Genomic DNA, 72089 nt, shown 5'->3' on the forward strand with positions numbered 1-72089 from the left:
GACACTGGAAAAAAGAAAATTTATTTAAGGGGAAAAAATGAAGTAAGGGAAAAGTACTGAGTCATTCAAGGAATAGGCATGTGAGATAAGAATATATTTTTCCCAGTGTATTTTAACCTTAATTCTTTAGACTTAGCACATTCATAGAACAGTGATAAAAAATGATATAATGCAGGAAAATAAAACTGATAAAAATGTTTTAAAATGATATTGTATTCAAAACCCAGTATCTGTAAGAACTTCACCTAGAAGAAGGAATAAAAATAAAACTTTTTTTTGCTTTATGAACTAAGGACTTTTATTTATTACTGAGCAGAAGCTACACATTGGATACCTGTGTTTAAGAGCCTTTTGACAATGTGGGCATAGCAGAGCATTTTTCTGACGACCAAATTGGCAAAGATGGCTGAGGCTTAAGTTCCTGCTAAGACAGTCTCTGCACTGGCACTCATTCGAGAGCACACATTCTTCATCGTTAGACTTGCTTGTGACAGATTCTTTCCTTGACCAAACTTTATTGAGGCTCCTCTAAACTCTCTTGCAAATGGACCTCGGCCTTGGCTGCAAAAACCGCAGCTCTCAGCCCTGTCCCTTAAATGACTGCCTAAGGAGGCTCAAAATGCCAGGAAAATTTACTGTTTGTTCCAGCCCAAACCTGACTCTGGGGCTCTAACCTCACTTTTCTTAGAAGCATTTACTTAAAGAAATTGCAACTGTAAATCCCTCCTCTGCCCCTGTGAGATGTACCTTCTACGACCCAGGACTCTCTTAACGATCTGGGAGCCATTTCTTCTAAATGCAGACTCCCAAAGTTCTGCGTTGCCTCCAGTCCCTGTGGGAGGGTAAGGGCCTAGCTTCCCTGGGTGTCTTGCTCCAATTTGCAAAATTAACTTCTGTCCTGAAATATGAAAAGTTTGTTTCTCCTCCGGAAAAGCACTAATGAGCAAACCCAGATGGCCTAATCCCATTACCTAACCACCCCTTCCCGCTTTTTGGTAATTTTCCACAACTCTGACTCTATTCCAGCCCCGGCTCGTTCACCGTCCCTACTCCCTCTCTCATTCTCCCTCTGCACCACCCAGTCACCTCTGCACAGAACGCAATTGAGCTCAGTTTTGTGAAGTCTCATTTCCCTACTGAAGTAGTACTGAGCAAAGTCTTTATCCACTGTCCAGCTCTATTTCTCTTTGGCCCTGGATCCCAAATAACTAGCTACAAGCCAAAGAAGATAAATACAATATGACACTTATCATGCAGAAGAACAGACATGTTGAGTCAAACCATGGCCATGTGCAATTTCTGAGGCCCTAGGAGTTCAGCAAGTCCTACCAAAAAAGTAGAGCCTCGAGGCACAGAATCTTCCATTGAGAGAGAGAAGGTAGAAGCCACAGCCTCCAAAGCCACAGCTGGAACCAGAGACATACACAGGACACTACGATTAAATCTGAGGACACTGTAGTAGTTGCCATGATAATTCATCTGTTACGTATTGAAGATTCAATTTGATAGTAAAATGAATGCTCCAGGAAAGAAGATTACAAAGAAACTAGTACATTTTTACATTCGCAGTGAAAGATGAGGCAAACCATAACCCATGAACTTCATTCTCTTTGAAAATAAATCTATGGTTAAAAAAAAATACCATTAGGCCATGTCTTTATTATTTAAGGGTAGTTCCAAACATCCCTGAAGCCGAGTTTTCATCTGAATTTGCCATGTTTAAGAATTAGAGAATCAGTCTTTATATGGAAAAATAAGCTTTATGTTTAAAGTAATGACTATACATATTTCTACATTTAAATGTCACAATCATAATCCCTTGCATCATGCAGCTGCTTCCTGGCACTGGTTGAAAATTTGGGTTTGTCAAATGATAGTTCCTCACTTTGGCTGCTATAAGGTTCAATTTGTGCCAGATATCACGTTTTCTTTCTTTTTAGAATTCAGTGAACTAGCATACAAATTATAAAATTGTCATGCATAATTATATAATTCTGAAGCACAAGACAGAATTTATTTAGAGAAAACAACAAATATTTGACCATTCCTTCATTCACCTATTCTGTGGAACATTTTAACTTCCTGCAAATTGTATTGGCCAACTTCTGTTAGCTTATATTCAAACCCTGTTCCAACACACCCAACTTACTTCCCATTACTAGCTTCCATGAAACGTCTATTCTAATCAGAAAGATCATCCACTTGCTCTAAAATTTGTATCTACATTCTAAGTTTATTCTCACACCTTTCTACTGAGTGTTCTTATATTTCCTACACCTGTGAAATGTATTCTCCTTCGTTTCTTTCAAGGATTTCAGGCCAGAGTCATCTACTGAACTACTCTAATTCTTTCCACACTACTAACTGAATCCTTATTATAGGAAAGCTAATTTGCCAAACTTTCAGACAAGATGATGAGAAAGAAGGAAACAATCATTTCACAGTCCGATAAAGTGATGCATTCATTACAGTCACAAGAGGGATGTGTGTGTGTGTGTGTGTGTGTGTGTGTGTGTGTATTTCTACATGTATATGTGTTGCATGTGCAGGTGCAAAGATAAATATATGGAAGTACAAAATTAGAGGAAGTTAAAATTCCTTGAGAAGCTTTTTGGGGGGTTTTGTTTGTTTGTTTTGAGAAAGCAAAGCTAGAGTAGGCTGAGTTGTCCTGCAAAATCAGTTCTAGGGAAGGTTTAGATTAGGCTGCATCACAATTTGTAAAACTTTAACAGAGAAGAGAGAAGGAGACCCTATTAAATACAGTGGTTTTAACAAATACTTAGGGGAAATACTAAGCAAGGTGTGAATGTAGACAGGACAGAAAACTTCTGCAAAAAGATTGAAGATTGAGAAGTATGGTATTTCCAGATTAATGAAGACCTTTACACATTTCCTGTCATTTATGGAAATTCTGTGGCTTCACCCAGAGTACTGCCACAGAAGATCTGACTTTTTAGAAATAATTTTCCAGTATCAGGATGATTTGCATATGAACATTAAGATACTGAAAAATTTGGAAATCAATTGTGTTGGAGTGAATGAAAATAAAAGATCCCATTTTCATGTTTGTGGAAAATGTTTATTAGAGACTAGGCCCCCAAATTACCACAGAATAGTTACAGAAAGAGGTTACATGTCAGTAATGTCACAGGATTGAGAATGTCCAGCCTGACTGATGAAGGTCCCGTTCAGGAACATATGTCTCTACCCACTCAAGATATCAGTTTTCATTGCAGTATCTTCTTCATTGTTTTCTCAAAAATTTCACTGCTGATTTTTAAGGAAACAAAATAACTATTCCATTAAAAATTATTAAAAGTGATAACTGGGTAACAAAAAATATTAGAAAAATCCAGAAGACCAGTATGTCCTATAGAAAGTGGGACAAAAGTAACTGCAGCCATAACCACCATAGCCTCCAAGGCCACAGATGGAACCATAACCACAGCTCAGACCACCAAGGCCACCAACACCATAGCCAAGGCCACCATGGTAGTTGCCATAATAGTAGCCATAATAGTTGGTTTGGTGTTGAAGTGAGTTTCTTGAGAATGAGTATCACCACCTGTGCTTGGATTTTTATACTCCTTCATTCTGGATGTGGTAAACCACAATGCATGAGCGTCATTCTTTTCAAAAATCCATTTTTGTTGAAAACAGTACTATTATGCCATACTTTTCCTATTAAGGTAGTCCCAAAGATGCATGCATAAATTTTTCTTTTAGTTTAATTTTCATTCCTCCAAACCAGCCTTTGTATTGAATAGTTATTTTCATGTCTTCAAAGCCTTTGTTTTCCTATATTTCCATATCTACATCATAATAATCAGGCTTCTTGGGCACCTGGGTAGCCCAGTCATTAGGCGTCTGCCTTCAGCTAGGGTCATGATCCCAGGTCCCTGGGATCGAGCCCTGCATTGGTGGGAAAACTGCTTCTCTCTCTCCCACTCCCCCTGCTTGTGCTCTCTTTCACTGTATCTTTCTCTATCAAATAAATAAAATCCTTTTTTTAAAAAAAAGTAATAATCAGGCTTCTTCACTTTAGAGAATTTGAAATTTTGATATTTGTCAATGATACGTCCATTTTGCCTCAGATAGGATTCTCTTCAATGATGATTTCTCCTTAATATTTATGATTAAATAAACTAGGGTAAATTTATTGAATAGTCATAGTGATTGTAAAGTCTTATTTTTCAGAAAGGAAATAGGAACAAGTATGTGCTTTTACTTTCTTGTTTGCATGTTTGTATAATAAAGTCAGCACTTTCATACTTGTAAAGATAATATTCGTAATTCAATACTCTTGTCATAAAATAAATCAAGCCTTCTCTCTCAAGTTTTTTCCTGCTGCAACTTATATTAAACCTCTGTTCTACCTAGGTGAGCCTCCTGAATCATTTAAAACTTCAAATGCCTTTCTCACTCGGGGCTTTAACTCAAACATTCTCTCTCATTACAGAGTAACCTCCTCCCCTCTCCTTCTAGCTTCCTTTAACACTTCGAGTTTACAAACGCCTACTAACACACTACTAATCTTCCATATTGACACTGCCTCTTCCAAAATGTGTTTTTCATTTTTTAAAAAGATTTTATTTATTTATTTGATAGGCAGATCACAAGTAGGCAGAGAGGCAGGCAGAGAGAGAGAGGAGGAAGCAGGCTCCCTGCTGAGCAGAGAGACCGATGCAGAGCTCGATCCCAGGACTCCAGGATCATGACCTGAGCCGAAGGCAGAGGCTTTAACCCACTGAGCCACCCAGGCACCTCATGTTTTTCATTTTTTAACTGTTTACTGAGACTAGTTTTAAAACACTTCGAGGTCATGGAACTGATGCCTAATGGGATGATTTGTAAATATGTATTTGTTGAGTTTTTTAAATTTGTTTTTTCTTCAAATGCCAATTTAAATTTGTATATGCTTTTTTGAAGAGTTATCTATACAAAGGCATGCTTCATATTTCAAATTTCACAAGAGAATCACAATTAAAAGTTTCCATGTGTATCTTATTATGAAGAAAAAAAAAACTATGCTAAGCTTTTGGGCAGAGAAATGATAGATGATAAATATATAAATAATCACTCCATGTACTTTAAACCCTACAATTTCATTGTATTCACAGAGGAGTTTGTGCGCATATCACTTCATGTTGTATGCATGTGTGTGTATTTGGTGTGTGTTAATGAATATATATACACGTGATTTTTTCTTATGAACAACATAAAGGAGTGTATGGAAGAGTTAAAATGATAGTTACACTGATTTCAAGACTGAATCAGAGGAATTAACTATTATAGTGCTGCCGTGTCTTATAAATAATTCTGAGAAGTATAAAATGAGTTGCATTAAGAAGAATATAAGAATTCTTTAAAGTCAGAAGAGAGGAGGAGGTTTCAGCAAAGAAAAACAGTTTTAGCTCATGACCCAAGACAGAGGTAAACAAGGTGTGCCCTCAGTGAGCAAAACACTGTGTGGCTCACACACAGAGTTTAAAGAATAATTGATGGTTGGGAAGCATATTAACATAAGACCAAGGTGGACCATACATTGTATGCTACAGTTTTGTTTAGGGCAATGGCAGCAAAGTACTGATGTTTTAGGAAGACGTATTTTCTTTGCAATGTGGATTGTATGATGAATCCTTGAAAGCAGGAGGACCACTTGAGAAGCTCTTGCAATAACCTCTACGGGAACAAAATAAGAAAAATGGACTGGAGGGGCGCCTGGGTGGCTCAGTGGGTTAAGCCTCTGCCTTCAGTTCAGGTCATGATCCCAGGGTCCTGGGATCGAGCCCCGCATCGGGCTCTCTGCTCAGCGGGGAGCCTGCTTCCTCCCCTCTCTCTCTCTTCCTGCCTCTCTGCCTGCTTGTGATCTCTGTCTGTCAAATAAATAAATAAAATCTTAAAAAAAAAAAAGAAAAGAAAAATGGACTGGAAAGGATGACCCTAACATATCTTATTAAAAATCGATAACATGTGTGCAGATATTTAGAGACAAGTATAAACCTTATATAAGCCATAGTTATATTATTTTTCCTTATGTTTAAATGTATTGTTTTATACCCCTTAAGATTAGCTTTCTTAAATATATATGTATATGTATCAGGCTCTAAGATTCCTCAGTACAATTGTTTAAAGTGCATAAATTTAAATAATTGTAATGAAATTCATTTCTTTGGATTTCTAGTCAGTCATCAGTCAGTTGGAAGGGAAATATGTTTGTAAATATTCAGGAATAAGAACTCATCCAGGCAACTTAACCATAGATTTTTATTTATTTATGATTTATGAGAGAGGGAGAGAGACCACAATCACAAACACACAGCTGTGTGTGTGCACTGGTGGGAGGGGAAGAACAGAGGGAGAGAGAATCTCAAGCAGACTCCCTGCTGTGTGCAGGGCCTCATGCTGGGCTCGATCCCAGGATCCCAAGATCATGACCTGAACCTAAACCAAGAGCCAAAGGCTTGACCAGCTGAGCCACCCAGGTGCCCCTGGGCAACTTAATTATAATGATAAAAAGAAAACCTCATAAAAATAAATTATTTGCTGCCAAAACCTACTCTGGAAGGTCATTTTGGTTCTTTTACTCAGAATTTAAGATGTAGTTATCTGCTGGCCAGAGAGTTATTTTGAGGTGTTTCTTGGCAATTATAATTAATATATGAGTAGAGATTACATAAAAGTATAATTAGATAAGATCAACCTTATAATATTCTTTCAATAAGGTATTTTCACTTGGAAATCAAGTGACAATGTAGAGGCAAATACTGTCAGATGAAACTTTCTTTTCTTGTAGTCACATATTTATCTAATTCTCTGTTTCTATCATCAAGGGCAGCAGTTTCATTCAGGCCTCTGACCCTGAAAATGTGGACTCCACTCACATTTCTGTTCCTTATCATCACTCAGATAATCAGTCTGCATGGCATTTTTTGAAATTTATCTCCTTAAACACCTGTGCTTTCTATGCTAAACCCCACTTGTGGACACCATAATTGAGTTGGGACTTTCTTGCCAAGTGCCATGATTCCGGCATTTTATCTGGCTTTCAGTGATTTTTCTTTTAAACTCCTTTTTTTCTAGGCCACTACTGTTTTTAAATTTGTGACAGTATGAAATAAAAATCATTTTACTTACTATTTAAGGATGTCCCTGTGCTGTGTTCACTCTAAATAACCCAAAATCGACCCTAAGTCACCAGTTCCTTCTTTATTCTCTGGATAATATTTTCTTCTTCCCCATGACAGTGCACATGCCTCTCTCTTTGTTGGCTATACCCTTTCTCTAACTTATTATTTTTAAGATTTTATTTACCGAGATAGAGAGATACAGAGAAAGAGCATAAGCAGGGGGAGAGGCAGAGGAGGAAGGAGAAGAAGACTCCCCACTGAGCGGGAAGCCTGATGTCGGTCTCCATCCCAGGAACTAGAGATCATGACTTGAGCTGAAGGTAGATGCTTAATCACCTGAGACACCCAGCACCCCAGCTCCAACTTATTTAAAATAACATTTTAGCAAGGTGCACATGAAGAACAATTCAATTCAGTATATCTCCCCACATTCTTTACATCCTATAGACCATCTTACAAAATAAAACTCTTAATTGACCTTGAAATCATGGTATGAAAAAAACTTTAAATACTGAAAAGGGGATAGTACAATAGAAACATATTCCATAAATCGTTTGTTCATGTAAAAAAAAATCAAAACGGGGGGCCCGCGTGGCTTAGTTGGTTAACTGTGTGCCTTCAGCTCAGGTCATCATCTCGAGGCCCTGGATGGAGCCCCACATCTGGCTCCCTGTTCATCAGTGAGCCTGCTTCTCCCTCCCATCCCTGTTCATGCTCTCTCTCGCTATCTCCATCTCTCTCTCTCTTGAATAAATAAATAAAATCTTTTAAAAACCAATTCAAGGTTAATTGCTTCAAGTGTAGCCTCACATGCTTGGTTTGCTGCTGCATCATTTTGAGATGTGCTGCTTTTTTGGATCCATAAATATCCCAGTAGATCTGGTAGGTGAAAACATTCTTTCTTTAAAGAAGTATTAGGTGTATGATTTTTAATTATTTTGTATTCCCTGGGATTTAAGACTCATTATTTAAAGTTTTCTGTCAGGCTGGATTTAGCACTGTGTAAAAAAACTGCTAATGACCAATTTGAAGAGTCCTGTTTCTTTACTTATTTTCTTGTCAAGTTTTTATTTGAAGTCTAGTTAACATACAATGTAGTATCAGTTTCAGGTGCACAATTTAGTGATTCCACACTTACATACCACACCCAGTGCTCATCACAAGTGCCCTCCTCAATACCCATCACCCATCTAGCCCATTGCCCACTCATCTCCCTCCAGCAGCCCTCAGTTTATTCTTCATTAAGACTCTGTTTTATGGTTTGCCTTGAAGAGTCCTGTCTCAAACTTGAACCAGTGAAACACATCATCCAAATCATTCTTCAGTTTCACTAAGTCTTCAAAAATCTCAACACAAACAGCATGAGAACACATTACAGAAGTACTAGTGAGAATCACTGGAGATCCATGAGGACTTGTGTAACTTACCTACTTAAATGAGAGTTATATTGGTAATCACATCATGTTTAATTAAAACATGAAGGGGCGCCTGAGCAGCTCATTGTTTAAGCATCCGACTCGATTTCAGCTCAGGTCATGATCTCAGGGTTGTGAGATCAAGCTGGGCTCTGTGCTGGGTGTGGAACCTTCTTAGGATTCTCCCTCTCCCCCTCCCCCCACCCCTGCTCATGCTCTCTCGCTCTCTCTCTTTCTCTCTCTGCCTCTCTATTAAAAAAAAAATAGAAGATGAAGATTATGGAACTGAAGTCACTAAAATATGATATAAAAATGAATAGCCAGCCTCAGGTTTAAGGAAAGACTATAAAGAAAACACCTGCAATAAAACCCCTCTCATGACTAAAATGAGGGGGGAAATGCCAGTTTTCAACCTGAGTTAGAAAAATGACAGAAACATGGATTCAAGCTTCATTTTTTTTTTACAAGTTATGAACAGAAGTAGGGTAAAACTCCAAAAGTTAAATAGTTACATATCACAATGTTAAAATAATAAAATAAATCTGAACACAGAAAAGTTTCTCAGGTCCTCTGTTTCCTTTAAAAACAAAGGCTAATGGGGTGCCTGGGTGGCTCAGTGGGTTAAAGCCTCTGCCTTCGGCCCCAGTCGTGATCCCAGGGTCCTGGGATCAAGCCCCGCATCGGGCTCTCTGCTCCGCAGGGAGCCTGCTTCCCTTCCTCTCTCTGCCAACTTGTGATCTTTGTCTGTCAAATTAAAAAAAAAAAATCTAAAAACAAAGGCTAATGGTGTAGGCAGCGTGAATGTTTGGGGACATGGAGTGTGGATGGGGAAGAGTCAAACAATGTGCCCCCCTGTCATTGTTTTCTAAGGAAGCACCTGGTAAAGGGGAGCCCTGAACAGAGTTTGAACAAAAAAGGCATGCACAGCTCTTCCTTACAAAGCTGTTGAAAATAAATTTTTAAAGAGCAAATGTACTCAAAAATATTTTCCCTGATATGCTGAGGTCAAAGTACTTATTGCATTAAGCTAATAACTTTGTAAAAGAAGTATTCTTATATTCATAAGAATAAGATTATAACATGATTCTACAGGATACTGAATCAAAAAGGGAGCAATATCTGAGCAAGTTATCCCATGAGATGTACATAGGAGTTACAGGCTAACAGTTAATAAGATCAGGAAGTAAGGGAGGAAATAACTGAATAGGGAAGATATGTTTCACAGAAATATATTGCTTGAATATGTTGAAATTATGAATAACAAGTGCATTCTGGTGGACAAACACGAATGAAACAAGATTTAGAAAGTTTACAAAGTTTATTGGAAAATATGCTCAGCATTATCACAGAAGAGATAAAGAAGGAAGCTTCATGTCAATAACACAACAGGAGCAAAGAGAGTTAGCCTGGGTGGTGAATTCTGGATCGGGGAAATCGATCATTGCAGATGAACAGTGTTTTCAGTAAAATCCACAGGACCAGTATCTTCCATAGAAATAGGGACAAGTAGCCACAGCCATAACCATAGCCACCAAGGCCATGGTTGGAACCATAACCAAGACCATAGCCAAGACCACAGTAGTTGCCATAGTAGAAACGCATTGTGTCAGGACTTGAGGATTTGGTTGAAGGTTGAAGGTGACTTTCCAGAGAATGAATATCACCACCTGCGCCTGGACTTTTATACTCCCTCAGTGTGGGTGTGGTAAACCATAATACATGAGCTTCATTCTCTTTAAAAGCCCATCTTTGGTGAAAAACTGTATGATTAAGCCAAACCTTTCTTATAAGGGGTAGCTTCAAAAATGCATGGAAGGTTTTATTTTTTCCCCTGAAAATATTTCAGTGTTCATTTTCCTTTCATCAGAATTTAAAATTACACATATTTCTACAGTTAAAATATAATTATTAAGCTCCCTTGCAACACATGGGCCATTCCTGGCATTTTTCTAAGATTTTTGTCATTGCCAGATATCTTCTTCATGTTTCCTTAAACTCAATTTCTGTCTATTTTAAGTATTATATTTTCTGTCTCTCTTCCTCTTTGACTTTTAAAAAACCAGGGTACTGAATATTAAATAACCATCAATGACTGAATTAATCCAAATTAATCCAAAAATTAAAGACAGCTTATTCAGAAAAAAAAGTAGAAAATATTTACCAGTCTTTGTTGTTTGTATTTTCTCTGTGATCACATTTCAATCTCTTTAATTTATAAAGACAAACTCTATAGGAGGATATCAAAGTCACAATATAAGTAATACTTCTTGTATTAGTTTCTTAGGACTGCTGTAAAAAATTACCACAAATTGGGTGTCTTAAAACAAGAGAAATTTATGTTTTCACAGTTCTAGAGGTTAGAGGTCCAAAACCAAGATATTGGCAGTGCCATGCTCGATAAGAAGGCTCTAAGAGAGATCATCCCTTGCCTCTGCCCAGCTTCTCATGGTGCTGTCAGTTCTCGTCTTGCTGCTACATCACTTGATCTCTGCCTAGATCATCACATGCCTTTCATCCTCGTGTGTGTGTGTGTGTGTGTGTGTGTGTGTGTGTGTGTACATCTCTGTCCTCTTATAAGGACACCACACACTGAATTCTAACCTGAATTCCTGATTCTAATCCTAATCCAGTATGACCTCATGTTAACTTCATTATGTCTATAAAAACCCTATTTCCAAATTAATTCCCATATACAGGCACCCAAGGTTAAGACTTCAAGGTTACATTTTAGCGGATGTAATTCAATCCTTCAACACTGCCTTTCCTATGAAACACGCCTCTTCCGTCAGATGGTATTCTAACAATTTAGGTAAATTGAGTTTTTAAGAAGTGCCCTTCCTGTATAGTTCTAGGTTAGTCCTAGGTTTGAAAGAAATATTTTGCATTAGATTTGGAAGACAGAAATTTAACAAAAGCTTAACTTCTCAGCCCTACCTCTTGTGAGGCAGGAAAGCCAGAGGTTGTTCAGTAAGAGGAATCCCCTTCCCCCAGGGCTCTGGTAGTCCCTTGCCCTTGGTCTAGATGTCTACCTTTAAGGGGAAGGCTCTGGATGTATTTCACAAGGATTACTCTTCTTCTTCTCCCCCAGTCAGAGGAAAGAGTGTACCTTTCTCAAATGTTCATTGGAATTACCATAGATAAAGTCCATAAAAGTGTGGTTCCCTCTGAGACTGAAGCCCCTAGGAATTTCTCACTTTTACACTAACCCACACGTAACCTCCAGCCATTTATCACAATCACAGTTTAAGTATTTACACCAGTTTATTACTTCTGTTGGTAAGCAGATCTCAGCTGTAACTCTGGATTCTCTCATCTCTCTGGATTTTTAGGGGTGGTTTGTCCTGCAAACTCAGTTCTCTGTTAGATTCTAGAAAAGTCATTGCTTTTCGGTATGGCCAGCCATTTCTTGTTGTAAGGATTAGAGTGACAAGTTCCAGGCTCTTGCTAGTCAGAGCTAAAATGGGAAGTTACAAATGTTTATTTACAGAAAATAGAGGAGTGAGTTATAGTTATTTATAGAATGGAAGACACAAGGAAAGGATTACAAGCGAAATGAAGATTCAGTCAAACGGTAAATTATATTCAATATATGGAATATGAAAGTTATTTCACTCGGCTTTGGAAAAAGTAGATAATAAAAGGGAAAGATATAAATGACCATTCGTGGTCTTAGAAAGCCTGCCTTTTGGCTGTGATCTCAAAATATGTCTGTCTGGGGTGCCCACGGTTTTCTGAGTATTTTAGGCTGGATGGAGGGCGTGGGTGGTGTGGGGTGGAGATTGAGTCACAGGAGTAAGTCTGGAGAAATGGAGATAGAGACCCCTATTTCAAAAGCAGTTGAAAAGAGCTTAAGATTTCCACAGGCTAGCTTCACTCATCGGAGAATTCTATAGAAGGTGGGATACACTGAATAAGAAGGATGTGAAAGACTCAACAAAACATCAAAGGGAGGCGGAGAAACCAGAAGGAGGCAGTGACTTCAGCTAATGGTCTGAGGCAAGATTAGGCTCTGTGTAGCCTCCATGAGCGAGGAGCAAAGCTGATATAAACGCTATTAAATGTGTTTAATGTTAAATATGTAAACAGGTTCCCATACAAGAAGGGAGTGGGCAGCGAAAGACAAATAATGATCTCATCTGTATGTAGAATCATGGACCAGAGAATAGAACGGTGGTTACTAGGAGCTTCTGGCTAGGGAAAATGGGGAGATGTTGGTTAGAGGCCATAAAGTTCCAGTTATAAGATGATTAAGTTCTGGGATCTAATGTACACCACGGATGCAGTTACAGTACTGTATACTTAGACGTCTTTAAGAGAGTAGGTCTTAAATGTTCTCACCCCACACCCCCAGCACACACGCACACTCAAGGTAATTATATGTGGTGATATAAGTGTTAATGAACCCCATTGTGGTATTGTTCCTCCATATGTAGTGTATTAAATCAGCATGTTGTTCACCTCAAACTTACACATTATTATATGTCAATTATTTCAATAAAGCTTGGAAAAATATAAATGAAATGGTAAAAAAAAAAAAAGGTTGGGTTAGGATTTGGGGTTGGAAAATTTGCTGTTTATGGAAAATCATCCATTAACTTTTGTTCAAATATATGTTCACCTTTTTTATGTGTGAAATTGATGACTACTACCAATACCTTGTGGCAATATACTCCAAATGTTTGAAGTGATTATATTTTTTGCTAGAAGTATTACCTATTAGATAAATAGCACATTTGGAGCAATGAAGTAATGATGTCTCAGGCAGTGTCACCAAGTCCTGAAGGTCATGTATCTTCAATATATCAAGTAATTGAAAACTGTGGATATCATTTTTACAAAGAAAATTATACACAACATTTTAAATACGATCTAAAAAAGGGCATCTGGTGCACCTGGGTGGCTCAGTGGGTTAAGCCTCTGCTTTCGGCTCGGGTCATGATCTTGGGGTCCTGGGATTGAGTCCCACATCGGGCTCTCTGCTTGGCAGGGAGCCTGCTTCCTCTTCTCTCTCTCTCTGCGCCTGCCTCTCTTCCTACTTGTGATCTTTGTCTGTCAAATAAATAAATAAATAAATCTTTAAAGAGGGGCATCTGGGTGGTTCCATTGGTTAAGGATCTGCCCCTTACTTTCAGCTCAGGTCACGATCTCAGTCAGGGTCCTCAAATTGAGCCCTGTTTAGGGTTCCACACGGAGTGGGGTGTCTGCTTCCCCCCTCTCCCCTTCCCCTTGACTCATGCACCCTTTCCTTTTCCCAATAAATATGATCTGAAGAGATGTATGGACAGCCAGTAGTCCAAGGCACATGAATTTAGATGATTTCATAAGCCAGGCACCTTGGATCCTAGTGCAGGGCACTCAAATTACTGAAGAATTGAGATACTGCAGTATTTCTTTTCAAATGACAAAAAGCATTAATCTTGCTATTTCTAATTTCCCTTCACTCATAGACCTAGGAAGATAGTCATTCTCCTACATCGTTACAAATGTTTAAATTATGTAATTACTTTCAGAAAGGGCTAACTAGATCAACCACTTGAAAACCAAAGTTATGGTTTTAGAAGGGAAATTTATCTCATTTTTTGAAGAAGTTAGTCCTAGAGTCGTATTCTAGTAATAACTACGTTTTTCCTCCACGGCACACTTCTTTGGACCAGACATGACCCTAACATGTCTGGAAATTTATTCCACTCACCAGGTACGAAGACTGAAACTGGAGCAACTTCCAGCTCTTTTTCTAAAGTCATCTTCTGGGAGCGCCTGGGTGGCTCAGTCATTAAGCGTCTGCCTTCAGCTCAGGTCATGATCTCAGGGTTCTGGGATCGAGCCCCACATCAGGCTCCCTGCTCAGCGGGAAGCCTGGTTCTCCCTCTCTCACTTGCCCTGCTTGTGTTCGCTCTCTCGCTGTGTCTCTCTCTCTGTCAAGTAAATAAATAAGTAAACCTTAAAAAATAAAAATAAAGTCATCATGTGAAGGCACACTAAAAGTCACCTTTAAAAAAGGATGTACCACTCTAAGCATGAATAAACAAGCAGGCTGACCAGCCATAAATACGAGACCCACTGCTTGGTCTTTCAGATCTTCTCCAAATGAGCTGAGGAACAATAGCCAAAGAAATCAAAGTAGAAAAAGTAGATTATGGTCATCACAAAGCTCAACATTAAGAAGTGCAGCAGAACTGCAGACTGATAGAAAAGATCCAAAGGCTGAGAACCCAGGTGTATGAAGGAGAACAGAGCTTCTGTTTTGGACAATAGCATTGGTTTTGCTATGACTAGATGAGACTGAAAGCTCGTCATGATTAGAAATAATTAATGTCAATCATTGCAGTGCCATGCAGAACCTGGTTCTTAATGCATCTTCTGTGGAAAACAACTTTTGCGCATTCACTGTTATTTTTAGCTGCATCATCATCATTTACGTATATAAAAATAAAAATTATATTTTGTATTTTAAAATCTTGTGTATAAACTATATATATAATATATAATTTTCATTGACTTGTTAATTCACTTATTCATCTGGAAGTCAAATTTCTGTTACAGAAACTCAGCTGAGTGCTGAGAACACAGAAATCAAGAAGGCAAGACAAATTAAAGAATTTATAGTTACTCCGTATCTCTTGAAAAACATTCTTGTTTAGTAAATACATGCCTTTCTATATGCTGTGCCCTCTACCTGGAATAACCTCCTGCCTTGTTATCTGAGGACCATCGCTGTCATAGAAAACTCAGGCCATGTGTTGCTACTTTTTAGATGGTTCACCTGCCCATCAGTCTAGCGTCTCTTTCTAATGCCCCGTGATAATCCTCATGGCTACCTCTCTCTGAGCACTTCCCTGTAGTGCACTCACCTGTCCGTTTAACTCACTTGGCTGTAAGCTCCTAAAGGATTATGTCTTATTTCTCTTTTCATGATAGGTGTTCAGTTTACATTATGTGTGTGAATTACTGAATGAATTTATTAATGAATTAATTAATCCTTTGAAGTAGACCTAAAATAAGCAACTATAATACAAATGTTAAGTTCTGTCGTAAAGGAAGTTTAGGGTTTTGTGGATGATGGCTGAAGAAATTAACTGGGTCTACTGATGTGACTAAGTCGATTATGGGTGAGGCAGACAAAAAAATCTCCCTCAGATGATGTGATGCTCAAGCTGAGACTTACCAGTTGATTCAGATATCGGCCGGCAGACAGATGGGAAGAGGCATTACCCCAGATGGCATGTTATCCATAGACAGGAAGGTCTATGAATGCTGTCACGATCAGCAAATTCTAAGTAGGAGAAATAGGATGAAACAGGTATTGGCATATGAAGGAGTAGTTGGGAATGACATTAGATACTAACCCAGGGGCTGCAGCAAAATGGAATTTACGTCCTGCTTATGATATTGCATTTTGTATATTTAGTGATGGAACCATGGCCCAAGAGTAGACCTCCAGCTGACAGAGGAAGAACAGCAAGTAAGTAGATTGGTAAGAAATATTATAAAAGCAAGAGAATGAAATTAGAAAAAAGCATAAAATAGAAGCCAAGGAAAGAAGTGGCCATCAGCACCAAATGCCACAAAACAAAGAGGACAAACATTGAGATGAGTCAAGGAGACGGAGTACTCAATAGGCTGTTGGTGACCCAAGGGAGAACAATGCTTGGGTTATAGAGGGCAGGTGAGGATGCAGTTTCTGCATCGGCGGAAACTATTAAAACCCTTGGATAAAAAAGAAGTTGAGGACAAGCTAGCCAGGGGTGATCTGGCGTTGAGACGGGCTTTTTACTATCAAAAGACTTGAGCATGTTTATAGACTAAAGGGAAGGTGTCAGTGGGAAAAAAAGAGCTGGAAATATAGTAGATGGAGAGGATAATTTATCAAGCAATGCGCTGAAGGAGATGGCATTTAAAGCAAAGTGGGAGAATGATTTTTTGGACAGGAGGGAGGATATGCTTTCCTCTGAGACTAAGATAAAAGGCTAAGACATAGGTGCAAATGTAGAGAAGTGTGTGGGAAGAGAGTTGATAGAGGTTTCCCCTGATAGATTCTCTTTTCTCCATGAAATATGAACCGAGAGTTACAGACGGAGGAGGGTGGAGGCAGAAGTGAGCATTGAACAAGAGGCTTTAGGGATAATGGTGAAGGGCAGAATAGCTTCAGGGGAGGAAAGAAAGAAGGAAGCCTGAGAAAAGGTGAAAAGACGATCGAGCAGCACTGTGGACTCAGCCAAAAAGAAGAATGCTGTGAAGGCACATGGCGTCCCTCCGTGTGGGACTGGGGTTACCTCCAGCAGCAGATGGGAGCCCGAGTTGGGAATAGAGAAGACTTGCATTAGTGCACAGGTGAAAGTTTACAAGGCAGGGGAACAGAAGGAGCAGAGAGCTTGCTGAAAGAAGAGTAATTGATGAAACAAACTGTAGGTAGAAGACCATATGACTTATCCTCCAAACTAGTACACTTGAATATGAAAGACGGCATTATTAATAATCACCTCGGGATGATAGATGTAAACCATAGCACATATAAGGCATTATGTGAAAAACATAACATTAAAAAGAGGCGATTCAGGAAAACAATTATACTGATAGTGTAGATACAATGGCATGGCCATAAGCCAGGCGTGAAGAATTAGAAAAATAAGTGATTCAGGAATACTGGCCTCACTTCTAGAAAAGGAGCACCTTGAGATATTGACAAGAGGGGATCTGGGAGTGGTTTGCTAGTAGAGCAAATGTGAGAGGGGATCAAGGAATTTTGAGGCAAGAGTGCTTAAATGGGTGTCTGTATAAACACGTAATTTGATGCATTAAGTGTAAGAAAAGGACTCAGTGCCAGGTGCCATGGTCTTCCAAGCTTTCGAGATAGAGATTGTGATGGTGGTGAATGACAAATATCAGAAAGTGTGATAAGACGCTGGATCAAGAAAAGTAAGGAGTCAGGGACATAGAAGAGAAGTCTGATGGTACCCAACAGGAGAAAAGTCCTCTCTATTATCCTCCAGGAGATGCAGGCAGAGATGCCAGCTATAACCATCTGCTAAGCACAGAGAACACAAAGGCACCCAGACGGATACAATCATTCTATCCTCTTATGCTCTTCCTTCCCTACCCTTTGATTCAGTATGGGGGGTGAAAAGGCAGCAGGTACTAAGGGACTAAAGAGGTTAGCTTTAAATACTGCTGAGAAAAAACCATCACGTTCCATCTCCTTTTCCTACCATGGGTTACTCATCTTCTTCAACTGGACTTTTGTTTTGTACACTTGCATCTTGGCTTTTTCTTATCTATAAAATGAAAATGACATTTGAAATTGCTTCATAAGGTTATATAAAGTATGAAATGAATTTATGTATTTCAAACACTTAGAGAGATTTGCATAGCACTAATGGGGGTTAACATTCATCATCATCATGATCATCACCATGCCATTAGAAGTTGAATGTGGAGCCTAAAAGCCTTTCCCTCTCACTAAACTACAATTTGGCATTGGAATTCTGCATGCTACTCACTTAGGGGATTGTATTCGAATGTGCTGTGAAAACTGAAAGTCAACGTAGAAAGGGCTAGAAGAAAGGGCAGCCACAGGAGAATACACATTAGAGGGAAAGAAGCAGAGAAGAGACTGACAAGCACTAGGGGCTCACCCAACTGGAAGGTTTCTTGTTTAAGCGGACACTAATGAAGCTTCTACATAAACGGCTCAGCACAGTGCAAGTGCTTCTGGTCAAAACTTTCACCAGAGTGACATCTGTAACAGCAAAGGTACGGTGTTGTCAACTGTATTATTGTTCCTATTAAAATATCCCTATTCTTCTTGGTAAAGTGATTATATGCTCCTAATTCCACTAACGCTGGGTTTGGTATGTGATACATCTGGTTGAGGACTATGAGCCACTATGATTGGATCACATATGAACACACCCTTTCAGAATCATCACAAGTTTTGCCAATAATCCCACTTTTCCTCTTTGCAACAAAAGTGTCCTTAAGGGAGCTGTTCCTTCTGCATAGAACCCAGAATGAGAAAGCATGAGGATCAGACCAGTAGCAATTGATCCAAACCTGTAGCATGAATGAGAAACATTCTGTTTTGGTAATCTGCTGTGAAGAAATTGCCACCTCCATGACACTGGCTAAAACAGAACTTGTTCTAAGAAGGGAAATGTTAATGTATGAGAAAAGAAACCACATGTCAGAGTTTTCAGGTTTTGGTTTTGGACAAATGGAAAAGCTCTCAACAGAGGATGGAAAAACTAACCCACATTACGTTGTGCAAAATATTTGGTTAACTTATTATTTGTGATCACTTGGAAAACAGAAAATAAATCTTTGGCTTCAGATGATGTTGTGAAACGGAATGCATTATGGTGCCTTGTTTGGTTTCTGTTTTCTTTTCAAATTAATTAACTTCTTTTTAATGTGTCAGAGGTAAATATGCTATAACTCTCTAGAAATGCCATAAGTAAGAATTACTAAGAATTAAATTTTTTAAAACTTCACATAATTAATTTCATTTTTAGCTCATCAAATAAAATTTCTTATTTTCTCCATTATTTTCTTATGAAATAGGGAAGGAAAAAGAATAAATAGAATATATATATTTTAGTATCTAAATTTATAGAACTTAAAATTCCAAAGGAACATGATTTTAAGAAAAATAAATGAGTAAAAGCTGACACCCATTTTGCTCAGGTTGGATTATGCAGGGTTAGAAACAGATGCAAGATCAATATTATCTTATTGAGGTAATAAGACCATAGTTCTTCTTTCTCATATGGACTGTTTTATTTGTAGTTCAAATAAATATTTAAGGTTGATTTACAACTTACTTGTTTTAAATAGATAAAGTATAAAATTAATAAAATACTAGATTTTTTTTTAGAAAAATTCTAAACACAAAGGAAGTAAAACCTTTACACATTTACATCACCTTATAAGAATCAATGCTGCTGTTATTATGTATATCCTTCCTATAGTTTTCTATTTTTAACATTTTTTGGAAATTATGATATTTTGAAAAATATTACACACATTTTTTTAAAATTTCTTTCAGCGTAACAGTATTCATTGTTTTTGCACCACACCCAGTGCTCCATGCAATACGTGCCTCCTTAATACCCATCACCTGGCTCTCCCAACCTCCCACCCCCCACCCCTTCAAAACCCTCAGGTTGTTTTTCAGAGTCCATAGTCTCTCATGGTTCCCTCCCCTTCCAATTTCCCTCAACTCCCTTCTCCTCTCCATCTCCCCATGTCCTCCATGTTATTTGTTATGCTCCACAAATAAGTGAAACCATATGATAATTGACTCTCTCTGCTTGACTTATTTCACTCAGCATAATCTCTTCCAGTCCTGTCCATGTTGATACAAAAGTTGGGTATTCATCCTTTCTGATGGAGGCATAATACTCCATAGTGTATATGCACACATTTTTAGGCTGGCTTTCCACTTGGTATTATTTAGGTAATATTTTCTGATGGCATCAATATTTTCCAAATGTTCATTTAAATGACTGTATACGATTTCCAAAATATTTCATGATTTTCAGAACAATTCTATATTGTAGAGTATCTTTATGTCTCAGACCATAGGGAATATCCCTCTGGAAACAAAGACTTACTGTCATCACATTGAACCATGTTTTTCGGCTTCATTTAAATAGATGAACATCTGTGACAATTTTGTGTTGATTAGCATGCTGCTCCAAGATGGGTATGTCCTTCTCCCAGAAGACAGATAAGTTAACACTTATCAATTAACTGTTTTTTTTCTATTAGAGAATATTTTAAAAAAAATTTTTTTTTTTTTTTTTAGAATGCCACATGTAACAAAAGTGTTGAAATTGGATGTCAACTAGGGCTCAAAACATCTGTTCTGAGAGAAGTTGTAATGAAGAGGATCTGACAAATGCCCCTCTATAGGACATGCACTCACTTAACTTACAAAGACTTACAGACAAGTGGATGATAAATCCTGCTTCTGCTCTAGACACATTTGGAAAAGCCAATCTTCATGCAGAGTTCTGGATATAAAGACAAAACAGGCTGAATATTGATAAGAAATTACATATTAAAGAAAAACTTTTTTTTTTTTTACTTTCCCATTTTTGTTTTAGGAACTGCATCTCATTTCCGCTGAAGAAATCAATCATATCATATTTCTGTCTCAATAAATGCCACACTTTACATATTTTTCTTGATGGTATCATGGTACCATTGGATATATTACTATTCAATTTGCTTTTTCACTTAAAGCGTAATGTTATTTTTTAAAAAATATTATAAGTTTATCTCACTCTTTTGAAATGTGCATTGAAGAGAAACAATTACTTTCAGTGATGTCAGAGTAGCTAATACTGCACTTGTACTCCCCTCATGTTAAACTGGACACAACAAATGAAATAAATAACTGTTTTTGGAAATTGCCCAACTGGGACCTCAGAACTACAATGCTTTTCCAAAGGGAAACAAACTATTTAAACCCTGCTATCACTTTAGCTTTCTGCCTGTAATTCTCTCAGGCCCACATTTCAAGAAGGGGAACCCAAGAAGAGCATGATGTTAATATCGAAGAAAGATCAAATTTCAGGAGTGATTGTAAGTTTTGAATAATCATTGTAAAGAAATGAGAGCTACACAGAAAAAGGAGTTTAGATACTCACATAGGGGCCTCTTCTGCCTGCTCTGTTGAATGCTAAGACACTCAAATGTATGGCTTAATTCCATAAGAAAGGTAAAAATTTTTTTAAAAACCACACCACACGTCTATTAGCTAACTAATCCTGAGATCATGCAGAACGGAGAAAGACTTGAGATCCATCAGCCATAGCAAAGAGACTTTACTAAAAAGTAGATCCAAAAGAGAGATACCTGAGTACTTGGGCAAACTAGCACTAGTGGTTGCATTAGATCCAACAAATTGTGCAGAGTTTAAGGGATGTACAAGTAACTTGGCTCAAAACCAACTTCCACACTATTTAGAGAAAGACAACAATATCCACATTGTAAACAACATATTAACATTCTCTGGTATCTTTTTAAAGATTACTAGACAAGCAAAGAAGCAGAAAAAAACTGTCACTATAAAACAAAATCAGTTACAAAATCAGTTTGGTTTACAACAAACCAAAGAATCAAAGACGTAATGAAAACCACACATCATGATCTTAAAAGAGGTGTTATAAATGTGCTCAAGAATATTTTAAAAAAATGAATATGTGAAGGTAAATGAAAGATAAAAAATTGAAAATATACATCTCAAAATACAATGTCTGAAATTAAAAAAAAATGGGTGGTATTCAAATCAAATATAAGGGATGCCTGGGTGGCTCACTTGGTTAAGTGTCCAACTCTTGATTTCGGCTCCATTCATGATCTCAGGGTCATGAGACTGAGCTCTGCCTAAGGCTCCATACTCAGCTTGGAGTCAGCTTGCAATTCTCTCTCTATGCCCTTCCTTCCACTACAGCTCCCTCTCTCTCTTTCCCAAAAAAAAAAAAAAAGATAAATAAAATACTTAAAAAAAAATTAACTCTAACCATGAGAATGAGGGGGGGAAAGCCATTACTGGGAGAAGATATTCGCAAAAGACACACTTGATACACTAAATCAGATCTTCTTTGCCTCACCTGACTCTTGCTTCAGCCACCACTACTGTGGCCATTCTACCTGGACTTCATCCAGTCCACCATCTTGCATTATAACGTAAGAAAGCTTCACCTTATGTCCCTGCTGTTTGCTTCCCCCTACCAGCCCAGGTGCTTTCTTGTTGATATTGCAACTCCTGGTGCCCACACAGGTGTACCTGATGTACATGAGAATTAATGCTCCCTGGAATGAAAACCTAAATTAGGTTTAATTACATCCTATAAGACATGTTCAATGTGGGGCGCCTGGGTGGCTCAGTGGATTAAGCCTCCGCCCGCAGCTCGGGTCATGATCTCAGGGTCCTGGGATTGAGCCCCACATCGGGATCTCTGCTCAGCGGGGAGCCTGCTTCCCCCTCTCTCTCTGCCTCTCTGCCAACTTGTAGTCTCTGTCTGTCAAGTAAATAAATAAAATCTTTGAAAAAAAAAAGACATGTTCAATGTATAGATTATGTCTGTTTCCTTATAATTCTCTGGACTAGCTAGGGGGAAATCTTGGACATGGCCACCTGAAAAAAATCATTGTCCTTAGAATGTTGAGGGTTTTCTCTTTTGTTTTAATGAAAATTGCTGTGGTAATGAGACCAGTGAGTCTATGTTGTGTGTTTCACCCACATTGGTAGTATATAAAGGTCTCAGGATGGGACATGACATTCAGACTCCAAAAACCTCTACCTGCTTCACTACTGAACTACTGAACCCCAATTTCTAGACACCGTGTGTTACAACTACAACAGAAACTCGTGTAGCTGTTGCAATGGCTGTGGCTATGACTGTGGCTATGGTTCTAGATATGGCTATGGATTTGGCTCTGAATACAGTTCTGGATATCACTGTCTTTGTGGTTATGGATATAGGTCTGGCTATGCCTGTCTGCCTGGCTGTCAGCCATTTTTCTATAGAAGATATTATACTCCTGGGTTAAAGAATTTGACCACAGTGCACCATTTCCTCTAAAGTGATCATTCCAAGATCATTTCTGTTTCAAAGTCTTATAATCACATTAGAGCACACTGAAGAAATAGTAGTCAGAACCAGCATCTTCTTAAAAGTCCCATTTGCTATTGATGGGGCTGGCAGGCAGAAAACCTTATTTTGATCATACTCCAAGGATAAACCCTCTATCCTCTTATTCTGTTTTTCTGTGTTGTGACAGTTTCCAAATAACTGTTTTATTGTCCCTAACAAGCTTGTATGCCTTTTATCACTGACATGTTATTGACTTCAGAAATAGGCAGGGCTAATGCTCAGCTGTTTATTTTAATTGTGTATGTCTGGCTTTCATGTTAACAGGCCAATATCCATGTCATATTAATGTTACGTATCTTGAATTTTGTCCCTGAAGAAAAAAGCTTTTTATTGGCTGAGCCTTGTGTTCTTAATTCATTGTACTCAAGGGTTTGTCTTAAAAGTTTGTGTTTTGTGATCCTACGTCTACCCATTTCTTTCTTCCCCTATTAATAAACACTTAGCCACTCATCAACACATGCACACATATACACACACATGAACAAAGGCCACAGAAAACCTATTTTGGAAAATGCTAATGATGAAAAGCAAGTTGGAAGAAGAGACACAAGACTCAATAATTGGTGGGGCGCCTGGGTGGCTCAGTGGGTTAAAGCCGCTGCCTTCGGCTCAGGTCATGATCCCAGCGTCCTGGGATCGAGCCCCACGTCGGGCTCTCTGCTCAGCAGGGAGCCTGCTTCCTCCCTTCTCTCTCTGCCTACTTGTGATCTGTCTGTTAAATAAATAAAATCTTTAAAAAAAATAATTGGTATATAAATGACCTAGAGATTGGCTGGATTTGGATGGTGGCATAGATAATAAAAGGGAATAGATGAGCATCAGGAACTCTCTGAAGGTAGAACCTATAAGATTTCAAACATCAACAATGAAGGAGAAGGAAGAAAAACCTAGAAAAGTTAAGTACTAAAAAAGTGTATATTTCTTCTTAGCACTTAGAATTGTGGGGCATTTAGGGTGGTTTACACAGATAAATATCTGAAAGATTGGTATTGCAAAATTATTGAACTATTATTACAGATGTGCTCTGTGTCTTTCTGGAGACACTGAACTGGCTAAGGTGATGATCATGATGATCATGACATACAAATTTCTTGACATGAGAGTTTTTTTCTAATATCTGACACCATCTGAAACAAGAGTGACTTCTCATTAGGAGCTCTATCACTGGACAGGTCTAAACCCAGGCAGGATCAGCCATTGTGACAGTTAATTCAGGATAAAATTATAAATTCAGGAAGAGGGATGGAATTAGATGATCTTACACATCCATTTTCTATCCTCTTCCTACTCTAAAATACTATAAGTTAGGAGTAAATTTGAACTTTGAAGACTGATTATGAAAATAGTGATGCTGATACCTGGAAAATACAAAAAGAAAACCCTTTATGTCACCATATACAAAAGGAGAAGCCAAATATAATATAGTTTGGCTTTACAAATCCTATCTTTATTTGGGATGTAGAAAGACCGTCAGAATGGGAGTCTGACACTCATGTTAAGTAAACTTGACCACTCATGTTAATTAAATTCAGTGTTCCTAATATCCCTTGAAGCCTGAAAGAAACTGCAGGCTTAAGCAGAGGAAAGGCCAAAAAACGACAAATGGGTAGATTGCTATTCTTGAAAAAATACAAATCTAAACATTGGAATAAGCTTGTCAATATCTATAAATATATTCTGCTGATATTTTTATTGAGATTGAGTTAGATCTATACATCAATTTTGAGAAGATGGGAATCGTAACAATACTGAGCCTTCCAATTCATGAACATGGTATATCACTGCATATATTTAGGTCTTGTTTGATTTCTTTTGTGGTGAATGATAATGTAATATAGATCAATAATGATTACCTTTGTACTCACAGAGGGCATATTCTAGTAAGATAGACAAAAATTTAAAGAACAACCAGCCATCTAAATGACTGAATAAAAGTATTAAATTACAGAATTATAAGGTTTTTATAGTGATTAGTAAAATAAATAGTGACTTGCTATAAAAAGTATCATATGGCCTGCCAAAACTCATACAAGAAGAAATAGACAATCTTAATAGGCCTATGTCTATGAAAGAAATTGAGTCAATAATTATCAATCTTCTAAAAGAGAAACACTAGACCCAAATGGGTCACTGGAAAATTCTACAAAACATTTAAAGAATGATATATACCAGTTACCTACAATTACTTCCAGAAGATACAGGGGAAATAGTTGATAACTCATTCTATGGGGCCAGTATTATTACCTTAATATCAAAACCAAATAAATACATTATAAGAAAAGAAAACTACAGATCAACACCTAAATGAACATAGATGCAAAGATTTTCAATGAAATATTAGTTTATGAATCTAGCATTGTATAAAAAGAATTATACCCCATGACCAAGTTGTATTATCTCAATTATGCAAGACAGGTTCAATACTCAAAAATGAATTAATATAACCCATCACACCAACAGCCTAGAGAAGTGAAATCACATGATTATCTCAAAAGATTTAGGAAAAAACATGTGACAAAATCCAATAACCTTTCATTTTTAGTAACCAGGGATAGGGGAGAACTTCCTTGACTTGATAAAGAATGTCTGAAAATATATATGTATATGCAATAAGCAAGAAAAGAAGATTTACACTGATAAGGAAAGAAAAATATGAAAGTGTCTTTTCCACAGATGACATATTTGTTTAGAAATACTGTAGAAAATCTAAACAAAATTATTAAAAAAAACCCCTCCTGGAACTAATTTATAGTAAGCTTGCAGGTTAACATGTGAAAGTCAATTGTCTTTTACAGATCAACAATGAACAAGTGAAATTTGAAATTAAAAATGTAATACCACTGACATTAGCAGTTTATATATATGTACAAAACTCTGATGAAAAAAATCAAGGCACAACTAAATTAAAAGAAGAGATATTCCATGTTCATGGATAAAATGTTGCCATTGTCAAGATGTCAGTTCTTCCCAACTTGATCTACAGATTCAGTGGAACCTCAGACAAGATCCCAGCATGTTCTTTTGTGGATATCAACAAACTGATTATAAAGTTTATATGGAGAGGCAAAAGACCCAGAAGAGCCAACACATTATTGAAGGAAAAGAACAAAGTTAGAGGATGGACACTCTCTAACTTTGAGGCTTACTGTAAAGCTTCATCAAAACAGTGCAGTATTGGTGAAATAATAGACAAATGAAATAGATCAATGAAACAGAATAGAGAGACCATAAATAGGCTCACGTAAATATAGTCAACTGATGTTTGAGGAAAAAATACAGAGGAAATAGGATGAAGAAAAGATAGTCTTTTCAACAAGTAATAGTGGAACAACCATCAGATGGAAAAAAAAAATCTAGAAACAGACCTTGTACTATTCAAAATAATTAACTTAAAATGGATCATAAAACTAAACCTAAAATGCAAGAATATGAAACTTCTAAAATATAACATAGGAGAAAATCTAGATAAACTTCATATGGTCATGATTTAGATATAACACCAAAGGAAAAATCCATGAAAGAATTGATAAGCTGGATTACATTAATATTAAAATTAATATTAAAAATTTTTGTTCTATGAAAGACAATGTCAAGAGAATGAGAGGACAATCTACAAACTGGGAAAACATATGTAAATGACATATCTGATAAAGAACAATTATTCAAAATATACAAAGAATTCTTAAAACTCAGTGATAAGAAAAACAATAACCCAACTAAAGATGGGCCAAAGATCTTATCAAAAACCTCACTAAAGATGACATATAAATGACAAATTGGCATAGGAAAGATGCTTCACATCGTATGTCCTCAGGGAAATGCAAATCACATAACAGTGTGTTACCACTACACACCTATTAGAATGGCCAAAATCTGGAACACTGACAACACCAATGGCTGACAAGGATGTAAGGCAATACACTCATTCATGGCTGGTAGAAATATAAAATGGTACAGCCAGTTGGGGAAGACATTTTGGTGGTTTCTTACAAAGCTAAACATACTTTTACATGATTTAATGTATCCAGTTATGTACACACAAAAGGCTGCACAGGGATTTTTACAGCAGCTATATTCATAACTGCCAAAACTTAGAAGCAAACAAGATTTTTTTTAGTGAAAGAATGGGTAAATAAACTGTGGTGCATTTAGACAGGGCAATATTATTCCCTGATAAAATGAAATGAGCTCTCCTGCCACTAGAAGACATGGAGGAACCTTAAACACACATTGCTAAGTGAAAGAAAGCAATCTGAAAAAGTCACATTCTGTATGATCCCAAATATATGACATTCTGAAAAAGGCAAAGCTGAACACAGTAAAAATATCACTGGCTGCCAGGAGTTAGTGGTAGCCAAGGGATGGAGGAGTTTGTAACAGTATAATAAAGTCTATATATCATTATACATCTGTCTAAACCCATAGAGTAGACAATACCAAGAGTGCACCCTAGTTGACCCCAATGTAAACTATGGGCTTTGGATGATTATGGCATATCCATGTAGCTTCCTTAATTATAACAAATATTAGAGAGTACTGGTAATGAGGGAGGCAATGTATGTCAGGGGACAGAGAGTATATGGGAAATCTTTATTCACTCCTTTTAAATTTCTATGTGAACTTAAAACTTCTCCAAAAAATTGTCTTAAAAAATCAAGTATTTCTAAGAAAGGATCAGTGAGTTTGAAGATAGAACAATAGCAACAACTAAAACCTAAATACAAAGGAAAAAAAAACTTAAAAGATGAACAGATGCTTTGTTATCTGTGGTACAGTATTGAGTGATCTGATATACATATACATACACATGTAGAAATGCACACAGTCTGGATACTTCTATATCCAGAGAGGGCTCAGAAGAAGTATTTGAATAATGAATGGATGAAATATTTCTAAAATTGGGGCACCTGGGTGGCTCAGTGGGTTAAACCCTCTGCCTTCGGCTCAGGTCATGATCCCAGGGTCCTGGTCCTGCATCGGGCTCTCTGCTCAGCAGGGAGCCTGCTTCCTCCCTCTCTCTCTGCCTACCTCTCTGCCTACTTGTGATCTCTCTCTGTCAAATAAATAAAAAAAATTAAAAAAATATTTCTAAAATTAATTTTTAAGAAAAGATAATTTAAACAAAGACTGAAGAAATCAACAAGCACCAAGTAATAAGAACAAAAAGAAAATGAGGACAGGTATTATCATAATCAATATTTGGGTAAACTGAAATATTTTTTCATTTTTTTAATGATGATTAACCTTAAAGTAAACATAATAAACATGATCAGTGAGTTTATGGCATATATAAAATTAAAATTTATAATAACAAAAGGTGGGAGGAAGGAAGTAAACTGCTATAAGGTCAGTATATATGCATAAAATGGTATAATATAACTTTAGCACAGGGCACCTGGGTGACTCAGTAAGCACCTGTGTTTGGCTCAGGTCATGAATCCAGGATCCTGGGATCCATTCCAGCACTGGGCTCCCTGCTCAGGAGAGAGTCTGCTTCTCCCTCTTCCCGCTCCCCCACCGCTACTTGTACTCATCCTCTCCCTCTCTCGCTCTCTTTCTCTCTCTCTCTCCTCCTCACACATAAAAACAATTAAATAAAATCGTTAAAAAATATATTACTTCCGGCACACTGTGGCAAATTAAGATACATACTGTAATCCTTAGAACAGCCATTAAAATCATAAATATATCAAGTAAATCTATGAAGGAATAAAATGGAACACTAAAAAAGTACAAAAGAAGGCAAGAAAATAAGGTAAGAACAGGAAATAACAGCCGTAGCAAGCAGAAAACAAATAACAAGATATAGACTCTTATACAACCATGACAGCAATTACATTAATTGAAATGGTCTGAACATTGTCATTAAAAAAAAGACCCACATCTATGCTTCAAAAGAAACCCGCAACAAATATACAAATGCGGAGGAGTTAAGAAGAAAAGAATAAATAATATATACTATGCACGCAAATTAATATATAATAAACACTAGTTTAAGAAAGGTAGAATGGTGATATTAATATCAAAGTAAGCTTCAAAACAAAAAATAATATGAAAACTAAATTCCTCAATTAAACATAAAATCTCTAAAAAGCCTGGCAATAGCATTAAGAATGGGATGAAAGAAAAATGTGTGCTGCTCTCAGTTGAATTTATGTGAAGTGGTATAATATTATTTGAAAAAAAACTGATAAATTAAGATTTTAATATTTGTAGCAACCAATAAATAACAATATATCTAATAAGCCAAAAGAGAAGATAAAATGGAATTAAAAAAATAAAATAAACCAATAAAAGGTAAAATTATGGGGGGAAAGGACAGGTTAGGAAATAGAAAACAAATAATGAGATGATATAGAGTTAAATAAAACTGTGTCAAAAGGACATTGAACTTGAAAGTCAAAATAGATTCATTATAAATAAGAATATTTATTTATTGTGGCTTATCCATAATAAACCTACATTAAATGTAAAGACACAGACAGACTAAATAATAATAAAGCTGGAGTGGATATATCATGATCAATCAAGCAAACCTCAGACACTGTGTGTCAGTCACTTGGGAAATGAACAGTTTAGGGGTCAAATTCCTACTGTGTAATAAATATACAATCTAATAAAGGGGAAAGAGTGATACCGATATGTTTTTTGCATTGGAAACTGGAAAGTGGCTCATTAAGAGGAAGAGTGCTCTGCAATCAGCGTGGGAAAGATTCATCTGACTGAGGGGGTTAGATGCACCTTTATGGAGGATGATTACTTTGAAGTGGGCAGGGTTGTGTTTTAGGGGCAGCGAGGAGAAAGGTGTTGAATATAGAGAAAACAGTATGGCAAAAGCAAAAAGCTTGGAGATGAGAGTTTAATTTCTGTGATTACCCTAAGAAATGATGAATAAGCCAGCATTCATATAGAGCAGGATTCCTGAAGGTAAATAGAGAATCAGTTGCTTCCATGATGAATTAGGGCCATGTTGGCAAAGGCCTCAAATGATTATCTAAAATATTTGGTCCTATTTGGCCACTGGTAATTTTCCTTTGAGGCAAGTGACACCCTCAGTGTTACAATCGGTAAAATTGCTCTGACTGCAATATATAGTATAGGCTGTTGGCATGAAGCTTGGGTTCAAATATGCAGGGGAGACACACTAGTGTAGACATTGTGAATAACAAGGTGGGCCTGAGTGAGGCAGTATCAGTATGTTAAAAATTTTGTGATGATTTATCCAAACTTGTAGCTAGTTAATATCTGGGAGGAGGTAGAAGGAAGAATTTAAGATGATGCTATGGTTTTTAGCTTGGAAATAGGACAGTCAGAAGAGTGCATGGGTCCAGCATGATAATTTGTGTTTTATGTTGTTTGCAATGCTAGTATGAAAACTATGAATCTAACAGTTGATGGTTGATTTTAGAGCTCAAGGGAATTCTGTGGCAGAGAAAGACATAGGGGACTTCCAGATATAAATGATATTTGATACCCTGGGTATGGAAGAAAAGCAGTAATTAAGAACTCATTCTGTCCTGGTCTGTTTAAAACTTATGCGACAAGCCTAATATCATAAAATATACTTTTTTTTTTTTTTTAAAGATTTTATTTATTTACTTGACAGGCAGAGATCGCAAGTAGGCAGAGAGGTGGGCAGAGAGAGAGAGAGAGGAAGGGAAGCAGGCTCCCTGCCGAGCAGAGAGCCCGATGCGGGGCTCAATCCCAGGACCCTGAGATCATGACCTGAGCTGAAGGCAGAGGCTTTAACCCACTGAGCCACCCAGGTGCCCCATAAAATATACTTTTTTATGGGCAGGATTTCTTTTGAAACTAACTTCGAATTCCATAAGAATCACCATAAAATGTCAGGTATATAATCCTGTGTATTAAATAGCTCTTGTCCAGTAAACCAACATGTTTACCTCTATCTTTGAGTGAAGACTGACTATTAATATTCAACCTATCAAGATGTGTTTTGAATGAAAGGAAAGAAATTTGCAAAAAGTATTACCTTTCCTGTGTTGCAGGTTAAAGCTCGAGCTACTACTAGAGAAGTGATGGTTAGTTACACCATTGAGGACATAGTTATTGAACTTATAATACAGCTGCCTTCCAATTACCCCTTGGGTTCAATAACCGTGGAGAGTGGGAAGAGAGTAGGTGTGGCTGTTCAGCAGTGGCGGAACTGGATGTGCAGTTAAGCACTTACCTCACCCATCAGGTAAGTTTCTGTGTGTACATTCGGCTTTCCAGGTAGCCCTACCAACCTCCTCTTTGAAAGGGCAGTAAGACTTAAAATATATCACTTCTGATTGAGGTTGAGTTACTGTATTTCCTTGGGTCAACACAGATGTATGCCTGAATGACCTGAACCTACTTACTGAGCCGTTTTCCTTTTTAAAGTTCTGTATTTCTGTCTGTCTTTCTTTTTTTTTTTTTTTTTTGGTGTTTGAGAGGAGTTGACTTTACTCCACTGACATTGTGGATGACACAGAACTATACATGGTGTTAAAGAAATTGTTTGAGAGGGAATCTTTTTGTAAGATACTGGATCGATGAATATCTTTGGAGCTACTTTTAGTCTAACATTTCAACTCTCCTTTTGTGATTAGAGAAATCCCAGTACTCTCAAAGTTCTTTGACTTTTAAACATACTGTAGTTGTTTGCACATTGAAACTATAAAACTTGATGTATTGGTGCAAAACCTTTCTTTCAGGTCTTTCTTTAGTGGAGAAAAATTGTATCTGGTTTCTAAAACTTAGCAGGTCATTTTAAAAACCAACATTCAGAAAACTTAGGAGATGTGAATATAGCCAGGCAGATTCTCTCTTTCTAAATTAAAATTTAGGGGCACCTGTGTGGCTCAGTTGGTTAAGCGTCTGCCTTCAGCTCAAGTCATGATCTCAGGATCCTGGGATTGAGCCCCACGTCGTCGGACTCACTCTCTCTCTTGTGCTCACTCTCCTTCTCTCTGTGTCAAATAAATAAATAAAATCTTTTAAAAATTAATTAGTTAATTAAAATTCAACTTTAACATTTATGAAATTGAATAAAAATAACTTTGGTCTTCAGAGTATATTTACTCTATTTTTTTCCTTTTTGTTAACAGAATGGAAGTATTATGGAAGACCTAGCTTTATGGAAAAATAATGTAGGCAAACGTTTTGAGGGTGTTGAAGATTGCATGATATGTTTCCCAGTCATTTGTGGTTTCTCTTCCCAAAAAAGCCTGTAGAACATGCAAGAAAAAGTTCCATTCAGCCTGCTTGGTAAGCCCAAAGAGAAATTAACTTATTTATATTTTATGTATATTTATATGTATGATATCTAAAAAACGAAATGATGTTAAACTCGTAATTGTAGTTAATAAAAGGCATATTAAAATGATTTTTCAAAATCTGTAAAAAATAATTATTAATTTACGGAGACTGGTAGCATCAAAGCACTTTAATAAGTGGGTGTTTTATTATAGCTCTCTCAAACAGTAGATGTTCCTGTAAGATCTAGACCATAAAGGAGACTAAAAAAACTAGGGGCCATCTGGCCTTAGAGCTCTTTACTCGTTTTAAACATCATAGTGAAAAGAAAGCTGCCCAGTATACAGTCGCTTCATAAGGAGGTCTTCCTGACATGTCTTAGTGGTTGGGTGGTGTGGGAGCCTAGGGAGAAAGAGTCGTACTGTAGCCTTTGGAAGTAATGCTGAGTTGTGTTGATTTTGGAGATGAATGGGGGAAGCTAAAATTTTGGTATTCTCCCTTTTCCACTTAATCATTGTTAAGCTTACCTTGGATGCATATTTAAACTGACGGCTTTAAAAGGTTCTTTTAACATTTAAAAAAGCATTTTTTTTTCCCAGTACAAATGGTTTACGTCTAGCAACAAATCCACTTGTCCACTCTGTCGTAAGACCTTTTTCTGAAAATTTTTCCTTCCATTGGAAGTGATCCCTGAAGAAAATCAAACAAGGACTGTGGATCTGGAGCCATCTTAAAGTGTTGATGGGAGGAGGCCAGTGAGCATTACTTTTAAATAGGACCTTCTCTGGAAAATTATTTTGGTTAATGTAATGATCCTAAAATCAGGTTTACTTATCTTTAGATTGCTTTGTAAATGTTTGGAAACCTTTTCTTTTACATAAGGATATTACATATTTGAGAGAAAATATTTATATTAATAGTTTAATCTTTTTGTATATTTTTAAAAATAAATATGGAAATACCCTAAATTACAGAATTGGAATTTGTGAAAGCACTGTACAACTATGTTATACTAAAAAGCCCATTAGGTTTGTTGACCTATGTTCTAGAAGAGTCCAAGTGAGGCAAATGAATTGAGAGGGTTGATTTATATCTACAGATATTTTAAGATTTATTTATTAGTTATTACAACAAAATTAATTAGTATTCTGATATTTGTAGGTTATTTTAATGGTAAAAATGAGGCTAAGCTATTAATATAGCTTATCATAAGCTATTTGAAGCATGCTCTGAAATCCTATGTAAAAGAGTGTAAACTGAAATTTAAGGTGTCTCCATTAATCAAGGGTTATGAAATTCAGAAAATTAAATTCATGGCACTGACCTTTTGCTGTGGAAGAATTTCCGTTTGTTAGTGAAATTTGAATTGCAGTCTTGTCAGTGAGCTTATTACTCCATTTGAGTGAGTCTCTAGAGGGTATGAAGTTGAGAGAAACAGAATTAGATTATCTCGTGCATGAAGCAGAGTGGTAGTTATCCCTCTATTGAGAGGGAAGAAATAAGTATTTCTGAAACTTAAGACTGGTGGAAAAAATAAAAATTTTAAAATGTTGTAGGAGGCTTTCAACTTTGTAAGCAAATTTTGCTATTCTTCCTGGCCAAAGTTACACTAAATTAGAGATTTGGGGGAGCTTATTTTTTTCCAGCCTTTAGAAGTATAAGTTAATAATTTTAGTACTAAGTAAAATTCAGTATAATGGGCTGAAGTGGAATAGGTGAATACGTTCCGTTTGCCACAGCACTGTTACCTTTAAAAAACTGTACCCAAGTTCTAAAAGTATGGAAGTTTGGAACTTGGAATAATTTTATTGCAGTCTTCCACTACATGGGAAATATTAGCATATCTGATAGCAAGTTTACTTGAAAGATCAGCTGATCATCTCTGTTGCAAATGTTTAATTGGCAAAAAGAAGTTATATTAAATAAAAATCACAGCTTACCATCACCTGGGTAAAATGGTTATTACTGAGATAGGATGAATGTGGTCCGAGTGTCATAGTCGAGAGTGAAGTATTATGTGTGAATTATAGATCTCTTGAGTTGAATATGTAGATGCAGTGTCCTACCCAGTTTTGTCTGTCTCTTGGATTTTTCTCCCTAATATTTATTATCTTATAGCCTTGAGACTCAAGGAGTAAGTGAGAACAGATAGCAAAATTCTACTACCTCTTCTTAACCCCTTTCTTAAAATATTCTCTGTGTCTCTCTCTGACATAGTAATCCCAAAGATTGTGTTACTCCTCTGTGAAAGTTGCACACTTTTCCTTTAAAAATGGTTTTAAAATAAGACCTTGTTTATATCTTTTCCAATAGTGGTACTTCTTGGCTTCTGACCCAAACCTCAAGTAGAACAGAAAAGGGAATAATGGAGCATTGTTTTTCCATGTTAGCATCTAGGGCATCAGGTTCTTGGTGAAACACTATAATTCAGTGGAATACTTACTCTTCATACTTAGGACTCTTAACACATTTCTTTGAGACTTGTAAATATAAGTGTAAAGTTTGTTACTGTTTATATGCTTAAGAAAAAACTTTCCAGAATAAGACTGAAATTCATATCATTGATTAAAGTTTTATTTATATAGCTTTAACAACTGCAGAGCATCCCTTACAATTTTAGCATAAGGACATTAAAAATTGCATGAGATTCAAAGCCCATTAGCAAAATTATTAACTTAAAATCCTAATGTAAATTGCAAAGTTTAGAATTTATTTTTAACTCTTATTTATCCCATGTTCTAATGTATGTCCATAAGTTTCTGTGGCTTAAATAATGTTATTATTTGATAAGTTTTTGTGGTGTGGATGATTGTTATTATTTGATTGTTATACCATATGTGCCCATTAAGATTCTATTTAATTATAAAATATTTCAAATATACAGAGTAATAATAACAATAATATAAATGCCCTTGTACTCCTCACAAACTATTTTGCCATATTTGCTTCGGATTTTTAAGTAGGCTCCATGCCCCATATGGGCCTTGAACTCACCACCCTGAGATCAAGAGTTGGATGCTCTACTGACTGAGCCACCCAGGTGCTCTGCTTCGGATTTTTAAAGAAATAAAATCTTCCTCTTTTGTACTTCTCCCTGATGCCATCTCCTCTTTCCCTCCCTAGAGCCAACCTACTCCCTCCCAGATGTAATCAAAATGGCTGAAGGAGGTTTAGAGAGGAAAGAGCTTTTACATCATGTGATTCAAAGTTACTTAACACTCAGTCATACCATCTCAATACTGGGCACATCACTGGGCTATTTACACACAGTGTGAAACACTGCCTTACAACTTCCATTTTATCCCGGTTTCTAAAAGCATTTCTGTTTGTCGTCTTAATAGGCCTGTTAACTGGGGTGCCTAGGGGGCTCAGTGGGTCAAAGCCTCTGCCTTCAGCTCAGGTCATGATCCCAGGGTCCTGGGATCGAGCCCCCCTCTCTCTGCCTGCCTCTCTGCCCACTTGTGATCTCTGTCTGTCAAATAAATAAATAAAATCTTTAAAAAAAAATGGGCCTGTTAACTATAAAGTTCAAAGAGAACACATGAATAGTATCTTCTTTCTCTACTCATTTAAAAAGTGAAAAGTAACATTTTTGAGGGAAGTGATTCAGGAATACCTTTGTCTGCAAGTAGGAAGATGACTAGTTATCTGCTGTTCCTTTCGGTAGTGATACTGCAGTATGAGGAAATACATTTGAAATAACCAATTTTCAATTACATAAAGAAATTTTCTCACATTGTTAAAAAAAAAAAAAAAGTCCAGAAGGTAATTTTCCAGAAATGTTGAGAAGGGAAACTAAAAAAGAATTTGCTTTGTAATTGTTTATAATGGCTCTGAGGTGGGGGTGCCTGGGTGGCTCAGTCATTATGCAGCTGCCTTGGACTCAGGTCATGATCCCAGGGTCCTGGGAATGAGCCCCACGTCGGGCTCCCTGCTCAACAGAGAGCCTGCTTCTCCTTCTCCCTCTGCCTGCTGCTCTGCCTACTTGTGCTCTCTATCTCTCTGTCAAATAAATAAATAAAATCTTTTAAAAAATGGTTCTGAGTTACTATATATTAATAATCATTTCAGTATGGGTTTTAAATAAAGGAAAAATTGATCTTAAAATACAGAAAATTATGTAGTTTAAAAAGGAAATGGATTTAAATGAGAAAGTCACCGTAGACTGGATATAAGGTCTAATCACACACACTCCTCACCCATCCACATTCAGCTTTTGGGTGGTCTCAGAACATTAGAACAGATCTAAATATGGGGAAGTAAGCAAAAAAGGCCTCTGACAAGAAGTTTTAAATTCAAATAGCAAAATGTACTTTATTTATACGAGAGGCTCTTATTTAGAACCCCTGAACTCTTAGCTTAAATACAAGTTTAACTAAATCACTTGTTTGGTATTCTAGCAAACAGCACATGGAAAGAGAGAGTGGAAATGCCACTAACAGGTAACAGCAAAATAAGACAACGTAAAGCAAGAGAAAAGAGACAGAGAGGAGAGGAAATGAAAACTCAAAATCACTGCAGGCTCTAGCTACTCAGTATAAGGCAGAAAGCCCTGAGTAATCCTCATCACAGCTAGCACAGAATAGTAACTAATGCTCATTTTAATGACCCTGAATCAATCAAAGATAAAGTTATTATTATTATTATTAGTTTACTTTAGGAATGTAAGGAAAGCCATATGACATATCTGAAAAAAGTCTTTTTTCTAAAACTAAAAAAGAAGCAAAATAAAAGTACTACTTTGTAAACAGGTAAGCTTAGTTATCTAAAACAATGATTTTGATCAAGGCTGTGATAATCTATGCCTAGTGTTCTGAATATTAAACAAACACAGAGTTTTCTAAGTGGATCATAATACCTATGCTAATGCCTCCTTCTTCCTTCTTTCTTTGTCAGCATTCAGAGTCACCATCACCTCGAACCCCCAAAAGAGCTGACTGGCATGGACTACCATGAGCCATGTCCTGAAACAGCCGTGAGACTTCTAGATTTAGACTCAATGGTCTGGGCTTAAATTCTGTATTTATCACTCTATTAGCTACATGACTTTAAAAAATGAACCTCACCTCAGTTTCTACCTCTGTTAAAAAAAAAGATATTCTGAATTTCTTATTTATCTAAAGTTTTATTACTATACCAAAACCATATATTTAACACTAATCATGGACACAATAAAGAAATAAGTTAAAAATTTAAAGGGCAAAACCTTCACAGTGAACCCATGTAAATCACATGAGTACCTTTCTGGATAATCTAGTTTTTAATAGCAGTAACAAGTCCTAATAGGTAAGAATTTCTTACATCTTTGGCTTAATTCCTTCTAAGCTGAAAAATCACTTCTGAGTTTAAAAAAGCAGAAAAGCTAAATACTCTTAACACTAAGAATACACGTCAAGAAGCACGGAAAACATTTTTATTTCTTATCCCTATCTGGTGTTAAGACTTTTTGCTTACAAAAAAGCACTTAAAACAACAACAAATATCCAAAATTACCCAAGTCTTACTAATTAAAATAGTAAAGGAACACTGCGACTGGGAAATAGATGTGTAAGTTAAAATGATGGTTCTGTAATTGTGACATGTTTTTTTACCTGTCAAGGTCTCATTCCCCTCTTTCTTTTGATTTCATCTCCTTGATCTCTAATGGGTAAATTCTCTATCCTCTCATTTTCAATCCATTTAGCTCGGGTAGGGCTTATCCCAATGCAGCTGTCCTGGGTGAGACTATTACTCAAGCCTAAACCCCTTTGGCCACAGTGAGAGATTTTGAGATGGCATATGATCCAAGATGATCCAAGCAATACTCATTCTGGGGCTTGTAAGACTAACTAAATAGAAAGAGTTTCTTTCCATGGAAGGATAAGGGAGATGTTTGCTGAGAAGTGCGAAATAGACATGCACGTATCTTCTTACCAAGAAGAAAAAGACTACCTAGAAATAGAGCCAACAGAGAAGTTCAGAGCTAAGAAAAAGATGCCTGTTATAGCATTTGAGTTCCTGGAGCCAGCTATGCCTGAAGCCACACACTTTACTTAAGCCAGTTTAAACTGGATTCTCCGTCACTTCTGACCAAAAGATGACGGATCCTTCCAAGACAGTAGAAATTTCCTTTGAATTTTGGACAAGATGAATTACGTCAGTTAAGAATTTACTTCGTAGGGGCGCCTGGGTGGCTCAGTGGGTTAAAGCCTCTGCCTTCGGCTCAGGTCATGATCCCAGGGTCCTGGGATCGAGCCCCACATCGGGCTGTCTGCTCCACAGAGAGCCTGCTTCCTCTTCTCTCTCTCTCTCTGCCTGCCTCTCTGCCTACTTGTGATCTCTGTCTGTCAAATAAATAAATAAAATCTTAAAAAAAAAAAGAATTTACTTCATAAATTATGGGGTATACTATTTAGTGGATTAAAAGTTAATTAATTTATCACTCAAGCTTCTTTGACCTAATCATCTTAACCTTAACTTATTTGAAAAGGAAATTAACTATTATTGGACAAGGATGAATAGCTCACCAAGTCTGTAATTACTGGCTGAATGTGGACTTTGTCACAGCGTGCTGTCTCCAGAGTGCAAGCTGCTGCTTCAGGGTTGGTATCAGTGCACCTAGAAACAGAAGAGAAAGAAAACTGTATTTTACGACCATGAGGCAACCTATTACTGAAAAAATTTTAAATGTTCCACTGCTTTTTTACAAAGCAGATTTAGGAAAAAATGAAAATGCTTTAATAATGGTGAAGGAAAAAGCAATAAATGTTATATTAATGAAAAAGATTGTTATATTGATATAATGTGCAAGAGTAGAAACTACACATACATGCATACACATCTGAAGGAATTAAATTATGAATCTAATGAATACTATGCCACCACAAAAATGAAATTTAAAAGGAATTTTTGAAAAATAGTCATGATACAATATTAAAAACATAGGAAGTGGGGAAAAAAAGAAAGAAACACACTTGGACCATGTGTGGTAGAATTGGAAGTGATTTTTATTTTCTTCTTTAAACTTTCCATATTCTCAAATTTTCTTAAAAATTTAATTTTCAATTTTTTCTGGTAATCAGACTATTTGCCTAAAAAATTTCAAATTTAGAAATACCCTAAAATCATTTTGTTGCTTCTATAATTATGTAGTATGATGGAACGGTTTTGGACATGCAGTTAAAATGTTTAGGGAAGAATAATTTATAATCTGAGTCCTTCCTACACTTAGGTAGACCCTTTCATTTCATTTACAAAAATGATTTCATTCAGGCAGTCATACCCCTAGTGAATTTCTTAGCGGAAGATGTGGATGAATTTGATATACTTATACTTACATGTACAAAGCTTGAGGACCCATCATAGAGGCTAGGAATGCAGACACCACTCCAGACCCTGATCCTACTTCAAGGCGTATTTCCACTCTAAAAAAGCAAAATAAAATAAATGAGTATAGTAGGATAAAAATATACATCACAGAAAATGACGCTCAATCTAGTTTTAATGTGTATTTCTCCAGCATCACTCATCTGCAAATACATGGAAATACAAAAGAAATTTATAAACACACTATAAACCACTTTGTGCTCATTTAATACTGTTTAATTACACACTGGGGTGTGTAATTAAAGTCCATAAAATAGATAGCTTCCAATTCATTACTATAAAACATTACATAAAACTATGGAATTAGGTTGAGGGTTGAAAATATTAATATGAAAAACATCACCCCTTCTCACAAGGGTTTAGTAGTTTAGTACTTCCCTAAAATGATAGGGTTAGTTATTATACTATTTATTTATGATGTTTTCTCTATCATCTAAAAGTACATAACATTCACAAATCCATTAGTATATCCTAGAGAAAAAAAATTCCCCCTTTCTCTTAATAGATTTAGAGCAGGAAAAGAAATTCGTTATTTGTACAGCTGTACACTGAACTGAGAAAATCTCACAGAATCTGATCTTACAATATTAGTATAACTTTAAAATGCTTTTGAATAAATTCTTTATTACACTCTATTTTATCCTTCAATTAAATTTACTTCCCTGCCTATAGTCTACATATGCATCAAAAGCACCAGTTTTCTCCATCACAGAAATGGGTTTAATGGGATTTAGGTCTTGCTGGCTACTAGCCTCAAACAACTATCCAAAAATAAACTCTAGCAGCTTCTAACTTTTGGAATCAACCCACATTATCTGACAAAACTTTATTATTCTGTGGGAAGGTCTGTTGAACCTTACCAGGAGGCTTTTATTTGAAAATAACTATCATGCTTTCATAAACAGAATCCCAAGAACAGAAATAATCTGACTTTATAACAAAATCAGCTCCTTTCACAGCATACTTTGCAATGCAACTGGTGCTTGTAAATCTTTCTGGGGTCTCTTGAGACTAAAAGACAAATTACAAAAAGAAATATAGGGTTCTACATTCCAGTAAATCCCAAAGTTCCATCATTTACAATGAAAAGCTGGCTTCATAAGCGTTGGGGCATTTTATATATGGAAAAATCTGACCAGGTTTAAGAGAGAGAAACACAATACAGAAATACAGATCTATGAAGCCTGACTGCTATTTTATCTTGAGATAACCAATTTCAAGTCTTGATCTTTAAATAAATCTAATTACTCAAATTCCTCTCATTAAAACAATAACAATACAGGTATTCATTCTTTTAATGTCATTTAAAATTTAGGAGGGGGGCACTTCAACAAGTCAGTTTTATTACTTACAAAGTGCTAGGGAAAATTCCACAGGCTGCTAGCTCTGTAGCTATTTAAAATTTTAAGTTAAATGAAAAATTACGCTCTGCAGTCGCACTAGCCACGTTTCAAGGGCTGGGTAGCCACACGCGGCTAACTGGCTTGTTGTTCAGGGCAGAGTATGCTGTTCAGTGGGTTTCAAAATACTTCTCCGCGCCATGATCTCACAATCTCACTTCATTTTTGTGCCCCTCCCTTACTATAGGGTGCCTTTATATACTGAGTAAATTAAATGCCACGCAACTTTTAATATTTTATATTAAAATATTAATATATTTCGGAATATTTGGTTTTTGAACGTGTTAGCACATCACTGCTCTCGGGGGCTGTGGAAAAGATACACGCTGGCGTAGTAAGGAGCTGTGGAGCTCCCGAGACCAAAGCAACACCTTGGCAAAAGTAGAGAGATCCCTGGCCCGCCCATTACAGGTATCTAAAGGAGGATCGTCGGTGACGGCGTTCTGGTATCCACGGTCGCCGAGTCTGCGGACACCGCCTCCTCTCGGGGCAGACAGCATCCCCTCTTTCCCGGGCTCTCCCTCGCCGCCGCCTCTCCAGGACGCCCGAGCCCTCTCCCGCCGGGACCCTCGTCCTCCTCGCACCCTGTCAGCTCGGCCGCTGCTGCCTGGAGCGCGTCCAGCAGCAGGAACGTATCCTCCGCGGGCTCGTACACGTTGGTGAAGGCGCCGCGGCCCACGCGCCCAGGCAGCGGTGCGGGGAAGCTCGGAGCTGCCATCTTTCTTCCCTCCGTCCCACGCGCAGACGCCAAAATTCCGCGCGCGCAGGCCCGGCAGTGGAGGGCGGGGCAATGGGGGCGGAGCAGTAGGGCCGGGGCGCCGGAGGCGGAGAGAGGAATCCGGGCTTGTTATTTCTAACAGTTTGTAAGTAAATGTTCTTGGAATTTGTAAGTAAACGGTTCTGTAGTCTGCAAATGCTGACCTTTGCTTTCTTATTTAGAATATTTAAATTTATTTTATTTTATAGATTAGCCCTTGATGCAGGGCATCCTCGATTGTTTTTGACTAAGGGGAGTGTTTTTCCTTTATGTTCAAAAGTTTTCTTCTATTTCTTGTTTGCAAAGAATTGAAAAAATACATATGGTCACTAAATTTTACGTTTTTAAATATCAATTGAACTTCAAGTTTTGAGCTTTGAGATTTAAACTTTTTCTCACTTTATTTTTTACTGTAGTATATTATAAAATTACCTTCCTTTGTTGAATCATGAAGGCACTTTTTATAAGTCTCACTCAAGCAAGATGATTTTTCTTTTAATATCCTGCTGAATTTGGAGTGCTGATAATCTAGCTCTGTTTTGATTATGCTGTCATTACAGGATGAGTTAGGACATTGTTTCTGGCACATCTGGTAGAACTCACACATAAAATTGGATGGATTTAGTGCTTTTTTTTTTTTAGTGGATGATTCTCTGCTGTTTTGGGGCATCTTCTATAGATTGTTAGATTCTTCAGGCACTTGCACTCTTTTTGAGTCCATTTTTGTACTTTTGCAATAAAACATTTTTACATCTAGTTTTTAAAATTTGAGTAATAAAAATACAGGTAAATACCTAGATACCATTTTTTAAAAACCTGAGTACCTATCACCCAGAATTGATAATTAACAGTACTTTCTCATATTTCCTTAAGAGTATTTATTTTATTTTTAAAATACATATTATACTACATATTACTATTTAATAATTGTGTTAAATGTAATATTTATTTTTTTAAAAAGATTTTATTTATCTGACAGACAGAGATCACAAGTAGGCAGAGAGGCAGGCAGAGAGAGAGAGGGGGATGCAGGCTCCCCGCTGAGCAAAGAGCCCAATGTGGGGCTTGATCCTAGGACCCTGGGGTCATGACCTGAGCCGAAGGCAGAGGCTTTAACCCACTGAGCCACCCAGGCGCCCCAAATGTAATATTTATTATAACGAATTATCTCACATGGTTATGGAGACTCACAGACCCAAAATCTGTAGAACCAATTTCCTATCCTTAAGAGTTTTTAAATATAAGAACTAACATAAGACAGATGAAGTGGATGTTTTTTCTGTATTGACCCTCAGTTGCATTCTGTAAACCTCTCTCCAACCCGACTTCTCTCATGAATTTAGTGTGTATCCCTCCAATCACTGTTTTTATGTTTTTACATTCAGATATTCATGACAGTGAATGGCTAGTATGTTTTCAAATTTGTTTCGCTGGTAATAGGTTGGACAAACTGTTCTTCCCATTTCTTTTTCACTGAAAATTCTCACTCCGTGTCTTCGTATATATAAAGTTAGTTTACTCCTTTTCATTGCCAGATAGCATTATATGTAAATATAAAATATCCTATCTGGAATGGTTAAATATCTATTGGTAAACATTTAATCCTCTCCGGATTTTCATTATTTTAAACAATACTGTGATTAACTTTCTCAAACAAGCTTTTTTCTGATCCTGTACAAAAGTTCCTTGGGATCCAAGCCAGAATGGATTAGCAGTGTTGTATACACATTTTCAATTTTACTAAACATTTTCAAATTTCTTTCCAAACTAATTGTGCTTAGTTGGTGGGAGACTTAATATTTGATTTATTATTATTAGACTTATTTTTAAAATTTATTTTAAACTGAATTGGCCTGGTTGTCATTGAGTTTAGGCACGTGTTCATATGTTCTTCATTTGAAGTTCTTCCTTTGTGAACTGTCTGTTCATTTTTGCCTATTTATTCCTTTTGAATTTTGTTTTTATTTCCATTAAAGTTGATACATGCATAATTTAATAGGCCAAATAGTGCTACATGAGTTATGAAAAGCAATCCAGTCTAGTACACCAAGATCTAATTTCTCATGTCTCATTCTCCAGAAATGACCATTTTCAACTTTTATCTGCTTCTTTGGCCATTTATCCATATCTCTATGTACGAAGCTTATAACAATATTACTTCATTTCTCAATTTTCACATAATCTATGAGTTCTTATGATAGAAGGTAAATTACGTTCATGTGATAGAAGGCAAGAATTTGATTCTCCTGCCACCCGTAAACAAATGTAATTGCCAGGCCCCCTCTCCCTCTAGTCCCTATACGGTTATATTGTGATTGATTGATTGACTTTTACATAATTCTGTCTATAGAAATGGTATCTGGACCTGATTTCTGTATTATACCTGTTACTTCCTTGCACAACTCTTTGCTTTTCCTTAAAGTTAATAATCATCTGTTGTTTTATTTTCCTAGGTCTGCCATAACAAATTATTTCAAACTAGATGGCTTAAAAGAACAGAAGTTTATCCTCTCTGTTTTGGAAGTCTGAAATCAAGGTGGTAGAAGGGCCATGGCTCCCTATGAAGGCTATAGGGAAGAATCCTTCCTTGCCTCTTCTAACCTCTGCTGGTTGACAGCAATCTCTGGCCTTCCTTGTCTTGCATCAGCAGCGTAACTCCCATTTCTGCCCTGGTCTTCATGTGGACTTCTTTCCAGTGTATCTTTTCTTCCTCCAAACCTCTTTCCTTATAAGGACACCAGTCATGGGGTTTGGGGCCCACCTTAATCCAGTATGACCTCATTTTAACTTGATTATATTTCCAAAGACACTTTGTAAATAAAGATACATGTATATGTGTGGGTGTGTTTGTATGTGCACATATATATGTATGTATATGTACATATGTACATACATATATACATATACATATATGTATATTCAGAATTTCAGCATATCGTTTTGGAGAATGTGATTGAACCCACAACACCTAGTAATAATTGCCCTTTCATTTGCATAGTTATCTATATATCACAGTTCAGCCTCAAAGTCTTTTCTAGTTGTTTACCCCCTGCCTGACTCTATCCCATCCCAATACATTTAAAGACATTGAGCATCCTGGTTATTTCTGTCTAATCTATTTAGGCACCACTGTATGTCTCTGGGACTCATTCCTGGGCTCTGTTTCTTCAGCTCTGCCTCAGGCTAGCCCTCGCTCTGATGCCAGGATGGCTGCATCTTATAGCTTCACTCCCTAAATTCAGTGGCAGAGTCTTTTTCAGTCACTTGCACTCAAGTCCTGTCATTCACTCCTTCTTACTGGCCCCAAATGGGTCCTATGCTCATGCTTGAATTGATCCTGTGGCCAGGTATGTGGTGAATTGATTTCCTCACACCTGTCTTGGGGCCTGGAGGGAGGTCTCATCACCACCAGATAGCCAGAATGGTACCCTAAGAGCAAAACCATAGTGCTGATATAGGTGCTGGGCAAAAACACAAAACACACTGAAGGGTGTTGGTGATTACTTTACTCTGGCTTGCTATTGTCTTTTGTTTTGTTTATAATATCTCTTACTCTGCAGATATTTAAAAATGATTAAATCTGTTTTTTTTTTTTAGTTTCTGATTTATGTGTTGTGCTAAGAAAATACTCTGTAAGAAAAGTTCATTTTCTCATTTCAAAGTATAGATGTCACTATATTAATTGGATCTACCTTATTAACTAGGTCGTTAGATTTTTTTTTAAGGTTTTATTTATTCACTTGTCAGAGACACAAGCTGGGGCAGCTGCAGGCAGAGGGAGAAGCAGGCTCCCCACTGAGCAAGGAGTCTGATGCAGGACCCCATCCCAGGACCCTTGAATCATGACCTGAGCCGAAGGCAGATGCTTAACTGACTGAGCCACCAAGGTGGCCCCAGGCAAGTCAACATGTATAATATATAACATATATTTTATATATATAAATTTTCTTTTCGTCTTGTTGGTGGACTTTTTCAATATGATCAGTATCTTTCTTTCATCAATTCTGGGAAATCTATTTATATGTTCTTTGTTTTTTTCTTCCCTTCCATTCTCTGTTCTTGTCTGCTGGAATTGCAATCATATAGATGGAGATGCACTCGATGTCTTCAGGTCTCTTTGTTTTTGTTCTTTCTATCTGCCTTAGATGGGGCTACCTGGAAATGGATGCTGGGATGGAGATCTGCAGATAGGAGGCTTATTGCTTAAGTTCCCTCGGAGACAATGTCTGGGAGGGAAAGATAAGGAGGGTAGGGTGAAAGGAGAGTTGAACTGTGCTGCAGTTGTAAGAAAGGCCTCGCCTGACTGTTCAGGGAGCTTCAGGGCTGGGATGACCCTTCAGATTGTCCTGAATCCAAGCAAGGGGGCCTGTGTGCCTTTGGGGAAAGGACATAAACGGGCAAAGCAATTCTTTCCCAAGGGTAATTCCTGGAGAGGGACTTGGCTGTGAGCTGCCAGCCGCCAGCAGGTGGCAGAACGTGTGGGTCCCTGGCAGGGATCTGGGTGGTGGACCACAGCACCTATGACACCATCTCTGTCATTCTGAGCACAATTTAGCCTTCCAGCGAGCATGAATATATTCTGCTTGTTGGCTTACTATTAAGATTTTTATTTGGTAAGCATTTTCTCTTTTTCTAATCTGGGGTTCTTAAAAACAGTATTTTGTTTCATGGATACAGTGTCCATTCTCATCTCTCTGTGGTTTTCAGTTGTACTATTTTCAAAGTTTCCATTTGTTTGCTGCATAAATTCTCCCTTAGTGACATTCCTTAGCTTGTATGTTTTTCATGGTGTTTGCTTACTTTAGACGTTTACTTTCTGCTTGCATGGCTATCTTTGTAGTTCAGGTTGGGTCAGCCTGCCTGTGAAGGTATTATGTACACCAGAGTCAGCAACAGGGATTGTAGAAGAGGCGGTGTTTAGCTGCCAGACAGGGCATCCCAGTAAGCTTCTCTTAGGGAAGTAGAGCTCCCTCCTCCTCCTGAGCTTGGCTTCTGGCCCAACATTTAGAGCATATCTGTGTTTTCTACTCCAGATGGAAATCAACCGCTCTGGTGGTTGCTCCATGATTCTTTCCAATAAACTGTGTCCGTAGCCTCGACACTTATTCTTCTGGAATTGCCCTGGTTTTCCTTGAACAATTATATGCTTTCTACTCTCTTTTCAGGATGGGTGGGATGGTGTATCACCTCACTGAGTATCCTTTCCATCTTCTTCTAGAAGGCCTTCTTGAAATACTGAGGCTGGAACCCTCAAAACTACATTTTTTTTAAAAAGATTTTATTTATTTATTTGACACAGAGAGAGAGATCACAAGTAGGCAGAGAGGCAGGCAGAGAGAGAGAAAGAGAAGCAGGCTCCCTGCCAAGCAGAGAGCCCGATGCGGGGCTCGATCCCATGACCCTGGGATCATGACCTGAGCCGAAGGCAGAGGCCTTAACCCGCTGAGCCACCCAGGCACCCCAAAACTACATTTTTTAGACTCCTTTGACGCTCTAGTGTTGGATGGGATCTAGGTTCCACTGATACACTTACAACACGTGAGCTTTAGAAGGCACAAGTGGTACAGTCTGAAGCAGAGGCTGACTTCTCTTGTCTGTTACTTCGGCAGGCAAGCTGAGTTGTAGGGGAGCTTGATTTCCTGCAACAATTGTGGTGAGGGTCTCAGCATTAGGGCTGTAGCTTTGTAGGTGTTGAGAGGCAGGGCGCATCTTTATTTTGCTGCTGTGGGTGGTGGCGTGAGTGGTCTGGGTCTGGAGCCAGCAACAGCAGCCAATTCCTTCTGGCAGGTCCAGAAGCTCAGTTCTGTAATGTGGCTTTATGACGTGTTCCCAGAAGTCCAGCCCAGAGCTGATCTTCTTCAGCCCTCCCAACTGCTCTGATACCCATTAGCTATCCTGTAATGGATCCCCTTTAGCTGACCCAAACTAGAGTGAGTTTCGTATGCAGTAAAACTGTCACTGATCCATGGGGATTCCAGGCATTTTCTGGTATATTACAGTACTGCTCTCTTATTTCAGAGGTGTTTTAGATTTGTTATTTTAGGGGTAGTGCTAGTGGTTTTGCTGGTATGGTAGTAGGATCAAATGCTTTGATATTTTGATTTCATCTTCCTAGTGAGAATTCATTTTTCTCAGAGACAACAGATTTAATAGCACATTGTAACAAGAGATATATTTAATCTTAAAAAGGCTTTGGTCCGGGGCGCCTGGGTGGCTCAGTGGGTTAAAGCCTCTGCCTTTGGCTCAGGTCATGATCCCAGGGTCCTGGGGTCGAGCCCCGCATTGGGCTCTCTGCTCAGCAGGGAGCCTGCTTCCTCCTCTCTCTCTGCCTGCCTCTCTGCCTACTTGCGATCTCTGTCAAATAAATAAATAAAATCTTTTTTTTTTAAAAAAGGCTTTGGTCCAAGTCTCTTGCACTATAAAAGATAATATCCTTGCTTTTTTTTGTTTGTTTGTTTTCTTTTTGGAAAGTTATTTTAACAGGTTCTTGTCCCATCTAAGCCTGGGTGCATTTTAACAGAAACCACAAGTTGCTGCTGGCGTTCTCCATGAATCCAAGACTGGCACCAATCTTAACTAGATTCCAATCTCCTCTGGATATAAGGGGACTCTTTGGGAGATTTCAGTTAATTCCACCATAGTTTAGTAGTCAGTGAGATAGCCCATAAACCTAACATAGTCCATTTTCAGTGCATCTTTAAAAATGAGTCTAAATTTTTTAAAAAATTTTTTAAAGATTTTATTTATTTATTTCACAGACAGAGATCACAAGTCACACAGAGATTACAAGTAGGCAGAGAGGCAGGCAGAGAGAGAGGAGGAAGCAGGCTCCCTGCCGAGCAGAGAGCCCGATGCGGGGCTCGATCCCAGGACCCTGGGATCATGACCTGAGCCGAAGGCAGAGGCTTTAACCCACTGAGCCACCCAGGCGCCCCATAAATGAGTCTAAATTTTTACAACCAAAGAATTCTTTCTAAATTTTTGTTTGTTTGTTTGTTTCCATAAAGCATCCATCCTTCAGGGTTGATCATTACACTTAAAATACTATGACACAAGCTGGGAGAGAGTATTTGAAAAAGACAAATCTGATAAAGGATTGTTACCCAACACATATAAAGAACTCTTAAAACTCAAAAAAAGAAAATAAAAAAACAGATTTAAATATTCGGCAAAAGTTCCGAACAGACATCTCACCAAATAAATAATACAGATTGCAAATAAGGATATGAAAATACGCTCAACATTATATGTCATTAGGAAATCTCAAAACAATACGATGCAATGGTTTACCTATTAGAATGGCCCAAATCCAGAACACTGACAACACCAAATGTTGGTGAGCATGTAGACAATAGGAACCTCATAGACTGCCTGGAAATGCAAAGTGGAATCGCCATTGGGGAAGACAGGTTGGTGATGTCTTACAAAATTAAATACACTCTTGCCATACAACCCAATAATTATGCTCCGTGGTATTTACTTAAATGAGTTGAAAAGCAGTGACAGATGCTGGCGACACTGTTGGTGGGAATGCAAGCTGGTGCAACCACTCTGGAAAACAATGTGGAGGTTCCTCAAAAAACTGAAAATAGAGCTACCCTATGACCCAGCGATTGCACTACTGGGTATATATCCTAAAGATACAAACGTGGTGCTCCGAAGGGGCACGTGCACCCAAATGTTTAAAGCAGCAATGTCCACAACAGCCAAACTATGGAAAGAGCCTAGATGTCCATCAACAGATGAATGGACAAAGAAGATGTGGTATATATACACAATGGAATACTATGCAGCCATCAAAAGACATGAAATCTTGCCATTTGCGACGATGTGGATGGAACTAGAGGGTATTATGCTTAGCGAAATAAGTCAATCGGAGAAAGACAATCATATGATCTCTTTGATATGAGGAAGTGGAGATGCAATGTGGGGGGGTTGGGGGCAGGTAGGAAAAGAAAAAATGAAAGAAGATGGGATTGCGAGGGAGACAAACCATAAAAGACTCAATCTCAAAAAACAGACTGTGGGTTGCTGGGGGGAGGGGGGACGGGAGAGGGTGGTGGGGATATGGACATTGGGGAGGGTATGTGCTATGATGAGTGCTGTGAAATGTGTAAACCTGGCGATTCACAGACCTGTACCCCTGGGGATATAAATACATTATATGTTTATTAAAATAAATAAATAAATTTTTAAAAAATGAGTTGAAAAGCTATATCCATGTAAAAACCTGCACAAAGATGTTTGTAGCAGCTTTTTTCATAATTGCCAAAACTTGGAAGCAACCAAGATTATTGGGTCCTTCAGTAGGTGAATGGATAAATAAAACAGTGACACATCCAGACAATAGATTTTCTTTTAAAGATTTTATTAATTTATTTGAGGGAGAGAGAGAGAAAAAATGAGTGAGGGAAGGGGCAGAGGGAGAAGCAGACTCCCCACTGAGCAGGGAGCCCAGTGTGGGGCTTGATCTCAGAACCCTGAGATTATGACCTGAGCCCAAGGCAGATGCTTTAACTAACTGAGCCACACAGGTGCCCCCAGATAATAGAATATTTTTGAGCCCTAAAAAGAAATGAACTATCAAGCCATGAAAAGATATGGAGGAAACTTACATATATATTATTAAGTGAAAGAAGCCAACCTGAAAAGGCTATGTATGTTATGATTCTAATTATATGACATTGTTGAAAATGAAAAACTATAGAGACAGGAAAAAGATCAGTAGCTGCCAGGGGTTAGTGAGAAGGAAGGGATGAATAGGTGAAGCACAGAAGATTTATAGGGCAGTGAAATTATCCCATATAATACTGCTATGGTGGAGAATATGAAATATATACATGAGAAATATATATATATGAAAAAAGTATATATTTTTCATATATATTTACTTATACATATATAATATGTATCTATATATATATTTGTTAGTTTTTTACAAAATCTAGAACGCACAACACCAAGGGTGAGCCTTAATGTAACCAAAGGACTTCAGGTGATAATAATGTGTCACTATAGGTTCTCTGATAGTAACAAACGTATGTCTTTGGTGTGTGTGTAATGTTGATAGTGGAAGAAGCTTGGTGTGCGTATGTGTTAGGAGGTATATGAGAACTTCTCACTTTCCACTCAGTTTTGCTGTAAATCAAAAACTGCTTCAAAAAATAAAGTCTATTTAAAAGAAACTTTATGTGGGGCGCCTGGGTGGCTCCGTCGGTCATGTGTCTACCTTTGGCTCAGGTCACAATCTCAGGGTCCTGGGATCAAGCCCCACATCAGGTTCCTTGCTCAGCAGGGAGCCTTCTTCTCCCTCTGCCCCTTATGACACATTAATAAACAATATTTTTAGGGACACCTGGCTCATTCAGGAGTGCATGCAACTATTGATCTTGGGGTTGTGAGCTCAAGCCCCACATTGGGTATAGAGGTTACTTAAAAATAAAATCTTTAAAAATTATATATTTTTATTATTTGTTTAGACTTAGAAGGTAATTTTAAGTACTTTTACTAAAGTAGAGTTAAAAGATAAGCATGTTTTAGTTAACAAAATGCCTCCTGTTATTATCGTCATAATCATTATTATTTGACTTCCAAAATCCTCAATAGGCTTTAGAAATTTAGTGATCAGTGATGTTCATGTTGAGAAAAAACATATCTACACAATATTGCTTTTGTACTTCTGATGTTGCTATTGCTTTTTTTTTTTTTTTTTTTTTAGATTTTATTTGTTTATTTGACAGAGAGCGTGAGCGAGCACAAGCAGGGCAGCACAGGGAGAGGGAGAAGCAGGCTCCCTGCTGAGCGAGTGCCCCCCCCCATCCCCCGGTGTGGGGCTTGATCCCGGGACTCTGAGATCATGACCTGAGCCTAAGGCAGATGCTGAACTGACTGAGCCACCCAGGCGCCCAAGATGTTGCTATTGTTAATATTCTTATGCTATAATGATCTCAGTTAAAAGCATAGGAAAGATTCCCTCTAATACAGCATGGTCAGTACAGTAAGCGGGATGCTTCCTAACCGGACACCTTTGCTTGCCTCAGCCAGTTGAACTGTCAGGATGGTTACTCATCCACTGGATGATTTCACAACCCTCTTCTTAAATGTGGTTGCTTTTGGACACATTTTATCCTGGAAACAAAATCTGGGCTCCATAATACATTCAGAAATAGGAGATTCTTGTCTTTTTTCCAGCTGGTACTGGTAGGGTTTACACATTTACTCCTGTACCACAGGAACAGCTGTTCGAGAAGCCGAGGGAGGGTGCGTTCAATTCCATTACTTTGGCACGATAGAAGGTCACCTGAAAGAGGGAGACTCTCCCAGCTTGTCCATAGTTGGAAAATTAACTCTTTTAAGTGCTCTAAAAAAAATCTCTATAGGTGGTCAGATCTTATGAACTTAGGACCAGCAATGACCTCATCACCTTCAGCTGGTTTAAAAGTTACCTTTGGCTGCTGAGCACTTTATGAGATCTTGTTAATTATGATTGTTTTTCCTAGTTATAAGTCCTTCTGAATAAATTTTTACAAAACATTTGTTTTTATTGCTTACATAACTACATAAAATATTTTCATTGGTGTCAAAATGCCATGTTATTGCCAAAGTTCCATTTTAATTTCTAGAAATTGTTGGAAAGTTAATATTCACATTTTCATGGCACCCTTGCTGTAGTATTAAATCATGTTTACTGAAATTTACAACAGAAGTCATAATTACATTGCATTTTATACAGAATAAAGCACAGAACAGACAACCTTTCCAGTTAATCTCTATGGTTAATAATTATATTTTCCTTTCTTTAAAGGATAAATCATGAATGAAATTCAGTGTCTTTCTGAAACTGAGTTTTCACAGAAATGATTTGCCTGGATACTCATAATTCACTTCTCTTTTCAACACAGTAGGGTTTTAGTTTAGAAAACAGTCAAATCATAAGAACAGTCAAATCATAAGAACCACAGGCTTAAATGAACTTATTGTCATAGTAAAGAAAGCACCAAAATGGCCTCGAGACCCACAACGATCTTCGAACATCTATAAAATGAAGATAATAAGACTATTGATCCCAGACACAGTCTTGCAGGCAAAGAACTATACATTTCTCAAGATACTACTAGTACTGTTTTTAATATCAACAACAAAAATTCATGGCATATTCCCTGAGATACATTAATTCCCATAACCTAGTATAATGGGTACTCCATTTTTTATTGTTTCTATTTTAAAGGTTATATTTTTCTGTTTACTGAGCTTATAAGTAGGCTTAATAAGTTCCAGTTAAGCTGATTATTCTGCACAAGAAGATATGATACAATTTCCCGAATAAACAGATATCAATCAACAAATATTTACTGAGCATCTTCCATGTTCCAGGAATCTTGCCATGTACCGAAAGAAAATATTTTTAAGTATGGTCAAATCATTCCCTAGATCATATACGAGACAAGGAATTTATTCCCCCAAATTTAGTCTAGTAATGACTACTGAATATTTATAAGTATGAATAATTAGCTAACCCTTATAAAATTCTCGTTAGTTTATTCTCTAACTGGAACCATTTTATTACTTTATAATACCATTTTAGTAAGTTTTGCTTTTGTTATTGTAAAATATACATAACATAAAAATTTACCTTTTTGCCATTTTTAGATATACAGTTCAGTTGTGTTAAATACATTCACATTATTGTACTACCACTACCACGATCCATCTCCAGAACTTTTTGATCTTCTCAAACCAAAATTCTGTACCATTAAACAATTATTCCCTATTCTCTGCCCCCATCCCACCCAGCTCTTGGCAACTACTATTCTATTTTCTGTTTCTATGAATCTGACCACCTAAATACCTCATGTAAGTGAAATCATACAACAGTTGTCCTCTTATGTCTGGCTACTTTCAGTTAGCAAAATGTCTTCAGTGTTAATCCATGCTGCAGCATGTGTCAGAATTTCATTTCTTTTATTACAGTGAGTAATATGCATTGCACGTATACATCTCACTTTATCCATTTATCCATCAATGGGCATTTGGGTTATTTCCACATTTTGACTATTGCAAATAATGCTGTTATGTACACTGGTGTACAAGTAACTATTCAAGTCCCTGATTTCAAATCCTTTGAGAATATACACAGAAGTGGAATTGCTAGATAAGTTTTGCTTTCAAAAATTCCAACTTGCAATAACATATCTTTTTATTTTTTTCTAAAGATTTTATTTATTTCTAAAGATTTTATTTAAGATTTTATTTAAGAGAGCGGGGGTGGGGGGCAGGGAGCAAAAGGTGAGGGAGAGGGAGGGGGCGGAGATTCCACACTGCGCAGGGAGCCTGAGGCAGGGCTGGATCCCAGAACCCTGAGATCATGACCTCAGCCGAAACCAAGAGAGGGAGGCTTGAACAACTGAGCCACCCAGGGGCCCCTATCTTTTGACTTAAAAAAAAAAAAAGTGTCATCAAATTCAGTCTCTAGACTGATTTTCTTTTTTTTAAAGTAGGCTCCACACTGGGCCTGATCGCCCTGATCTCCCTGAGATCAAGACCTGATCTGGGTCAGAGTCAGACACTTAGCTGACTGAACCACCCAGATGCCCCTCTATACTGAATTTTAAACTGCAAAATAGCTATTTTATTCTCTTCTATTCTCTTTCATGGTATAACTTAAAAACCCAGATTAAAATAAAAGTACTTTTCATACTTAGGACTTAAAGGTAAATCTCCTGATAATACCAATGTTAGCCAACTTTTCTCCAGCAAAATGCATCGTGCTTTGGTGATATCATCCATAAAGACCCTTCCTACTGCCCCACACCTTGTATCCTCTGCCTTTCGGTGTCAACCATCCGTGTACTTAAGCACCAAGCCTTTCTGTTCTTGTAGCTGATATGTTCCCCTCCAACTCTTAACACATTCTTATCTCCTACTTCCAAATAACACATACATTTTTTTAAAGATATTTGAAAAACTAATGATGTTCTGTATGTTGGCTACCTGAACATATTTTTTTAAAAAAAGACTTTATTTATTTGAGAGAGAGCACGCACCTAAGAGAAAGAAAGCAGGAGCAGTGGGGAATGGCAGAGGGAGAGGGAGACACAGACTCCCCTCAAAGCAGGGAGCCCAATGGAAGACTTGATCCCAGGACCCCGGGATCATGACCTGAGTTGAAGGCAAACCCTAACCAACTGAGCCACGCAGGTACCCCTAACACATATGTATTTTAATAATGCCACCACAATGCTCACAGTTTTGCTGTTAAACTTAGAGTTACTTAATGGGAAGAATTCCAGCCAAATGGAGTAAGAACAAAATAGTATGTTTCAGATCAAATTGTGATTCTCCCTCAACACAGTATTTCATTTCATACCACCATAAAAACCAGATGTACCACAGCTGGTCCATAATACAAATATTACTATCTGTTATTCAGTGGTGTTACAGAAGGATTCCACGACACTTTAAAAAATTAATAGGCAAGAATTCTATTCACATTATTATGTGAGTAGTTTTTAAAACTATGAAAATATAAGTAAGGCATTTCATCACTATTGTGAGTGGAAATATAACTTAGAGATACGAAGCCATTTTCGAATTCCTGTGAATTACTGACCACTTGAGAAGAGAAATGTAGTTTCTATCAAAAAGAAAGAGAGTTATTATGCCTTGCATACAATCCATAATTTTAAGACACTGGTGGCATGATGAAGTTATCAAAGTCTTTCTGACAAGGTAAAGACCATCATAACTCACTGCCACCTTCATCAAAGTTGGTGAATTATGGAGTATATGAAGGGTAATTACCCTTCAAGTAAAGTAGGTGGGCAGTTTCTTATTATAAATTTTTATCTTTAATACATAAATTGTCATACTTTGTTAACAAACAATTTGAAGCAAGCTGAATTATGTGATTAACTTATAAAAGAAAATTACTTCTTATCTGCTCATTTCTCATCCAAGACATCAAATACATGATTTTTGTTACTAAAGTCCAGTGATTGGTACCGAAACCAGTCAGAGCTGTGGAAATACAAATTAACTGAATAGGATAAGACTTTCCTCAATTATTTTTATAGCAAGGAAGGACAAAATATTTTCAAAGATGTGATACAATTTTAATTCTTAAATCAACAATTAAAGAATCTATTTTGCCAATCAGTCAACAATGATAGTAATAACCTTGAAATATCTATAATATATCCATCATTTAATAAACCCAACTACGCACTCACTATGCATGCTAAATCATGACTTGGAGAACTCTAATTCCTTAGATAGATATATAAATACAGGAAATAACAAATATATCCTGAGAATATCCAACTAGTTTTTACTGCAAAGCTCTATATGTTTCCACCCATTCACCAAAGAATCCACACTTCCACTAGCCCCTCAAGAATACCATGAATTTGGATTTCCTTGCTTAGAGTTGCACAAGAGTTTCCTCCCAGAAGTAAAGGTGACTGGGATCTTGTCCAGTCTGACTTTAGGCGCTCAGACCATAACATGGCATATTTCCCATATCTTTAACTGAGCCCAGGAAGTTTGTCCAACCACAGGCCACTCCCAGAACACAAGAACTCCAAGTAGCACAGGATGGTGAGAGCTATATTTAGAGCCTGCCCGGGCATATGGCCAAGTTACAAAAGCCCTGTGGGTCTGACAGGGCCTGGACATACAAATCCCCAGAACTATATCTAGTCCTCTTCTACCAGCTTCCCACCTCAAATGGAATGGGTTGAAAAATGTGGATTGTCGGGGCACCTGGGTGGCTCAGTGGATTAAAGCCTCTGCCTTCGGCTCAGGTCATGATCCCAGGGTCCTGGGATCGAGCCCCACATCGGGCTCTCTGCTCAGCGGGGAGCCTGCTTCTCCCTCTCTCTCTGCCTGCCTCTCTGCCTACTTGTGATCGCTCTCTGTCAAATAAATAAATAAAATCTTTAAAAAAAAAAGAAAAGAAAAATGTGGATTGTAAAACTATTTTTGAGGAAGATAAGTACAATGTTAAAGATAAAGCATTTCTCCCTGGCCTTTACATCAGCATAATGATTTCCAAACTAAGGGATGACTTTAAGTGAAATTCAGATCATTATATTTCAAGAGTGGTGATGAACAGCCTTAATTTACAAATCTCAGATGGAAGAGTAAAATGATTTTCTACTTCCAGAGGTGCTACCTTCTTCTCACTGCACCGTAAGGGTCAAATGTTGAGGCTGGAATTATCATTATTATACCTAATTATAATCACACTTTGCTTGGTAGTTTTCTTTCACATAACTTTTGATGTAGAAATTGTTATGATATATTCTTGACCTTCATATTATGCATCAAAAGAGTAGTCATTTACTTATTCCTGTTTAGAGTAAATTATTGATTTGCTACTGACTACTCAGAATGAAGATCAACGAAACAGATTTAAAATTGTAAAGAATGTGGAGCCTAGTTCCATCTGACCCTCAACTTTTTGCTAACAAACTTGAGATGTGTCTGAACTGAAAGGCACGTTTTAGTTTCCATATATATAGAAACTGGGAAGCTTCTACATTTTCTCCATGAATGATTCAAAATTTAATTGCTAGAAATCTGTCAGTTTGTAATCATTTTCCTTCAATGTTCAGAAGTTCATAAAACTGACAGAAATAAGACTCAGAAGCTGTTCATAGCAACAATCTAGAAAGACTAAGTAGAAAGTGAGAAAATTTGCTTCCAAGATTAGTAAGAGCTTATATTGAATGGTTGCTAGCTAAGTGCTAGGCACTTTCCAAAGTACTTTTAGAAGTACGAACTCATTAAGTGCTTACAATAACCCTATAAAATGGGTACTATCAACCAACTAAGCCATTTGTAGATGAGGACACTGAAGCACAGGGGAGTTTAAGTCATGTGTCCTCCTGTCAGTGGTAGAACTCGGTCTGGCTCCGGAATCTATGGGCACAATCAAAACACAAACTACCTCCTTTAATTAGGAGCTGGAATAAGAATTTTGTTTTCCTATCATCTCAGTTCCTTTTCTGAAAATGAATGTGTTTCGGACCATCTGGGTGGCTCAGTTGTTAAGCGTCTGCCTTCAGCTCAGGTCACGATCCCAGGGTCCTAGAATCGAGCCTCACATCGGGCTCTCTGTTCGGCAGGGAGCCTGCTTCTCCCTCTCCCACTCCCCCTGCTTGTGTTCTCTCTCTCACTGTGTCTCTCTCTGTCAAAGAAATAAACAAAATCTTTTAAAAAAGTGAAGGAAGGAAGGAAGGAAAGAAGGAAGGAGTGAAGAAAATGAATGTGTTTTGTGTATGCTTGACCCAAGAATGGAACAATGTAAACTTACAAAAATTAACTTTTGTTTTACTATGATCTGGCAATGTATCTACAGATTCATTTTTTAAGGATTGTTTATCTATTTAGAGAAAGAGCACATGTGTGATGGGGGGAGGGGGTGTGCAGAGGGAGAGAATCTCAAGCAGACTACCTGCTGAGTGCAGAGCCCAACACAGGGCTGAATCCCAGGACCCTGATATCATGACCTGAGCAGAAATCTAGAGCCAGACCCTTAATGACTGAACCACCCAGGTGCCGCTGTATTCTAAATCATTAAAAACAACTTCATATAAATGATCCAAATACAAGAGTTTGTAGATGTGTTTAAAGCTTATCATCTTTGGTTCAATATGAAATGAAATGGACATGTTTAAAAATAATTTGGTATGTATCTAACCATTTCAAGGAATGATTTCAAAAATGTAAATACCATGGTAAAAACTCCTAATGCCACCCTAATCCCCACTGGCTTTCAGTGTTCTGGAGTCAAATTTTCAGCCAGGCAAGACATCTCTTGGATGGTTAAGGTCCCCTCATATTCAACAGTTTCATCTCTTCCCCCAAGCTTACATTTCTAAACACATTTCTACCTTGTTTACTTACACCATCTAATCAACGCAAAAAGAAACTTCATTTTTCACTCTATATTTGCCTTCAGTCCCCTCAGTGCAATAATTCATCACAAAACTCCACTAATTCTGTCCCTGACACGTCTCCTGAATCTGTCACCTGCCTTCATTCCTATATTCACTACTCCAGTTCTTAGCCCCATTTTCTTACCCCATGAACCTGTAAAGGTAACAGTTTCTAACAGGCTGCCCCATCCTCTGGTTTGTTCTTCAATCAGTCCTTCATAAATATGTACCAGATTTCTCTTCTAAAATGAAAAATAAAAATAAAAATAAAAAATAAAATTAAAAAATTTATTTTCTTCTAAAGTTAAAAAAAAAAAAGTTAAGCTTTTAAGTTTCCGATTGTTTACAGAAGAGTATATTAGACTCACCTGAAGGGCTTGCTAAACTAGATTGCCAAAGGGCCCCCTCCGCCTTTACGATTCAAAAGGACTGGGAGAGGACCCAAGAACCTGCATTTCCTACAAGTCCCTAGGTGGTGCTAATGCTGCTGGGCCAGAGACCACACTAGTTTTTCAACCCAGTGCTGTGCACTAAAACTACATGGGAAGTCTTACAAAATACCCTTCCTTGCACACCCTAAACCAAATAGATACAGGACTTGATTGTGTTGGGTTATTTTTTAATCCTCCAGGTGATTCTGATTTGCAGAGTACTGTGACCTGTACTGTATACATGAAACTTGCTTAGAGGATAGATCTTAAGTGTTCTCGCCACACACACACACACACACACAAATGGCAACTATATGACCTGATAGATACCTTAATTAGCTTGATTGTGGTAATCATTTCACAATGTATACATATAGTAAAACTTCAGTTTGTACATTTTAAACTTGAAATTTTCCAAACGTTTAGCTCCTAAGAATACCAATTTCACAAGCAGGATGTAACAGTCATCTATCCTTCACCGGTTCAATGTTTAAGGCTTGCCCCAAGCCGACTGGAGTGGGTAGTGACAAGAGCACGGACGCGGGCAGCAGACTGCCTGGCTTCAGATCCCAGCTCTGCCTCTTATGAACCCTCTGACCTTGTGCAGGCTTCTTGGGCCCTTGGTGCCTCACTCACATAATGGGGGTGATAATAGCGCTATCTATTTCATAGGGCTGCTGTAAGCATCAAAAGGTATAGTTCTTAGAAGAAGCCCTTGTCCACAAAATCATCTCCGAAGTGTTACTAACATTAGTATTAAAAATCTTTCTGTTCAGTCTAGGAAAACAAGTCCCTTGTATATAATAGCTAACCTTCTTATTTTTCCTGGCATGCATGATGGATATATCGAGGTTTTAAAGAAAAGTACTGTTTTGTCTTTTATTTTTGAAGAGTCAGACCTTGCAAAAAGCTGAAACTGTTTTACAAATATCTCCTGGTTGAGAGACACTGTAATGTACAAAGAGCAGCGGGGAGACACCCAAGAGATTTATTAAAGTCCTGGTTCAACTTAAACTGTGACTGCACTTTAGCTTTTAGTCCTTTTCTTGTCTGTAAAATGAGTAGGTACCCATACAATTTCTAATATTTCTTGCAGAACTAAAATTCTAGTTTTGCAACCTTTAACATCAATGTCAAACTTGTCAGAAAGGAATTCCGTGAACTCCTACTTATCAAAGGGCCTTTTCCGGAAGGCTTTTCTTGAGATTTTCATTCTCTCATACTGTGAAATTGATCATTCTATACTGCTCATTCTTCCCACCCTTCCAAAGCCCGGTAACAAAATAATCCCACTGTTAAGTGACCCGAAAAACAAGAATGAGAAATTGGTAAAAGCCTCTCTTACTACCTGAACCTGACAGAAAAATCAATAATACCTATTAGTGTGGTATGCAATGTTTTTTATCCATATTAATGAATATTATGTTATTCTAATGGCAGATTTTAGAGTAGTGCTTCTCAGTGTGGAGGAGTTTCACCCCTCAAGAGACATCTGGCAACGTCAGAAGTCATTTTTGGTTATCACGACTAGCGGAGTGCACTGGCATCAAGTGGGTAGAAGCCAGGGATGTTGCTAAACACCCTCTGATACAAAGACAGCCCCGCACAACAAATAATTACCTGACCCAAATGTTGAAGTGTGAAGGTTAAGAAACTCTGTCCTTGAGCAATGGTTTTCCATGTGTCCCCTAGAGGGCGATGCAGATACCTGGTCATCGGGTTAGGGTGAGAAGAGGGCTTCCTAGCATTGGGGGGGAGGGGGAAGGGGGGTCTCCAGAAATACATTATGCAATGTGCAAGACAGTCCTTCTTTTTTTTTTTTTTTTAGATTTTATTTATTTGACAGAGAGAGAGATCACAAGTAGGCAGAAAGGCAGGCAAAGAGAGGAGGGAAGGAGGCTCCCTGCTGAGCAGACAGACAGATGTGGGGCTCGATCCCAGGACCCTGAGATCATGACCTGAGCTGAAGGCAGAGGCTTAACCCACTGAGTCACCCAGGCGCCCGCAAGACTTTCCTTCTTAATGAAGTACTGTACCATATCCTCCTCAGCTTTCAAATGTCTCATGAACCTCAATGGTGATAAATTTGTTGATGATTATCTGAGCCTAGAATCTGATTCCATTTTACACACAATCACACAAAATTTTTTGTATGGCTTAAAAACTTCTATGTTTAGAAATGAAACTACATAAACCAAGAGAAGACAACGTTTTGTTTGATTTGGAACTCTGCCAAGAGTTGCTCATCATTCTGGAAAAATAACATCACCAACAACATCATTCATAGTATCTGAGTGGCCCATACAACAAAAACAATCTTTGTGTGTAGCTGCCACATACCCTGTTATTCTACATATAGGCACAAGCTTCTGAATACTTCATACTTCTTCCTATGTAACTGAAACTAAGCATTTACATATTAAAATATATATTATTTCATTATAAATCACTTCATTTGCATTGTTGTTTCATAGTCGTTAGGGATTATATACATATACATATATATGCTATATAGTTTTTAATTATGCATGCAGTCAGGTTATATTATATATGAATTTCATTTCATGGTACTAAAGAGGGTACGATAAAGCGTATGTTATAAAAAAAGAGGCATTAGATATTACAGGGTTCAGGATCTCTGCTTTATAGATGACCTCATTCAACTCCTTCATTTTCTTATTTTTTTTTATTAAGATATAATGTCTTATTTGTTTCAGGGGTACAGGTCTGTGAATCATCAATCTTACACAATTCACAGCACTCACCATAGCACATCCCCTCCCCAATGTCCATAACCCAGCCACCCTGTCCCTCCCCACCCCAACCCCCAGCAACCCTCAGTTTGTTTCGTAAGATTAAGAGTCTCTACGGTTCGTCTCCCTCCCTGGCCTGGAAGTCAAGCTGGAGGCCCAGAAAGGAGCCCAGGTTCTTTTCATGGCAAGTCCACAACACGTCGTTCTGGTCTTAGATCCACGCTATCAAAAGATCTCTGAGTAGCAGGGACTGCCTGATTCAAACTCACACAAACTACTCCTTCCAAATATACAACATAAACTTGACCGACCTCTACAGCATCCACATGTAAAATATTACCATGGGAACCAGCACAAGGACAAACTGTGAAAACGGTCAATGCCGACCCATCAGGAAGCAAAGCTGCCTTCCGTTGGTTGGTTGTGCGATCGTCCATGTAAAAACAAAGTGAATGAAAGTGAGAATGACTCATTTCAGGGGTTTATCATTTGGCAAGATTAAATCACCACAGGTCTAGAATTTCCTCTGGAACAAAATGCCACAGACCAGGATTTGGGAGGAAACAATAACAGTGATCTACTTGAGCAGTCCCCAAGCTCATTGTATCCATTCAAGTGGAGTCCAGTTTTCATCTCACTCTAAATGCCAGAGAGACCAAATGCCTGTTTTGATTACTGTGACTCCTTAATATAATTTTTGGTAATATTACAATCTCCTTCCTGAAACCTTAATTTTCCCTCTTGTTTACTTGTGAGGCAAACATTAATTGAGTGCTTCTTGTTTAAAACACTGTACAGAGGGGCGCCTGGGTGGCTCAGTGGGTTAAGCCGCTGCCTTCGGCTCAGGTCATGATCTCAGGGTCCTGGGATCGAGTCCCATATCGGGCTCTCTGCTCAGCAGGGAGCCTGCTTCCCTCTCTCTCTCTCTTTGCCTGCCTATCTGCCTACTTGTGATCTCTCTCTCTGTCAAATAAATAAATAAATAAATCTTTAAAAAAAAAAAAAAAAAACACTGTACAGAATGCTCTAGGGAATTATAAAGAAGACAAACTGTCTGCCACTGACAATGTTCCACCTAAAAGAGGAGACAGAACAAACATAAACATATAAACACAAGTATAGGGCAAAACCAAGGAGACTGCAGAAGAGGGATATGCAAATATTAAAGGGGAAGACAAATCGAATCTTAAAAAACAAACAATCATAAACACATGTGGGGAGCTGAAAGGCGATCCTCCCGAGTCTCCTTTCTCATTTTCTGTGATGCACGCTTTCTCCCTTGAACTTCTTCTATCTAGTGGGGAGTCCAAGAGGTGCTTCTGAATGCTTGATGAAATCTTCTTGCTTAATTGTAACTGAGCATTTATATACTAAAATGTTACTTTATTATAAACCACTTTATTTGTATTGCCATTTTTTAAAAGATTTTATTTATTTGACAGGCAGAGATCACAAGTAGGCAGAGAGGCGGGGTGGGGGGGGGAGCAGGCCCCCTGCTGAGCAGAGAGCCCGATGTGGGGCTCGATCCCAAGACGTTGGGATCATGACCTGAGCCGAAGGCAGAGACTTTAATCCCACTGAGCCACCCAGTCGCCCGTTGCCATTTTATATTACCGTGAGTGATCACACACACACACACACACACACACACACACACAGAGCAGATATCCAGTTTGCTTACCCAAAGATGGCACGGTGCACAATGCCATTGAAGTGTTAAGTCAAAATTAACACAGTTCCTCCTACAGAAGAAAGAACTGCAGGTCTCTCAAGGGCAGAGAGAAATTTGACAGAAGACTTTTCATTTGTAGCACCACAGAAGACATAAACGGAACTATCCCATATTAATCTCTAATCTAGCAAAACAACTTATCTCTCTCATTTTTATTTTCATCTTTAAAAATGGAGGAAGGTAACTTCAATGACCTCTCTTTTGTAGGGGAAATAAAAGAGCTAAGCCAGTTTGCAGTTTCTGCAAGAAAAAGGCCTCCACATAGTCAACAGGGCCCTGGGCGTGAACAGCAACATCTCCTGTTCCTCACATACTCAAATATAAATCACTGACCTCTTAGCTGAAAGGCTGCTTTCTTAAGGCATGTTTTACCTACAGATTCCTTTGGCAATGAAAAAGCCTCATTGGGCTAATTTTTAAACTCCCTAGCAGAACAGATTTCTCACCCTTACTCAGACAACGAGGTCACTATTTTCAGAAACCCTTACTTAAATTCTCGATTTTACTCCAACTAAAACTGTATTCATTCAACTAAAATTTATGGAACATTTGCCATGTTCCAGGCACTGTTCTAAAAATCCCAACGCAATGAAGCTTCAGCTCTGGTGGGGACAGACAATAAGGGGAAAACATTTAAGTAAATAATATAAAGTGTTAGACAATAACAAGTTCTATGGGGGAAAAAAGAGCAGGGCAAAGGATCAAGAATTATAGGTGAAGATCTGCAAATTTAGACAGCGAAGTCAAGGCAGGTTTCAATGAGAAAGTAACTTGAACAGTCTTCAATTCGCAGAAAAATCCCCTTTCTCTCTACATTTCAAGTCAATTCATATGTTGCCTCACTTTTTCCATTTTCATATTACTGTTTTTTATTGCTACATGGTGATTTTGAAAAAGATCCATTTCAAGTAAGATAAATTTCTAGAAACTTTGTAAAGAACACCGCCCTACCGTTTAAACATTCCATCCCTCTCCCTGACAAAAACTTTTCTGTATGCCCACAAAAACAAATAAAATATGAGGGAGTAAAAAGGAAGCCACACGCATTCACAAAGCAAAAGAAAACAACCCTAAATAAGTAGGGATAATTCTAATAAAAAAATGTGTAGGATCGGGGCGCCTGGGTGGCTCAGTGGGTTAAAGGCTCTGCCTTCAGCTCGGGTCATGATCCCAGGGTCTTGGGATCGAGCCCCGCGTCGGGCTCTCTACTCAGCAGGGAGACTGCTTCCCTTCCTCTCTCTCTGCCTGCCTCTCTGCCTACTTGTGATCTCTGTCAAATAAATAAATAAAATCTTTTTTAAAAAAATGTGTAGGATCCACAGGGTTAATGGGAATCTAAATTGTACAGCCACTGTGGAAACCAGTATGGTGATTCCTCAAAAAATTAATGATAGAACTACCATATAATCTAGCTATTCCACTTCTGGATATTTATCCAAAAAACACAAAAATGCTGATTCAAAAAGATGTATGTACCCCTATGTTCACTGCAGCATTATTTATGATAACCAAGAAATGGAAATAACCTAAAACCCCACAGATGGATAAATGGATAAAGAAGATGTGGGACGCCTGGGTGGCTCCGTTGGTTAAGCAGCTGCCTTTGGCTCAGGTAATGATCCCAGCGTCCTGGGATGGAGTCCCACATTGGGCTCCTTGCTCCGCAGGGAGCCTGCTTCTCCCTCTGCCACTCTGTCTGCCTGTGCTCACTCTCTCTCTCTCTCTCTCTCTCTGACAAATAAATAAATAAAATCTAAAAAAAAAAAAAAGAAGAAGATGTTGTATGTACACACAATGAAATACCACTCAGTCTTAAAAAAAAGAGGGAAATTTCGCCATTTGCAACAACATGGATGGACCTTGAAGGTATCATGGAAAGTGAAATAAATCAAAGACAAATATCATGTAATTTCACTAATATATTGAATCTCTAAAAACAAAACAAACGAACAAACATAAGAAAACATAAACAAAGCTACAGATGCAAAGAACAAATGTGTATAAGAGGGGAAGGGGTGGTAAGAGGCAGGCGAAATGGATACCTGCAAAGAAAGGACGGTAACTAGACTTTTAGTGGTGATCACTTTGTAGTATAGACAGAGATTAAATTACAATGTACATCTGGACAAAAAATTTAAATTATTTTAACCATACCAAACTGAACCAAATACCCTAAAGCTGGGGGATGGGAGAGAGTAAAATAAATTAATTGGAAAAGAAAAAAGAAGAAAATTTAGATCATTTTTACTGCATCACTTGAAAGGAAGAAAAAGGCACAAAAGACTGATCCACAAGTTAGATCAGAATACAAAGAATGATAAACAGATAAGAGGTTACAAAACAGTAAGCAGAGTATAATTCTATTCTGTATTTACCAACACATATATTTGTAAGGCTATCTACTCATAAGTTAATAGTAGTTGACTCTGGCTGATTTTTTTCCCTTTTAGTTTCAGTTTCTTAATGTTATACCATGTTCACTTTCTTAATGTTATACAATGAATTTGTATGTTTTAATTTTTTTTAAATGTTACCTATTTTTAAAAGCTATGAGTTAATATGCTCACTGATTTTTTTTTTCATATAATGCAAACTGGGCACATAAGAAGATAGGTTTAAAACTCTTTATGTGTTTTTAAATGTTTTGCTTGTCTTAAAAAGTGTTTTGTCCTTCAGCGCCTGGGTGGCTCAGTCGTTAGATGTCTGCCTTTGGCTCAGGTCATGATCCCAGGGTCTTGGGATGGAGCCCCACATCAGGCTCCCTGCTCAGCGGGGAGTCTGCTTCTCCCTCTCTCACTCTCCCTGCTTGTGTTCCCTCTCTTGCTGTCTCTTTCTCTGTCAATTAAATAAATAAGTAAAATCTTAAAAAAGAAAAAAAAGTGTTTTGTCCTAATTATTGTTTTGCTTTTTCTTACTAATTTCAATCTGCTAAAAATTCCTGCTGTGGGAGGTCACAATTTTTTTTTCTCCAAAAGTTGGAATAACTAAATATCTAATCATAGCAATAAGTTGTAACAAGTATTTGATAAAAGTGGTATATTAGACCAAACCAAATTTTGATAACAGGGGATGATCAGATTTGGTAATCTGTTTGGTACAGAAAAAAAGACCTGGTAAGCAACTATCTATCAAAGAGATAGAAGAGGGGTCCTACCACAAGAGATCAGCAGAAACAGCCTCAATGTCCAACAGAATTCTTGCAGCAATTTTTTCCTACAAAATGTATGCATGCTCATTAAGATAAATCTAAAAGCTATAAGACATAAAGGACAACCATAATCTCATCAGATCAGAGACTAGATTTTAAAACATTTCAGTATCATCCAGAATTAGCAAGATTCCAAAAAAAAAAAAAAAAAGGAAAAAGTGTTTTTAAGGCGTTCTAAAGACAGGATATTATGCTAAGTTAAACAAGTCAATCACAAAAAGACAAATACAGTGTGATTCCACTTATATGAGTTAGTTAAAGTGTCAAATTCATAGAAACATAAGGTAGAATGGTAGAGCAAGAAGAGGAGGAAGTGAAAAGTTGTTGTCTAATGGGTACAGAGTTTCTGTTTTGTAAGATGAAAAAGTTCTGGAGATCTGTTACACAACATATGAATATACTTAACACTACTAAACTATACACTTAAAAACGGTTAAGGTGATAAGCTTTGTGCTGTGTTTTTTGCCACAATTAAAAGGTAGATAAAAATTCTTACAGTAATATAAAATGCTTTGTACTGCACCAAATTACTAATAGTGAAGACCAGAGGACAGTGCCATATTGATAGCCTTGTTTAAAAACAAATCTTTTTAAAGACTTTATTTTTAAGTAAACTCTGCTCCCAACAGGGAGCTCAAAGTCACAACCCCAAGATCAAGAGTTACGCGCTCTACCAAGTGAGCCAGCCGGGTGCTCCTAAAAAATGTTTCTGAGCCCCAATTCCATTGAACCAAATTACCTAGAGTCTGATAAAAATGGCACTTGAGGGGCACCTGGGTGGCTCAGTGGGTTATGCCTCTGCCTTTGGCTCCAGTCAGGATCTCAGGGTCCTGGGATGGAGCCCCACATCGGGGGAAGCCTGCTTCCCTTCCTCTCTCTCTGCCTGCCTCTCTGCCTACTTGTGATCTCTTGTCAAATAAATAAATAAAATCTTTTTTAAAAATGGCACTCGAGATGAGTAGGAAGGAAAGAACTACTCAATTAATGATGTGGAACTAACTCGTAAAAATCTATATTAAAAAATTCATTTAGAGGGGCACCTGGGTGGCTCAGTGGATTAAAGCCTCTGCCTTCAGTTCGGGTCGTGATCTCAGGGTCCTGGGATGGAGCCCCGCGTCGGGCTCTCTGCTCAGCAGGGAGCCTGCTTCTTCCTCTCTGCCTGCCTCTCTGCCTACTTGTCATCTCTGTCTATCAAATAAATAAATAAAATCTTTAAAAAAATTCATTTAGATGTTTATATCATGACATACAAAAATTTAATTCCAGAATTAAATAGTTAAGATGGGAAGTTACAAAACAACCAGAATAAAAATATAAGTAAATATTACTGACCTTAGTGTGAGAATATTTTTATAAAAATAAAAATGGAGAAGATAAACTTCTTGAATTTATCTTCAATAACTGAAATAATTGAAATAATTTCTCCAAAAACTGAAATACATAAAACTGAAGATCACATTGTTTTTTAAAATAGCCACCGCTACATTGGGGCACCTGGGTTGTTCAGTTGTTGGGTGTCTGCGTTCGGGTCTGGTCATGATCCCAAGGTCCAGGGGTTGGGCCCCACGTGGGGCTCCCTGCTAGGCAGGAAGCCTGCTTCTCCCTCTCCTTCTCCCCTTCTTGTATTCCCTTGGTTACTGTCTCTTTCTGTCAAATAAATAAATAAAATCATAAAAAAACCCACTATAAAATCAGAAGGCAAACAAACAAACAAATTAATTCACTAACTATCTGACAGTGGGTTGATAAACTTAATATATAAGTAAATTATTGTATCAAAATATAAAAAATAATAAATACAACTGTAGAAGTCATAAAAGAACAAACAAAACATTAAACTGGCCAATAAGCACAAGAAAAACTGATCTCAACAGTAATTAAAGAAATAACAAGAGCTAAAAGCTACAGACTGTATACTCTGTTGCATGTTACATGCCTCGTTTCCTATTTCATCTCCTGCAACGAGGGACAAAAAAAAAATTCCCCTATTTTCAGATGAGGAAACTGAGTCAACAAGAAGATCATATTCCAAGAACAAGTAGTCTCAGTTCCACGCTGCTGTGTTAATCACCATACTCTACAGCCTCCATAAATAAAAGAAAAAAAAAAAGAGATCGCTTTTTATTCTACCAAATGTCATCTAGCGCAGGCCTGGACAAAGTAGGCTCTCAAGTCAGATGTCCTGCCGCCCATTTTTGAATGGTCCGTGCGCTAACAATGAATGAGTGGTTTTTTAAATTTTTCCATAGTTGGGGAAAAACATTCTGTGACGTGTAAAAATTCTGTGACGTGAAAATTGTATGAAGTTTCATGTCAATGTCCACCAATAGCAGAGCTAAGCAGTTGCAACAGAGTCTGCACGTGGCCTGCAGAGCCTAAGACGGGACCTCATTCGGCCCTTCACAGAAAGCATGTGTTGTCTCCTGATGCGGTGAACTGGGGGCCCTCTTCCACGCTGTCACTGTAAATGGCAATCAAGTACAATACAAAGCAAAATACGTAAATCTTCATAGTAGCTGACCTGGCAATTTTAGTTTATCACAAAGAAATGTAAAATCCACCTCAACTTCTATGTAAAAAAAAAACACCGCTGAAGCAATGTGAACCCAGGAAGTCTGACTCCGGGCCTGACCTCAGGGCCAGGACTAGGGTGAAGGTTACACTTAGACACTGACTCTGAAGGGAAGAAAACAGCCAAGTAACACCCATGAAAACTGGTATTCCTGACGTCCTATTAATCCGAACTGTGAAGTAACACCTTGACATTGCTACCAAATCATAAAACATTCATTTTAAGCATTCTTTTGAAAGACATCATTTTTTGAGCTGGGGCACATGAAACTGCAGATATTCAAAGGTTTATGATACATTAATAGCACGAAATCAAAAGGTAGACCTAGATTAAACATAAAATCCATCTTGAGTATGGATAAACCCAAAACTGACAGTTTACTTTCAGCAGAATAACACATCTGTCACATAAATTAAGGTCATCCCTTGAATTTTATTGGATTTGGAGTTTGTTGGCACTTAATTTATAAATTTGCTTTATTTCATAACTGTATAAATGCTGCAAGCTAAGACATTTCTTCCATGCTGGGATATATTTATTATGACAAACATAATTAAGTCAAACAGGAAGTAAAGATGTTTTCCTTTGAAAGAGGCCTTTATATTTCACAAGTTTGTGCTGTCTCTTGTAAACTCCACAATCAACCTAGCACACAATTTTGAGAAAACAACCATCGCAATCCCCTCCTGCTCTATCTCACATAGAGCAGAGCCATCAGGATGAAAAGGAAAGCAAAAGAAAGACCGTTTTCAAGTGACTTCACATTCAAAACAAAACATTTCACCTTTGCGAGCTTCTCATCTGTTTTCTCGTCCTTTAAGTAGAGATAATGGTTTGGACTACAAGGTTATAGAAAGAAAGCATGAGAGGTACACTAGGCAACTTATACAAAATAATAATAATAATAATAATAGTAGGTAATATTTACTAAGCAGTTAACCACGTGCCAGGCATTTTGTATGCATTGTATAGGCACATAACATTCTATATGCATCACCTCAAAGAATAATTACAACCACTACACTCTACGTAATAGGTACCAGCACATCTCTGTTTTAAAGATAACAAGGCTGAGGGAGACCCTGACAGGTCTGTTTTGTCCAAGGTCACGTAGCTGGTAAAAGGCTGAGCCAAGACCTGATCAAAATGTTTAACGCCAGGAAGCTGGTTTTCTTCTCCTTTATAAAAAACTACCCCCAGTAAATGGGAGCAATTATTATGATACTTACATCCATAGTTTACCAGAATGACAACGCATAAACATTTCTTCTTTGAAACCCAGCCACGGACCTTCCAGTGAGCGAAGGCCTCCGAAGGGGCTTCCAAGGCACTCGGGTCATAAACCTTCCCTGAATGCTATTTTCCAGTTGGCTTTAGTCTGCTTTCTACAAAATTTGGGACATTCAGTGCAACTTTATTTTTGAAAGTCTTCGAGATTCTAGCCAACAGCAGTGTCAACATCAATTTCCTCTTCTTGCCGGGACTCTCCAGGGTCCCTTCCCCAGTCTTTCCTTCCGTTGTGTTCCTGTGGTTGAAAACTCTAGACGAAGCCACTAGGCCTAAGTACACAGTGCTTGTGGGAAGGAGCCAAAATCATTGTCACCACCAAGTTTTTCATACAGATTTAAAAAAAGCCTTGGTTAACATTGCAAAATTGATGAGCTTAAACTCCAGAAAGGGTTATACTTTGAAAAATAAAACTACTTTTTTTTTTAAGATTTTATTTTTATTTATTTGACAGAACGAGAGATCACAAATAGGCAGAGAGGCGGGGGTAGGGGTGGGGGGGTGGGGGGGGCGGGAGGCAGGGTCCCCACTGAGCAGTGAGCCCAATGCGGGGCTCGATCCCAGGACCCTGAGATCATGACCTGATCATGAGCCAAAGGCAGAGGCTTAACCCACTGCACCACCGAGGCGCCCCTAAAAAATAAAACTACTTTCTTACCATTTTCTGTTTCCCCTGCTTAGAATATACCACTAATAACAAAGATCTTCAATTTTATTCCAAACTGGTAAATGGGTTTTATTTTCATTTATAGGCATCCTGGGGGCACCTGGCTGGGTCAGTCAGGAGAGCATGTGACTCTTGATCTCAGAGTCCTAAGTCTGAGCTCCACATTGAAGGTAGAGATTACTTAAGAAAATAAAAGGCATCCTAAATGATTATAACAGAATAGTTTTTAGAAATGGGGAGGAAAAAAAGGTTATTATGAGATTTAGTTCCCAATGACCCTCAGATCTTCCCCTCACCCCCGCCGAATCAAGTATACATTATACTGAAATATAAAGGTTTTAAATGGCTACAGGGCCTAACTTCTTTGAAGAGAATCTAAAACGGCTATCGAGAGTTGATAACTCCCAAGGCTTAAACAAAACCCTGTGGCTTTTTTTTTTCTTTTCCCTGCATAGCCCTCAGTCTTCAAATGGTTCCACCATTAAAAAAAACAACAACAACAAAAACAAAACCAAGCTTTTATTATATG

The 72089-nt window shown here is 37.7% G+C and overlaps 1 protein-coding gene across 7 annotated transcripts; it reads right to left on the minus strand.

Moving 5' to 3' along the window:
• Positions 1-20346: 20346 nt before the first annotated feature.
• Positions 20347-41956, minus strand: LOC308356433 (methyltransferase N6AMT1-like). Of its 7 annotated transcripts, XR_013968087.1 has the most exons (6): positions 41798-41949; positions 39765-39851; positions 38955-39045; positions 33773-33858; positions 32046-32162; positions 20347-20556 (listed from the first exon to the last, which is right to left on the minus strand). XR_013968087.1 is itself a non-coding variant. In XM_080825414.1 (5 exons), exons 1-4 carry the CDS (start codon positions 41929-41931, stop codon positions 32148-32150), a joined length of 327 nt encoding a protein of 108 aa, XP_080681540.1. In that variant the 5' UTR covers positions 41932-41949; the 3' UTR covers positions 30789-30920; positions 32130-32147. The 7 variants fall into 7 exon arrangements, 3 of the variants coding, with proteins under 3 accessions (XP_080681541.1, XP_080681540.1, XP_080681539.1); XR_013968086.1 differs by lacking the exon at positions 32046-32162 and having other exon boundaries at positions 41798-41956; XM_080825414.1 differs by lacking the exons at positions 20347-20556; positions 33773-33858 and adding an exon at positions 30789-30920 and having other exon boundaries at positions 32130-32162.
• Between the last annotated feature and the right edge of the window lie 30133 nt (positions 41957-72089).

Source organism: Martes martes (assembly GCF_963455335.1).
Source record: "Martes martes genome assembly, chromosome: 16".
Lineage (NCBI taxonomy): Eukaryota > Metazoa > Chordata > Mammalia > Carnivora > Mustelidae > Martes > Martes martes.

Coding starts and splice junctions, on each gene's coding strand:
- LOC308356433 (XM_080825414.1), bottom strand. CDS start 41,931: ATGGCAGCTCCGAGCTTCCCCGCACCGCTGCCTGGGCGCGTGGGCCGC. Junction 39,852..41,797: donor GCAGCGGCCGAGCTGACAGG/GTGCGAGGAGGA, acceptor TTGCTTTTTTAG/AGTGGAAATACGCCTTGAAG. Junction 39,046..39,764: donor GGTCCTCAAGCTTTGTACAT/GTAAGTATAAGT, acceptor TTCTGTTTCTAG/GTGCACTGATACCAACCCTG.